The sequence below is a fragment of the Callithrix jacchus genome, chromosome 2 (genome assembly GCF_049354715.1).
Source record: "Callithrix jacchus isolate 240 chromosome 2, calJac240_pri, whole genome shotgun sequence".
Classification (NCBI taxonomy): Eukaryota; Metazoa; Chordata; class Mammalia; order Primates; family Cebidae; genus Callithrix; species Callithrix jacchus.
In genome coordinates, this window is record NC_133503.1 from 202,151,308 (window position 1) to 202,223,396 (window position 72,089).

Sequence of the window (72,089 nt, forward strand, 5' to 3'; positions counted from 1 at the left end):
TTATAATCATTTTACCCATGCTTTTTAATATAATCTTTACTAGTTTTTAAGTTGCATTTAACTGACCCACATTTTTATATATCAAATAAACATTAATTTAGTATTTCAAAGGGAATGTGAAAAAACTTACAGTGAGTATTGTATTCAATTTGGTTTTCTTCAGTTTATTTATATGAATCATAACGTGCAACAAGAATTGATTGCAAGTAGCAGACTGAAGTCTCCTTTCATATTATAATTTAAAATAATATGAAGTTATTAAAATGTAAACCAACTAATTATAGAAAGCACAAAATTCAAATACTTTAAACAGCAGGACCAAATAGCAAGACTTATACATCTTAGTACCATAACTTGTACTTAAAGTTCATCTACATCATAGTATAGTTCGACACCAAATTAAACCAGGTGACACTTTTTAACCAAGCTATTGAGCGTTCTTATGCACATAAGTAATTGAAAATAAATAAAATAACATGTGTACCTGTTTAATGGGCAAAAAAAATGTGTCTTTAAATTTTAGCTATTGTCGAAGGCTATATGAGAATAAAATTAGAATAAACTTTTAATGGTATTCTGGATGAAAATGTAATTTAAAGAAAATCCCTCCTTTATCATGTAACAGATGAAATACTTTCTAAAAATTCATTAGATACGTTTGCAAAAGGGGTTTCTAGACCCAAAAATGTTTGAGAAGCCCTGGGCTAGAATTTTTAGTTAGAAATTCCAGCTTTTCTCATATTCATTTAGTGGGCAAATCTCTATGATTTCTCGTGCAACTGTGTTTAAGAAACAGAAATATCACAGGGTAGATATTGGTGGGTAAGTAACAGGAAGCGACTCCAGACGCAGTGCTTTTGATAAGACACCTGCCGGAGGCCGGCAGTTCCCGTAGCCCCACCACGCACTGCTCTGCCGGCAGCCCCCGGCAGCTGCACGGTGCGGCCCTTCCTAGGGCAGGCAAATCCCAGCTCCTTAGCACAAACATAACCTCCCCTATTCCACTATTAAATAAAAGCCCAGTGAAAGGGACAGCAATGCCTCTTTCCTCAAAAATGCAATGAGACATAAAGAATCGCAGGAGGAAATTCTTTACTGCTGTCTTACGGGTCTCAAATACATTCAGGTAAACGTGCTTTTTCAAGGGTCCAGACTGAACGTAAAACACCATCACCCGTTTTTACTGAGATGACGGAGAAAAGAAGAAAAAGAAAAAGAAAAAGAAAAGGGATGATACAGAGAATTAAAAAAGTATGTTTAGCATGCAAGACTTTCCTTTGGGACAAAACTTCCTAACTTCACCCAAAAATCAGCACTATTGACTTTTTAAAATGTTGTGGAAGTGGGGAGAAGCCACACTGAACAGGTGGTCAAGAAAACATGTTGCCACTTTGAAGCCTTCACCTAACATTGTACTAGAAGAGTAAAAAGTAAAAGCAATGAATACTTTTAAGAACATAAACATCCTTGGAAATGGAATGTTTTAGAAAGAAAAGAGAATCCCTGATGGAACTAGAAGGGGGTTCTTTCAATGCTAACCAAATCAGCTAATATTGTAAGGATTAAATCGATCACTTCATTCTAATAAGACATTTGTTAGCCAAATAATTCCGACCAAATTGCGTCTCCCTTGCTGCCTGCCATGAACTAATAGCTGAACACCAAGATCCTCTCTGCGAGCTCCCCTCCTCCCTCCTGCAGATCTCCTCATGCGGGCATGTTGAGCACCCTCAAAGCGCAGCGTGCCCTGCTTGGCTTTACCGTCTTTATTTACAATGCCGGTTTCTCTATTTCATTGATTCTCCAAGGTGGAAGGTATTTGATCCTTGGATCCAGGTAGGAGGAGACAGAATATGAGGATCAGCTTTTAGTGGACTTGAATAGAACCCAGCTCACCCCTACTCTGCCTAAAAACTCCGCTTGCATATCAAGTTCAGAAAAGTTATATAAACTCATGTTATGAATCCTGCTTAGGACATTTCTATGTTTAGAAAGATTCCTTAGAATGTGGCACTTACATTGTGTGACTACGTGCGCTTTCCCTCAAGTCAAACATCAAATAACATTATTTTAATATTGAATTGGGGTCAACAAGTTAAATGTTTTGTTCCAAAAATGATGGGAAAAAGAATGCACTCCTCCTGACTCCCTGTTTTGAAATGTTTACCCTTTCTGCACATCAAGAATCAAGACAAGAGCCACACAACAGAACACACTGGCTGAGTGTTCCCTGCTCTGTTTGGAATTCCCTGAACAAATCGTACTGGTTTATAAAGGGGCAGTGATGTGTTCATCTCTGCGGAATTGTTTTCTGCCAGGCCAGACTCTCACGTAGCTCACGGTGGGGCTCCAGCAGGATGATCTACACACATTCAGTGCAATGCTTGTTTCCCTCAAATTCACTGGGATCTCCAGCCACAAATCATTTATTATCCTGAAGCCGTCTTTTTGGATGCATTATGTTGTGAGCTAACTAGGAAGAGCCCTTCCATTTCTATGAGCGAGCCATGGACTGGTTCCCATTGTCAGAAGCTGCAGGGGATGAAAATACTTGGCATCGACTCACACTCTGCTTGGGAAAGTGCTCAACATCCTAGCTCAGGAAACAATGCGAGAACAGTGAGCCATCATCTCAGCCACAATATCTGCTCAGGTCCCCAAAGAGCCGAGTGTCTTACAGCACAGATGACAGAGTAGCCCAGGAAACGGGTTCCCGGGGAGCATTCATTTAGGAGAATTTCAATAGGGACCAAGGTGGCTTGTTCCAATATGTGTAATTTTCTGTGTCTGCCATAACCCAAGTTCCCAGTAAACTGAAACTGTTTTCACGCACATAACATGGTCCAAAGAACTGATGTGTAAGCAATTTTTTACAAGAATAAAGCAAAATGTTTGAGAGAATGACTTACTCGACAGGAATGCTCTCAGAGAACTTTTAATACATCTGGATAGTGGAAATGCTACAAACGTGAGAAATGTGCAGAAGAACTTAATGTTTTCTATTAACTAAGTGTTGCCTAATATCTGGGAAAGACTGAGGCATAGGCAGGTTTCAAAGACCTGAACTCAGTTATAACTGATAAACATGATCAATTAATATCAGAAAGTGAAATTATCTCCACATTTCCTACTTCATAATTCACCATTCCATTCCTGCTAAAGTTATTTTTCTAGAATGCATCTGGAGTTCATCTTATCAAAAAGTGAGCATTTTTAGCGGGGCCCCCTAAAAGAAGGGAATGGTGAAGGAGGCAGCTGACAAACCCCGAGGGGACCTCATGTGGACACGCGGATGGCTGTCCTGGGAGACCTGTCTCCCTGCTCCGTCCTGAATTTGCGTAAACCCAGTTGCTCGCATGGACATGGTGGTGTGTGTTTGTTATTGGAATGTCATAACAAATTAAAATAACAGAAATAGATTCCATCATCGTGTTGGAGGGTGGAAGTCCAAAACCAAGGTATCCTAGGACTGAGTCCCCTCCGAGGCTTCAGGGGAGGACCCTCCCTTGCTTTTCCCAGATCCTGGTGACTCTAAATATTCCTCTGCTTGGGGTAGGACAAATCCAGTCTCTGTCTTCACATGGAGCACTCCCTGTGTGGAGTGTCTCTGTTTATAGGGGCACCTGTCGCATTGTATTAGAACACAACCCAGTGACTTCATCTTAATGTCATCACATCTGCAAAGACTTTATTTCCAAATGAGGTCACATCCTGAGATCCTGGGTGTCAGGATTCTGACCTTTCCTTTTGGGGTGGGTGCACACCGTAATGGTATGAACGTCTCTGTAGGAACTGCTGCTCTGTTACTGCTTCTGAAGTAACGTAGTTAAGGGGAAATTATCCAGTCACTGTGCAGCTGCTATTTTCACATAATTATTAAATCATGTCCCTTATGGAGCCAACTCTCACAGGCTGTGAGTGGGATGCAGAGAGGGCAGGAGGGCCCTCCAGGGTTTCTGCATCTCTATCCTCATCCTCAGTCCACAGTGACCTCCCACAACTCTGAGCTCACCCATTGGCCTTGAAATCCCACTTTCAGGAATAATTGTTTCTTTGCCCTGTACATGTGTACATCATGGAGAGCAGTGAGGGAAAATAGCCTAAAATTAGGTACAGAAGATGCATGGCACTTCTGCAAACAGCTCACCCTGGGTCCTGTTTCTCTATGCAGGTGGTCAGTATGAGATAGTGGACATCCTCACCAGCCTCCAATTTCACAAAGATGCTATGTCCTGGGCCACCTTAATGTAGTAAGTGTCATACCACATACAGTCTATGTATGTTCTAGTGCTCGTATAATAATTATATTTTATCTCCCAAAAAACATGTATTAAATATATATATGGCTTTATGTTTACAACGCTCTCTCCTTTATGAAGTGAATGTTGAGCAGGAAGGTGCATGAATTATTTCACTTGACAACATTAGATGCTTTAAGTGCATAATATATATTTGTCAAATATGACTACATTTTTAATGCTGACTATTTTCCCTGTCTTCATACTTATTGAACATTTCTGTTGTGTGAAAATAGAAAAAAAAAAAAGAAATTAAAACCTGACCGTGAGCTTGCTACAATTTCTCTGTTAGCACGGATTCACCAGGAATTAGACTTTATTTTAATGTTTTTTAAATTACAGCATGATCTTTGATGCTCAGTTCCTGTTGGATATTGTTAGAGAAATTAGTGTTCATGTTTTGTGATGTTACATAATGCAACTGTTCCTTTTAATCAATTAACAGGGTGGTGATTTCACCAGAGCTTTGATTTTTAAAGGTAAGATAAAGTCTGAAATACAAGAGAGACATTTAACTGGTTTTCTTCTGGTAGAGTATGAAAAGCTGAAGTTTCTATATAATAAATCCTATGTGGAATAAATTTGGAAAAGAATGTGCTGCTTTAGTGACTCTTAAAATATTAAATTTATTCAAAATCATAAACAGGAGATGGAGAGTCGTCCAGAGTGAGGGACGAAGGTGGAGCGAAATGTAGCCCCGAAATGCGGATCCAGCGTGGCCTGCACTGGAGCGTCTTCCAGCAAAACCAGCGCTGCACTCAGGATGGAGCAGGGGGTCTCGGACCCACAGTGCCACTCACGGCCCTTGGAAAGCTCACAGACCGCTTTATTCGTATTGTGTGCATTTGACATGTAGGGGCTCAGAGAGGTCTCGTCTGTTGCCTCCTGTGGTTTTAACGTGTGCCTTGTTTCAGTGACAGTGCAGTTGTTCCTTAGCACAACCCTCAGGACAGGACATGGGCTCCCCTCCCCACGGGTCGATTGGGTCCTGTCCACTCTTATCCACGTGCGCACATACTCTAGAAAACGGTGACCCGGATACCTCCAGCATAACTACATGTTTTACTTGAATGAGTATTTCAAAATAAGCAAGCCACGGGTCCCCAGCATGGCTAGTCCTTGCTTAACATTGTCCACTGGATCTTGGAATCTGCGACTTTAAGCAAAACGACATAGAATGAAACAAATGTTTCCATAGCCTCGGTCATAGAAACAGAAGTTCCCTTTCTAAGAGCCTGTTTCTGGTCACAGAAACATCTCCAAGCGGCTCAGTAAAGGCCCCCCACACATCTAATATTAAACATTGAAATAAATGTGAGCGATGCATACATTTAAGAAAAATCAATGAAAACAAGTGAGATGTCGGTTTATCTGCTTGTTCCAGTTCCAGGTGCGGGTGGCAGGAGCCTGTTCCGGCAGCTCAGGGACAAAGCAGGCACCCACCTGGACAGATGCTACCCCATGGCTGGGTCACGCACCGGCACTCACACTCACTGGCACTGGGGCCATGGAGACACTGATGGACGGAGCTTGCACAGCTTTGGAATTTGAGAGGGAACTGGAGGAGCAGGAGAAAACCCATGCAGACACAGGGAGAACCTGCAAACCACACACAGTGGCCCAGCCGGGGGTGCACCTTGTTTCTCATCGAGGTTGTGAAGAAACCACGGCGAGCAGAACAGCATCACTGGAGGGCCTGCTGGACTTCCACGTGGTGTCTATCTGTCTCACGCACCAGAGAAGTGATCTCAGCAGCAACACTGTATGTGCCTGGATTGCCATTACACAGTCCAGATCTGCCTGCTCATTAAAAGTTATTTTTAACAAACACATCAATACTCCAGGCGCCTTCCCGCCACTTGCAGACGTGTGTTCTTGCGCAGAGTGGTGACAAATGTGAGTCACCTGACTGGCACGTCCGCAGCCGAGGCTGAAGACCTCCCTCTGACTTCCCGTTTCAGCTCATCCTGTAAAGACAGGCCCTTTGTGTAGCTTTGGTGGATAATGGTTACATTTTTGTGTCAATGAATCATCAATATTCAATGAGGTGCCCTTAAGCAGCAACACACATAAATCAAGGTTTTGTGTTAATAGGCTGACACACATGGTTTGACCAGAGACGCGCAGACACTCAGGAGCGGCTCCCTATGCTTCTCCCAGGAGCGGTGACTCAGGATGCACTGATTTGAGGCCCACAGGGGCTTTTTAGAGCATGAGTACCACAGAAGACCAGAAGAAACGTGATTGTTCAGTGTCCTTCCCGTGTGCCCTCTCCCTCCACAGTGTCCCCCTCCATTCCTAAAAGAGCCCAGATCTCCCTGCTTTAAAAGTGTGGGACACACACTACCTGCTGAATGAATAATGAACTTACTGGTATCTTCACCAACTAAAATTCAGAAAACACTCCTAGAGACGATTTTATCATCTAAACCATATAAAGGGGATGGCAGGAAACATTCTGACATTGCTTTTCCCTCTTATTTCCCCCAGAATGTGAAGGTGATCTTCAGCCTACAAGGGAAGGCTGTGCTGCTGGCAGTCCCCCCGCGGCCCAGGTGGGCAGGTGCGCGTTCCCTCAAAGCCAGCCATGTTTGCAAGGTCCAGCATTGTACCACACAGTGCTCGGGGATGTGGGTGCCATCGAAACACGCTTCAGTGAATTCCTGAATCACTGTAAACTTGAGGCTTCCGTCACATTGAAATTTTAAAATCATTTTTAATATACAATCCTGAAGCTATTCAGAAAAGATACAGCAAGGTCACAGCACGCCTCATGTCTGCCCAGTAAGTAATTTGAGTGGAAAGATTTACAGCAAAAACCTGCTCTTGAGTCTCTGAAATAGATTCAAAAATCGTCCTTGGTCTCTCTACTTTTCCTTCTTAGTTGGTGATGTCTTGGAAGTTTCTCTGGCACTTCTGGGAGTGGTTCCTGAAGTGTCACCTGAGGAAGACAAGGGACACCTGCAGCTGCCCATTTCGCCCGAGAAAGCAAATGTCCTCAAGCCATCAATAGCAAAGGGCAGGAAAGGGTAACGAAAGACATGCGAGGCCCATGCCCTCGATTCACTGCTCTCTGACCTAACGGGAGCATCCAACCGGCACGCTAACCACACGTGTCTCTCTCCATGATCACATTATGCAACTTGTGCTGTTTTAAGATCAGTTTAACCCAGTGCTTCCCATGAGAAGGCCTTTTAATTCTTCTTCTTCTCCATTTTTTTTTTTTTTTTGAGATGGAGTCTCACTCTGCAGCCCAGGTTGGAGTACAATGGCATGATCTTGGCTCACTGCAACCTCCACTTCTTGGGTTCAAGCGATTCTTCTATCTTAGCCTCCTGAGTAGCTGGAACTGCAGGCACCCGCCATCATGCCTGGCTAATTTTTGTATTTTTAGTAGTGATGGGGTTTCACTCTGTTGGCCAGGCTGGTCTCAAACTCCTGACCTCAGGTGATCCACCCATCTTGGCCTCCCAAAGTGCTGGGATTACAGGAGTGAGCCACCACTCCAGGCAGAGTCCTTTTATTTCTTAATGCTAACCCTCAGCAGACCAAAACTTAACTTGGGAGGAGAGTGGAAAGGGGAGAAACTGCTCCTTAACTCGTGGATGGGCAGTTTCCTTCGAGGATTGCCTTGCCTGTAAATACCTGGTCACCTCCTCCAAACAGGAGACAATCTTTCAGATCATCTCAGCTGCGCAAGTCCCTGAGGAGTTTGCCAGGACCTTTGCTGGCTGCACAGCAACTCAGCCTCTCTGTGTCGAGAGCTGTCCCTCCCTCTCCAGGCAACAGGCATGGACCCCGCTGTACCCCTAGCTACCTCCCGTGTGCCCGTCTCTGAATTCACCATGCTGCTCTGCACACACATTGGCAGACATCTGTCCCAACTCTGTCCCTGGTCCAGGGACCTGGCCTCTTTCCAAAACGAAGATCTGATTCAGGGTTTTCAGTGACTCCACAGAGCGAAAGTTCCATGAACAACAGCAGTAAGTTAATTCTTCAGAGGCCAACGCTGTTTCTAAAACGTCTATCTGATTTTTTTCTTCTCCTTTCTTCAAAGAGAAGCTGTTGTGGAAGCACCAGTGTTTCTGTAGATTTTAGGTCAGTTGGCTGCTGTCATAAGATGTCAGCTCTGTGATCGGAACACTAAAATTATGTTTTGGGAGATTATCTAGCTTTTTCTTATTTGTGGGTGGGAGCAACAATCCTTCCAGCTTTTTATCTCCTTGGCAGAAGCCAGAAGTCACTGATCCAATTTTAGAGGAGTAAAATGACAGGGAGGGAGTGACTTGTTCTACCAGCTATCAAGGCACATCAACAAGCTGCTAAGATAGCAACAATGACATTTCGAGGGATAATAGTCATATGAAAACAGGGGACTAGAGAGTTCAAGAGGACCCAAAGTACCCAAAGCTGGGGTCGGAGGTAATCACCAGAGGAACAAAGGACCAGGTAGTGCACGTCAACAGAGGAAGCAGGGACAGCCCACCAGCCATCATCCTGAAACCTACATGTTTCACACCACAAATACAATGGAAAGGAAGCACCGAGTCCCAGATCAGAGAAACAAGCCTGAAATACATACAAGCAAATAAAACATTACCTTCACAGTCATAGGTTGAGAAGACCTCTGAATCAAGTTCTCAAAGGAACTGAATAAGAAGTTATAACCACATCAAACTTAAACATTCCTCTGTGACAAGATGCCTCAAAGTGAAAGTCAGGGAACCACTTGGGAGATGCCAGGGATATTTCAAGCCTAACAAAGAACAGTGATCCCAACAGACTAATAGGTTAGGAAATAACCTCCCACCATAAGTAGGCAGGCACACACCTACAGGAAAAATAGACAGCATACACTTTCTAACAAATCTGCAGAATAATAAGGCGCATGTGACCAACGCACACATGACCGATATGCATAGAGAAAGAAACCCAGACTCATCAGCAAGCAGAGAAACATTAACTACAATGTGGAAGGGTGCATTTCCCCCTCATCGCAGTGCAGTAGAAGAGTCACGCTGACACCACTGGGCGTTGTAGGAAGCAGCTGCTCCCAGGGTGCGGCTGGGAAGACAGGTTCCACAGCCTCAGAGCAGGTGGATCTGCACCCCCTGCCCATCAGACCCACTCACCACTGCCCTGTGCCAGGAGATGACTGTTTTGCTCCTTCCCACTGGTGTTGGACCTGGTTGTCTGTCTTGTCTCCTCATTGGAATCAGGCTGAAGTCACAGAGACATTGACAGTCTTTTTGCCCCTCAGTTGCCTGTAGGCGAGTCCACAAGAACAGCATGTTATGTTGTGTTATGTTGTGTTGTGTTGTGTTGTGTTATGTTGTGTTATGTTATGATGTTGTGCTGTGTTACGTTATGTTGTGCTGTGTTGTTATGCTGTGTTGTGTTTGTTGTGTTGTGTTGTGTTATGTCATGTTATGTTGTGTTGTGTTGTGTTATGTTATGATGTTGTGCTGTGTTACGTTATGTTGTGCTGTGTTGTTATGCTGTGTTGTGTTTGTTGTGTTATGTTGTGTTGTGTTATGTTATGTTGTGCTCTGTTGTGTTGTGTTATGTTGTGTTATGTTATGATGTTGTGCTGTGTTATGTTATGTTGTGCTGTGTTGTGTTTGTTGTGTTATGTTGTGTTGTGTCATGTTATGTTGTGCTCTGTTGTGTTGTGTTATGTTATGTTGTGCTCTGTTGTGTTGTGTTATGTTGTGTTATGTTATGATGTTGTGCTGTGTTACGTTATGTTGTGCTGTGTTGTTATGCTGTGTTGTGTTTGTTGTGTTATGTTGTGTTATGTCATGTTATGTTGTGTTATGTTGTGTTATGTCATGTTATGTTGTGTTATGTTGTGTTGTGTTGTGTTATGATGTTGTGCTGTGTTACGTTATGTTGTGCTGTGTTGTTATGCTGTGTTTGTTGTGTTATGTTGTGTTGTGTTATGTTATGTTGTGCTCTGTTGTGTTATGTTGTGTTATGTTGTGTTGTGTTGTGTTGTGTTATGTTATGATGTGCTGTGTTACGTTATGTTGTGCTGTGTTGTTATGCTGTGTTGTGTTTGTTGTGTTATGTTGTGTTCTGTTATGTTGTGCTCTGTTGTGTTGTGTTGTGTTATGTTTTGTAGAGTCATAAATATAGTGTAATGCTGTTTATGTTTAAACACTTATCTCTTGGCAAAGGGCAGTGGTGAGTGGTTCTGATGTTATGTGGCCATGACAGTGAATCCTGAACCCAGAATTGTAGACACTGAAGCAAATCTGAACCCATCCATGCCCATCCAAGAATTGTCACGGCTGCCTGCATGCAGATGCACCAACATGGAAATTAGCATGTGCTGTTTTACACTTATAACACACCAACACACAATCGGTAATTGTCTGTTACCAATAATATTGAAGCATAAACACAAATCCAGCCACCTTGGAAATACTCTGGAAGTTTCTACTAAATTACAGTTGTACATTCCCTATAAACTACCAACTCCACTTTGGCTAAATTACAGAAATATTCAAGTCTGTATTATCGGAAAAAGTATATATAAAGTAATTGAGTACTCATTTTGAGAGAAAGGTAAAAGAGGAGGATAAGATAAAAGAATACATAAGATTCATACGTTACAGATATGGAGAGATCTTTAAAAGCATACCTTTGTATGCAAAAACAAACTGCAGAGTCATAAATACAGTGTAATGTTGTTTATGTTTAAAAACACAAATCAATGCTCTCCATTTTCCATGAATGTGTATATAAAAAAATTTAAAATGGTGTGGCTATTTTTAACAGTAGATACATTTGAAACAGGTAGAGTAAGTCAGATTTTTGAGAGTGATCAAATAGTATTTAAAGTATCTCTAACGTCCTAAGTTTTCCAAAAGTAGTAACAATTATATATTATTTATAAGTATGTACACTGAATAATACATGTGAAAAAGTTTGAAAGTGAGTTTGCTAAAACATTATAACTATTTAATTTTATGAAATAGAAATTCAGATAGATAATAGATAGATAGATATACATAGAGAGATAGGTAGGTAGGTAGGTAGATAGATAGATAGATGATGGAAAGATAGATAAGATAGAAGAGAGAGGGATCGAGAGAGAGAGAGAGAGAGAGAAATCCAGAGCCATCCAGATCCAGCGGCATCCAGAGCCGCTAGACATTTCTTCCACAATATAGCATGCTTTGAATAAGGAAATAAAGAGTGTCTGCCAAGAATTATTTGTTCATAAAGCCAGCATGTCCATGGCATTAGCATGGATGCTTGCTGATGGAACAACACAGAAGAAAGTAAGAGAAGGGAGATCCAGGAGGGAAAAGAAATGTTGTTGGAGAAATGTTCTTGACAAGGAGGGGGGTGAGGTCTAGGGCACAGACAGGGTTGGCCACCCATGATGGACAGACACACTGCTCTTTGTGAACATCAAGGAAAGGGACGTGGGGGATAGAAGGGATACTCTCCAAGACAATCCTCTTTCCAGTGAGTAGCAAGTCACAGATAAGATGATTAAGTATTTGGCGCTGTCACTCTGTATACAGGCAAGATGGGCCTCAACGTACCTGAGAAAGAGGCACCAGTTCCCCATTCCTCTTGGCCCAGCAGCCCCAGAACACTCACTGTGGCTTCTCCTGGTCCCTCTGCTGCCTGCAGGAGCTATTCCATTATAGTTATTACTATTATTGTTAATAGTATTATACATTAAAGTACAATACACATTCTAGTGATACTACAATGTATTACAAATATATGTCAACAGCTATTAAATTGTACTCTTTAAAACTGCTTTTAGTTTCCTAACATTTACTCTTGATAAATGGCGGTGATGGGCTCCTGCAGGTCTAACGGGCAGAGCCTTCCTCCTGCCACAGTCTATGATATAGGTTAAAGCCAGATTATTCATTCATCCCCTTCAGCTGCAAATTGCAAACCTCCAGCTTTACTGTTTTCCACTGCATACTAAACCTTTCCTAGCAAAGTATCAGAATAAAAGGTTCTTAGGGAAGAGGATACTATCTCATATTCTTTACCCCATTGTCAAAGTCACAAATACGAACTTTTTGAACATTTAATAAATGTATATATATATATATATATATGTTTTTACTCTGTGATACTTTTATGCTTAATAGCAAGGGAAGCTTAATGAAATTAGTTAAGCATTGTTATACGGTTTCATCTCAAATGACCTACTCATTTCTGTACATCATTAGTTTCAATCTTGTCCAAGATCCAGGCTGCTTACTAGATTGTGAAAGGAGACAGATTAGAATATATCATACACTGTAGTATTTATGCTGCAGGGATAAAATATTATATATTGTTCGTACCGTATATTACTAATCTGAACTGTTTCAACCCAGATTCATATTCAAGTCTCTTTAGACAAGCCTGGCCTTGTGCTCAGTGTTCTCCTTGGGGAAGCACTTAATAAAGATCTGGTCATACTCTGGAGACCTCTCACTCACAGTCCATTAAAGACAACCGAAAAAGTGAATCCAGGCAGACTTCAGAGTGTCTGTTTGCATAATGACAAATTTCCAGTTTAAAAAACAACGTTTTTCATCTGCTATGGACTAAATTCTGCCCCCTCCCACCATGCATATGTTGAAACCCTAACTCCAGATGTGAACATATTTGTATATGGATCCTTTGGGAGGTGATTAGACAAAGTTGAGGTCATGAAGGGGGAGCCTTTGTGATGCTATTTGTGAGCATCTCACTCTCTAGTGAGTGTTCTCTTTCTCTGTCTCCTTGTCTCTCTCTGGATGGCTCTCCTGGCTTTCTGTTTCTCAGCCATGTGAGGGCATGAGGAAAGGACAACCTCTAAAACCCAGGAAGGACATTCTTCATGAGGAACAAATGTCCCTGAAGGTGATTCAGAGATCATCAGGGCTCCTGTCTCAGTGTTTTTACCTGTAGCTGTGGCTGCGGGATCTCCCAGCAGAACCTTGAGAGCAGATCCCTACCTGCAGCCCTAGTGGACCTGGAGGGCAGAATATAAAACCACAGACGATCACCCTCAAGTCTTAAAATCTGATGGAATTTGCCTTATTGTTTTAGACTTGCCTGGGACCTATCACTCCTTCCTTTTTTTCTATTTCTCTCATTTGGAATGAACACGCCTAGCCTAAGCCTGGCTCATCGTTGCATTTTGGAAGCACATAATGTGCGTGGTTTCTCAGGTTCACAGTCAGAGAGAAAGTTTTCCGTAGTAAAAATTGTGTATGGAGTCTCACCCATATGATTTAAATATTTAGATAGACCTTAGACTTCAGAATTGATGCTGGAAAATGTGAAAACTCTGGGGTCTGTGGAAAGGGAATGAATGTATTTTGCATATGAGAAGAACATGCGTTTTGGTGGACCAAGGATCAAATGGTATGGACAGAATTGTTTTCCTCCCAAACACATATGTTGAAGCCCTAACTACATATGTGATGGTATTTGTAGATTGCGCCTTTGGGAGGTAATTGAAGTCAGACAAGGTCGCGAGAGTGCAGTCCTCTTGATGGAATTGGTGTCCTTACCAGAAGAGACCAGAGAGCTTGTTTGCTCTCTCTCCATCCTGTGAGGACACAGCCAGAAGGTGACGGTCTGCAAGCCAGAAAGAGAGCCCTCCCCAGCAGCCAACTACACTGGGACTTCCAGCCTCTGACTCTGTAAGAAAGGAGATTGTTGTTTATCCCACCCAGTGTACAGCATTTTGTTATGGAAATCTGGGCACAGGAGGACACCTTCATATAACCAGCAATATGGAGTCCATCACATTTTAGACGTTGGCCATTCTGAGACACCTGGAATCTGGAGAATCGGGAAGCATCGTGGCAGTGACAATGTGGTGCTGCTTAAAAAAAATATTTGGAGGAACTGGAATAATTGTTTTACCTTTAATTTAGGGGTAGTCATGGGCCAACTTTCCCTTTACCCAAACATTCCAGAAGCTTATTTTGAATAAAGTCAATTATTCAAAGATTACTGTTTTCCTACTAACTCTATCCAATCTAGGATCGGGGGTGAAAATTCTGAAAGTGTTTTTTTTTCCCACTGGAAGGATAACATTTCATCCAAATAAAACACATGATTTAATGACAGCTTGAATCTCAAAACATTTCTATTTTAATTTTAAAAAGTGTCAAAAATGTCAGGGTGCAATGAAATAAAAGGCAGTGAAGATCTTTTTCCCATGGTCTCACAGTGATGAAACCATATGTGAAGCCTCCTTTCCATCCTACGCCAGGGCCAGTAAAAGATCTGCCCTTGATCATCAGGTTTTACACATGAAAGACTTCGACTCTCTCCATGCGAAAGATGAGCACAGAATACTAATTTGGATCCACACGAGGCACTGTAGAAGTAAATCCTTCATTTTAAACTGTTGGTAACCCATTTTTCTAGGGCTCCATTATTATTACTAAATCTACTTGAGAAAGTACCCTATGTGGCTATTGTTAAAATAAGCCTCAAGTGTGTGCGTGATAATCGCACTTACTGGGGGGACCTTCTCTGGCTTAATAACAGCACATTTCATCAAATGCTGATTTCAGAGCATCTGCTACGGTACCTTTAGAGAGACGGATCTGGGCTCATTGTCTGAGTGCTGCAGGCCTGGGCATGTTGCATTCCTCTCCAGCTTTATAACTTAGCTCAGCTCAGGTAAAGGACAGGAGCAGTAAATGAAAATTGCCTGGGATGGACCCCACAGTGCCGAACAATGCACACACCATACAGCTACTCCTGGTTTCCCTGCATGTTCTCTGTGTGGCCCAGCATGTGCTGGGCTCTCAATTTAGAGCTCTAGGGCATCAGACATTCTGCCAGGAGTAATCACTCGAGGGTGTGGATTTAGTCTGCAGTTCAGGGACAGCATTTGGAAAATTCTTTCTCAGGACAGCAGAACTTGATGAACCCAGAACCAAATGCATTATTATCTTCTTTGCCAGTGGTCTCCTTGACTTCTCTGTTAGTTAAAAGCATGGTAATCAGAAGTCACTCCGGATGAGAGTCCGTCCTCCTTTGCTCCTGACTCTCGCTCGTGTTCCAATCCCACCGGGAGCAGAGCCTCCCTTTCATGGCCATCCCATCCCGCAGCACCTCTCAGCCTCACCACTCCTCCTGTCTCCCCACAGCCCTGTCATCCCTCCTCAGCTCCTTCGGCCAGCCCTTCCAGATGAACCTTCCTCATGCCAGGCCACACACCTCTCCTCCTCTTCTCCCTGGTCCCACCCCACAGCAAAGCTTTCTACAATCTGGCGTGTCTGGGTTTCCTCCCACCACAGATGGCACATATTCTGTGCTCCAATCAGATTGAAATTTTATTAATAATGATAGTAACGAACCTTCATGGAGGACCAACTGAGGACAGGTGCTTTTCAAACATTTCCTATGCAGCATCTCATCTAATGGTAGATTCAAACAGTCCCATGAGGGAAGCCCTTTAGAACAGACTGGTCAGGGAACAGAGACCTCAGAACTAAATACTCACACTGCGTCACTCATTTTGTAAAGGTGACCCTGAGTACTTATCCACAGTCCCCCCTCCCTCTCTTTTCCTGGTGAAATGTTCATTGCCTGTATTTACTGAAACAGATGGAGAGAGCTCTATGGCAAAGGGGCCATGAGGCAGATGTTGGCGGATAAGGACAGGAGCACATGGTGGCGTCCCTGCACCAGCCAGCTCTGCTTCCAGTCGCTGCTCCCCAGCACACTCTCGTCTCTACTCTCACACCTTTTTTGGGGGGGGGGTTTGTTTGGTTATGCTTTCACTATTTACTGGAGTGGTTTTAGTTTTACAGCAAAATTGAAACAAAAATATAGAGATTTTTCCATATACCTCCTAGTCCCCTGATATGGTTTGGCCATGTCCCCACCCAAATCTCATCTTGAATTATAGCTCCCACAATCCCTACATGTCATGAGAGGAACCTGGTGGGAGGTAATTGAATCGTGGAAGCTGGGCTTTCTCATGCCGTTTTGTGATAGTGAACCAGTCTCACAAGTTCTGATGGTTTTATAAAGGGCAGTTCTCCTGCACACACTCTCTTGCTTACTGCCCCATAAAAACATGCCTTACACCCAAGTGTTTTATCTCAGGAGGTACTAATTTAAATCGTACTGTATTTTAAATTTCAAATTCTACTTGTTCATTGCTATACACCTTAGTTGTTTTTTTTTCCTTTATCAATAAACTGTGACCTCAAAAGTGGGGGGCCCAAGCACTATGGGGCACACAATGAGGTCAACGCAGCAGAGTAGAAAGTTTCAGTCTCATTCATACGATCAGTTTCAGTGTCATTCATTTTCACTTCCTCTTTTTATTTAGAATAGATAGATAGACACATCTCATGTATTATACACAAATGTCAGTACAGAAACACATACACACATACACACACATACACATCCATGGGGATTCTACATTTTTCTACTAATGCAGATGTGGGACCAAAAATTATTTAGAAAACACTAGCCTGAGCCAAGTCTTGATTGTTTTCCCTGATGAAGTTTTTGTTTTCTACCAAGATTCATCCTAATGTTCATTTGCCTTGCCTAATCCACCCAAATAAATCTTCCAGCCCTACTATTGCCATGGTCTTCCAGCCCCACTATTGAAGACTGTCTGGACGTATGGGGAGCAGGCTCTCTGCCCTCCACTCACAGCTGATGTCCATTCCCAGGCCACCCTGTGGGGAGGTGTGGCCATGAGCACTGCCTGGTAGAATGTGGGAGGATGCGGTGTGCACTACTGCAGCCAGACAACCCTGTGAAGGTTCCCGCATTAACTCCCACACTCACTCTTCACTTTCTTCTGGTTAAACGCAAGGTATAAAAACCCATCTAAGGCATTGAGGAGTGGTGGAGACACTGGATAAAGAGTAGTCACTGCCTACCTTCTCTCCTGCTGAGCTTCATTGGACTATGTCTTGAGGAAGAAAAGAAAAACTTTCTTTGCTTGCATTATCAATTAAGACATTCATTTTACCGGTTGGTTTACGCTACCCCGTGTTCTCATTGTGCTAGATAACCTCAGCTTGCCCGTCCAGAGCCTCTCTGCCCCATTTCTCACTTTCTTTGTCTGGACTAGCTTCCAGCTGAGTCAGGTCAGTAGGGACATCAGGCAGAAATCTGAAAGGAAAGTGAAATCAGGATGTTCATGCTACCGGCTGCATTGCCTGAGAGCTGGCTTCAGTGCTCTGCTGAAGGGGTCGTTGGATGTTCCTCCCCACGCATTGCTCCAAGGTGCAGCCGGTGCTGCTCCCTGCACTTGTTCTAGCCCAAGCAGAGGAGGGGCAAGACCTTCCTCTCTGCTTTCCCTCAAAGGCCACCAGTGCCCCAACCCTCTGACTTTTTTACCCCACCCACAGCTTCATCAACAGTCATTTTCTGCACCACTCAGCCGCTTCCTGCTGAGACCTTAATAACACACCTGCCCAAGGAAAACTTGCGAAGGATGTATACATTGTATCATCCTCCTCCGGCGTGCTTGCAGAATTGGAATACGGCCACCTGTTCTCTACAGGCAGGGATAAATTAAACGCTACGCCTATTCTACCCAGAGTAAACGATGGAGCCATTACGATCCTTTCTGATGTGATAAAGTGTCTGTATTTCACAAGATCTTTTACCTCATTTGAGAACCGCAGACTATTGTTATGACCAGTACCAGAAGCTTCTATAAGCATAACAGTCTTGTCTTAATAAAATATCTATTTGTATTATTTTAAGCTTAAAAAACATTAATCCCAACACATGTATACCATTTGATTACCCACTGAAGATATTTAAATTTCCTTTCATTTCACAATATTCCTAGAAACAAAATCCTGAGGTTACAAGGAGGCCTTATAATGAGGATGAAGATAGACAACTCTCACATACAATTTCATTAGTAATTGGTGAATGGAAACCAAACTTTTGCCATAAATTGTTCTCAGATTATTAATTTACTTCTCACTATAAAAGCTCATTGTTTAATGTTTAGAAATGTGGAACATTTTAAGATAGATATTAAATTTATCCATAGCTAGTCTTGCTACCCACAAGTTATTATTAACATGTTGAGAGGTATTTTCTTATCTTTCCATACATGTAAGATGTATTTTCAAGATAGATTTCAAGAGATAAGTCTACATGGGTATTGTTTGTGTTGGATATTGTATAGTGGCCCTATTACAGTGGCACTAAATTACTGAAATCTCTACTTCTGAAGGTTGCATAGCATTCCACATGACGGATCTAAGACAAATGCATGTAACTACTAGTACAGCATTGGCTGTCTCTTTATACCAGCAGTCCTCATCCTTTCTGGCACCAGGGACTGGTTTATTTTTCCATGAACCAGGGGTTGGGGGTGGGGGTGAGGATGATTTCAGGATGATTCAAGTGCACTACATTTATCGTGCCCTTTATTTCTATTATTATTTCATTGTCATATATCATGAAATAATTATACAACTCACCATCATGTAGAATCAGTGGGAGCCCTGGGTTTATTTTCCTGCAGGTATAGTCCCATCTGGGAGTGACAGGTGACAGTGACAGATCATCAGGCATTAGATTCTCAAAAAAAGACTGCAACCCAGATCCCCCACGTGCATGGTTCACAATAGGGTCTGCTCCTCCGTGAGAATCTAATGCGACTGCTGATCTGACAAGAGGCAGAGTTCAGGCGGTGATGGCAGTGATGGGGAGCGGCTGTAAATACACATGCAGTTTCTCTCACTCACCCACCGTTCACCTCCTGCTGTGTGGTCCAGTTCCCAACAGGCCAGGGGCTGGTACTGGTCCATAGTCTGGGGGATGAGCGCCCCTGTTTATAATAAAAGGACCTTAAACATCTTAATATTTAATAACAGTTCTTTAGATATTAAATTTCAGAATATTTATTTATAATGTGTATTACAAACATTCCCCCCAGTAAGGAACTGAAACCATCTACATAAAAGTATATACACAGTGAGTTAAAACGAAGATAAAAATAGATCAGGATCCACATAATTGTTCTGAGAACCACGACTGTGATTAGTGGTTGTTTTAGATCCAAACTCACTTATTCCATGGATTCTAGAAGCATGAACAATATAAACAGGCAATATTTTCAACTTAGTCTTGCAGATGTAGAATCTGTGATAAAACAAAGACAGACTCACCTTTAAGTCAAATCCACAGTTGTCAAGTCTGTTAAAATGTCATCATCTAGCTCTGTCTGGGTGACATTCAACGACAAGCCAGAGTGGCAGAGCTCAACTTCTTTCTAGGACTTCAAATCCCTGGGAACTCTATGAATCCAGAAATATAAGCAGACATATAAGCAATGCTTGAATGCTACTTATAGTGATTGTATTTAATTCCTTTTGAAAATTTACGAACTCTTTAAAGTGCTAACATAAACCAATGTCTAATCACAGGTAAAATCTCCCTTTAACTCTATGCTGAACTTCCTAGGAGTCAAAAAGAAGTGAACGAATAATCCAGATTTAGCCCATGCATCCATCCACTACCAAAGTTAATGGGTTAGATGGTCAGAAAAATTTGCTGGAAGCCAAACCACACGGAAACAATGGACACTAGCAGGCAGCCTGTGGTTGCTGCTGGCCTCGGCCACTACCTGGGCTATCAGGGCAGTCTCAGAAAGGCTCTCCCTGCTTCTCACCACCAACAGCTGGAAGAGGTGGTGATGGTAAGAGCTGGGCTCTGATTGCACGAAAGCATGATTTGGGTTTCTGAGTTGGCAGGTGGAAACCTTCGATAAAAGACCGTGTGAGAACACGACAGTAAACCACGTTTGAGAAACGGCATGACTCATCCTAAGCACGCATCATCGTGGGATTCGGGGTACCTGAATGCCACCCTCTATGCTTTGTCATTTTGCCCTAAAGATTTATTTCCATTTTATGTGGTTAAACAATCTGGTATTCCTGACATGTTCTGCTGTGACTTTTATTTTATTTTATTTTATTATTATTATTATTTTTCGAGATGAAGTCTTACTCTGTCACCAGGCTAGAGTCCAGGGGCATGATCTCAGCTCACTGCAACTTCCACCTCCCAGGTTCAAGCGATTTTACTGCCTCAGCCTTCCAAGTAGCTGAGATTACAGGCGCTAGCAAAGGTTTTGTATTTTTAGTAGAGAAGGGGTTTCACCGTGTCAGCCAGGATGGTCTCAATCTCCTGACCTCGTGATCTGCCTGCCTCAGCCTCAGCCTCTGAAAGTGCTGGGATTACAGACGTGAGCCACTGCACCTGGCCTGCTACTTCTATTTTTAAGCAAATTCTGAATTTTTCAAAAATAGAAAATCTTATTTAGCAATAATAGAATTACACTCCAATAGAGTGAGAACCCTCGTCTGAGGAATTTATGTGAAGCAACTTTTAAGTGAATTCTGTTCGTGCGCCCTTCCATGTTCGTTCTCTACCATATTCTAAATTTCGTCTCACTTTGCCACCCTCGTCAGTGGCAGGCACCAAGCTGATGAAGATGAACTGCACAACTCCACCAGTTGTAAAAATCAGGTTGAGATCTTCTTTCTCCAAATAGAGAGATTATAAAATAGGCTGATAAGAAATAATCACCTAGGAATAGGAAGAACACAAAATCGCAGCACTCTGCAATAAACCTTACTGGAAATGTTGGGATGATATTCTTGTTCGACCTTAAAGAAGGTTGTACAGGCCAGGCATGGTGGCTCACCCCTGTAATCCCAGCACTTTGGGAGGCTGAGGTGTGCAGATCACGAGGTAAGGAGATCCAGACCAACCTGACCAATAGGGTGAAACCCCGTCTCTACTCAAAATACAAAAATTAGCTGGATGCAGTGGCAGGTGCCTGTAATCCCAGCTACTCGGGAGGCTGAGGCAGAAGAATAGCTTGAATCAGGGAATCAGAGGTTGCACAGTGAGCCGAGATCACACCACTGCACTCCAGCCTGGCCACAGAGCAAGACTAAGTCTGAAAAAAAAAAAAAAAAAAAGAAAGGTTATGCAAAGGAACATAATTTCCCTAAGTCTGCTGGCTGATTTACTCACTATGTCTGTGAAAACAGTGCTTGCGAAAACACTGGTGGCAGTTTCCCGAGAATATTGATTTATGCTTTATATCAATCCCTGGAGAGTGAATGTGGCACCGTTAATTACGATTCAGGGAGGCCAAAGAAAATTTGGTAGGCAAACTGACCTTTACGAATCAGAGATGAATTTGGTTTTCTTTCTTTTTTTTCTTGACACTCTAGACAGCTCACAAATGCACATTAACGCACACACATGCAGTCCCAAATGTCCATATCCCCACATTGACGTTATCAGATTACAAATTGAATTGTCAAAATTACTGCATCATGATGCAGAGCTAAATTCTGTAATCAAGTTAGAAACCAAATGTATAGGTTTTTCTTTTTTTTTTTTTTTTTTTTTTTTTTTTTTTTTAATTTTTTATTGGATTATAGGTTTTGGGGTACATGAGCAGAGCATGCAAGACAGTTGCGTAGGTACACACATGGCAGTGTGCTTTGCTTTTCTTCTCCCCTTCACCCACATTTGGCATTTCTCCCCAGGCTATGTGTGTTTTATATGTTATTTTCCCTTAAAAAGACAAGTTCTTTCATTGCTCAATGATCATATGAGCCAAGCTGAAACTTCACTAAAGTCATGTTTGTCAGAAAGAAAACTAAAGAAGCCCCAAAGTGTGACAGGGTTTCAGAAGCAGGTGACCTTGCGAAGAATCATGTAGGTGAGCAGGCTCATGGCAGAAACTGCAAATCTGTTTTAGGAATAGAGACAGGCCTTTTCCCTTATAACCAGGGTCTTTCAATTTCATATATTTATTTAGTTGCTTCTTAAGAAAGACTTTGTGATTTGACTTTTCCTCTTTATGTATATATTTAAGACACCATGAAGACATTAAGCTACTGTGAAGGCCAAATTAAAATATTAGCTTAGGTATGGAATTCTCTCTCTTACGTTTTTGTTTATTTATTTAGTGTTTATTTTCAATCACTCTCTGAATAAATTGCTATTGATGCTTTGTTGGGCAGAAATGTTGCAAGTGTCAAGGTTACGTGGCTATCTGTATTTCGATAATTGCTGTGACGGTAGGTAAGTCCATTTTCTCACTATTCAACTGCAGGAGCCGACCGTGTGATAAGCCAGAGCCTCATAAAATCTCCTCAGAATGTAATTTTTTTCAGCTTCTTTGAGGAATATACTAGATGCCTCATCCAAGGGCATAAAAGAATAATTTACCCGATTGCCCAGGAAAGATACATAAATGATGGAGCTCTCAAAATCTAGTTAGGTCTGGATTTGTTTTCACTATTTCCACAAAGGAAAACCTTTTGTAGACCGTGTCAAAGCTTTCAGGATTGCTCTGCTCCTTATTCAGTTACAGTCTCAGAGCACAAAAGTTTAGTAACAGATTGAAATGCTGCATTTCCCCAAACGTTATCTTTTATAAATGGGATGAAATTACTTTTAATATTTAACAAATTAAATAATAGCACCTATGTCCACACTCCTAAGGAAAAATCATTCTGGCACTAAAGATTGCTAAACCATGAAATTCAGAACAAGAAAACCACTTATTGATAAAATCGGATTTAAGAGGAAAATAAAATAAAACAACTAATTTCCGTCATGTTTCCATTCTAACATTGAGAAGACTAAGTACCGTCATGATCACCCAGTGATAGTTTCATATTTCTGCTTCCTCTCAACTGAGTAATTCAAGTTTTATTCCTAAAGCATTCCCTTGGCGTGATGACTGTGACAGCAGAGCCCCGTTTGGAACTTATTGCCAGGTTTTAGCAGTTCTTTGTTATTTTTACAGGTTTTCTTGGTTCTAAGGGGGTTTAAGTGTAAAAAGATTACATCTATTCATCCCAAATGTGAGAGCTAAGCCCCAAAAGTCTAAAAGACTCAGCTATGGTTAGAAAAGCAAAAACAGGACAGAAAGGGCCCCTCCTTGAGAAACAGCATGGTAGCTGCCAACTACACAATCAGCTTCCCCTAGAAGTCCATCTTTTCTGAGAAAAGTTACAGTAGGAATGAATATATATTCAGTGTAGGAATAGCAGTACCAAGAAAATTGTCTGAGGAAAAATTAAATACATTAACCAATCTAAGGTGATTTTCCAGAAAAGGAGCTGCAAGAAGAGCTTAAATTTTGTTTGGTTTTCTTGTTTTTTTCAAAGATACAATTGCAATCACAGATTTTTCTAAAATATTTGGGAAGTCAGGAAGAAAGCAAAAAGTTCACATCAACAGAGACACAAAATACTGGCCCAGTTTCCTAAAGGAGAAAAATAAGGCACACAAAAATATTCATAGTGGTGAGTTCAGTATAAATGGGACAGAATTATAAAATACTAAATGCCGGTTTGTCTACCTTTCTTCAGATGCATATTGTTTACGCCATAAGGGTTAAGAAATGAGAAATCAGTAAATACAATCCTCACTTAAAGTCTTATTTCCAATGTGACAGATCACAGGAAAACCATAGAAATAGCGATTTCAAAAACTGACTGAAAACTGCTCAGAGGGCATACTTGTTCATATATGATGTTCATTATGAATGAGTGGACTTTTAAGTGGTGATTCATGGATTTCCAGCTGCCTGAAGGAGGATCGTGTGGGATTGATCACTTAGAATTCCTTTTTTGCCAGCAACAGAGACTGTCCAAAGGGGCTTTAGAGGAAAGATGTTGGGAATTTGGCTCAAAAGTTTCACAGTAGTTTGGGTGTGGTGGCTTACACTTGTAATCCCAGCACTTTGGGAGGCCAATGTCGGTGGATCATGAGGTCAGGAGTTCAAGACCAGCCTGGCCAACATGGTGAAACCCCATCTCTACTAAAAATACAAAAATTAGCCTGGCGTAGTGATGGGTACCTGTATTCTCAGCTACTCAGGAGGCTGTGGCAGGACAATTGCTTGAACTTGGGAGGCGGAGGTTGCAGTGAGCTGAGATTATACTATTGCACTCCAGCCTGGGTTACATAGGGAGACTCTGTTCTGAAAAAAAAAAAACCAAGTTTCACACCACTATTCCACAGGACTGGAACGTAGAAGTCACTGCACACGTGCCCATTTCAAGGAATCACCTCCAGATCTTTCTTCACACCTGCCATCACCAGTTCATGATACAAAGTCCCAGAAGGATCTCATTGGCTGAGCTCGGATCACGCGACTGTCGCCATGATCATATGGCAATTTCAAGACAGGAGGAGGACATAGCTGGCCCCTTTTGTATTTTTCATCCCCCCCCATAGAGGCTACTTACCTTGGAAGATAGGGGTCATTTCTCACAAGACATTATGCTGATTATAAGAAGAGGGTTGGATGTTTGTACCAAACTAGTGAGTATTCACCGAAAGTGGCCTATCGCAGACACTGTTTGAAGAACTTGGTAGACAAACAGTTGATGTGGAATTTTCCTGGAGCCTTTTCTTTAATATAACATGGCATTTGTCATGCCGTGATTATTTGATATCCTCAGTTGAGCAAAGTGGTGTAGCACACACGACTCAGTTGTGTGTTCCTGGGAAAGGGGCTCTGAAGTGGCACAGGACACGAGTATTGCATGGGTTTCAAGACCTTAGTGAGAAAGCATTGAATGCAGCAATGGAAGGAAAATCAAAGTTAAGCAGGGGAGAGATGCTGAAAACGATAATATCAAATCTGGTCTCTAAAGAGACATCGTCACTAATCAGAATCGTGTCTAATGATATGATCGATGTGAAAAAATTTAGGGTGTTCTGTGACCAGGGTGCTAGTGAAACGTGTGTCTGTGAGGAGCAGCTTCCTGCAGATGAATGGACAAGGCCTGTGTGCATGGGCAAGAAGGTTTCTCCAGAGAGCCATGCAGCTGAGCTTGGACTACAGAAGCCTCTATCTCTATAATCGCAGGAAGCAGCCATTCCTCGCTACATGGGCACTGGATATTCCAAATGCCATGTTTTAGGAGCTATTTCGAGGGAAATATTACACTTTCAGGCATAGACACCTGGCAAAAAGAATGCAAAAAAAAAAAAGGGGGGGGGGAAGAAAAAGACGGTTGGTGGAGATAATTAGAATTATTGCCAATGGAAAAGAGAAGACCCTACTGCCAGTTCCCCCCAACCCCAAGGCCTTGAAATGTCACTGAGTAAAACGTGACCATTCATTCCTCCATTGCTCCGCAGCACTGTCTTTGATGTCAATCAACTGTCTGTACATGTGTAGATTTGTTTCGAATCTCCTTATTCTGGTCCATTAATCCATTTGTACTTGTGCTATATTATATCATTTGAAATATTCTACCCTCAAAATAATTCCTGGTATCAAGCAGAAGGAGTTCTCCTGCTTTATTTTCAAAGATACCTTGACTATTCCTCACTGTTTTCATTTTCATGTAAGTTTTAGAACAAGCTTGGAAAATCACACTCCCACATCAGCACACAGTTGCAAACATATCCGCGTAGTCTGCTGGTATGCGTTCGACTGTTTTCCGATGTCTCATGTAACTCTGTGCTATGATTGCTTTGCTTTTATCTCTCAGTGTTTGAATACAGATATTTAATGTTGATCTGTTTTTGAGTTCATTAATTCTATTTGCCTCTGTGTTTAATCTTCTATTAAACCTACCCACTAAGTTCTTTTTCATATTTTAGTTATTGTATTTTCTGTAATCTGAATATTGTATAACTTCAATGTTTCTATGTTGAAATCCTAACTCCTAAATGAAGGTATTAGGAGGTGCAGCTTTGGGGAGAGTTATGAGGTGATGAGTGATCTAGTCTCTTAAAGGGTTAGTAACCCTATAAATTAGGCCCAAAGGAGCCTGTTCACTCCTCTAATACATGAAGACACAGCTACAAGGTGTCATCTAAGAGGAACAACCCCTTGCCAGACATGGACTCTGCAGGTGCCTTGATCTTGGACTTTCCAGCTTCCAGGATTAAGAAAATAAATGCTTGTTGTTTACAAGACACTCAATTTATGTTATTCTGTGATTGCAATGCAAATGGACTAAGACAGTATTGGACAGTTCTAAAATGCCCATCTCACTCCTTTTATATACTTTATTTTTTAACATTCTCCATGTTTTAATTCATTTTTCTTCTTTTCTCCATCATCTTTAACTTAGTGTATTTTGAAGTCCTCTTTCTGATTAATCTAATATCTGGATTATGCTGAGTCTGCTTCTATTGACTGTTTGGTCCCTTCATGACCAAACACTTTTTTTCTGATTCTTTGTGTAATGATTTCAGACTATGTATACGAATCCATGTATGAGCCCTTGTAGATGCTAAAGTTTAGTTTGTGCTTTTTCAGTTTGGGTTGTGGTTTCCTAAAGGGAGCTTTAGATTTTAATTCTGTTGTTAGATTACCAGCAGGTCACCTTTGAAGCTTAGTTTCAGCTTAATGACAATAGATCTATATCCACCTTGCCTTTCCTCCTAAGACACAGCACTCTCAGTTGTGTTCAGTGCAGGGTTGCACTGCTGGGTCACGGCTGCCTTTCCTCTGAAGACGCAGCACTCAGGGTAGTGTACAGTGCTGGAATGCACTGCTGAGTTATGGCTGTCTTTCCTCTGAGGGCACAGCACTCAGGGTTGCATACAGTGATGGAATGCACTGCTGGGTCACGGCTGCCTTTCCTCTGAAGACGCAGCACTCAGGGTAGTGTACGGTGCTGAAATGCACTGCTGGGTCACGGCTGCCTTTCCTCTGAAGACGCAGCACTCAGGGTAGTGTACGGTGCTGAAATGCACTGCTGGGTCACGGCTGCCTTTCCTCTGAAGACGCAGCACTCAGGGTAGTGTACGGTGCTGAAATGCACTGCTGGGTCACGGCTGCCTTTCCTCTGAAGACGCAGCACTCGGTAGTGTACGGTGCTGAAATGCACTGCTGAGTTATGGCTGTCTTTCCTCTGAGGGCACAGCACTCAGGGTTGCATACAGTGATGGAATGCACTGCTGGGTCACGGCTGCCTTTCCTCTGAAGATGCAGCACTCAGTGTTGCATTTGGTGCAGGGCTGTTCTGCTGGGTCACAGCCTTCCTATAGTCTCAACTCCATAACCCTTCCACCCTGGCCAGGCACATCCTAATGTTTCTCCAGGACAGAGACGCCTGCTCAGTTCTCAGCCTCCCATTTGTGGTTTCCTTGCAGTTCCTTTGGAGTCTAGCCTGCACTTTGTGTTAGTCAAAGTCCCCCAAATTGAGTTTTAAGAAGGTCTATCATAGCACCTGCTCTTCTGGTAGCCTCCCCTGAGCTGTCACAGTCACCTTAGCATTCTTCATCTTTATTCCCTGTGGATGTCTCCCTGTGAGATCACTTCTCTCTGCTGGGGCTCTGTCTTCTGCCCCAAGACTTTGGAAGGTGCCCTCAGGGAGAATGCCGGCGTGAATGTAAGGTCCCTCCTGTGCTCCACTTCTCTGAAATCCTCACAGCCCTGGCCCTGCACTGGTATCATTCGATAACTGCTGACACTTGTCTTACAAAGTTTCTCTCATTTCATTTTATTTTGTGTTTATTGTCACAAAGTAAATCTAATACAGATGTACCTGGAGGTCCATGCACTTATTTAGATATTAGGAATATGTTAGAGATGCAGAAGAGGGTAAGGTATTTGTAACTGTAACACTCAAACGGGGTGTGTGTGTGTATGTGTTTACTTTTGGTCAGCACACATAGTATTAAAAATGGTAAATAACATAAATTAATAAAAGATATTCAAATGGCCACTGATCTCAGGAAAGAAGGAGCACCTTTTTTTTTTCATTTTTTCTAATCGACTATCAGAGCTTAGAGAGATTACAAAGTCCACTGATGATGAGGGTGAGGGATCAGTGGGGAATAGCCATTTATAGAGCTTGTATGTAGAAATTAGGGCAATCTTTTTGGAAGACTGTTAGACAAAATGTATCAGATTTTCTAAAAGTGTAAATACTGTTATCCAAGCAATTCAGTTTCTAGGAATTTTCATAAAGAGCTTATTAATCATGGCTTCGAGACCAGAGCTTGTAAAGATGTTCATCTCACTGTTGTTTACATAGAAAAAAACATGAACACGAGCTAGTGATTTACTAGATGATGACATGTACATCTTATGGTCGTTAAAAATTATTCAACATAGGAGAGTGTCCACTTGTTAAGTGAAAATCTATAAAATAAATTATGATCTCCGTCTTGAGGAAGGAAATATGTATGAAAGAATAGTTGGTGATTTTATTTGATTTTTCTGTGTGCCTCCACTATTTCTATAATAAATATTAAGAGTTTCAAATTAGTAAAAATAAGGTCATTTTTATCTTTAGAAACTTTTAAATGCCAAATTAAAAATATAAGTATGAATTCTACACATTTTGACAGAGAAAATAATAAATTTCTTTTAGTTTGATAGCAAATATCTTTTTTTTTTCAGATATCATAAACTTTTTTTTTTTTAATTTTTTATTGGATTTTAGGTCTTGGGGTACATGAGCAGAGCATGCAAGACAGTTGCGTAGGTACACACATGGCAGTGTGCTTTGCTTTTCTTCTCCCCTTCACCCACATTTGGCATTTCTCCCCAGGCTATCCCTCCCCACCTCCCCCTCCCACTGGCCCTCCCCTTTTCCCCCCAATAGACCCCAGTGTTTAGTACTCCCCTTTCTGTGTCCATGTGTTCTCATTTTTCATCACCCACCTATGAGTGAGAATATGCGGTGTTTCATTTTCTGTTCTTGTGTCAGTTTGCTGAGGATGATGTTCTCCAGCACTGTTTACAATAGCAAAGACCTGGAATCAACCCAAATGCCCATTGATAATAGACTGGATTGGAAAAATGTGGCACATATACACCATGGAATATTATGCAGCAATCAGAAATGATGAGTTCATGTTGCAAATATCTTTTAAACTTGGCTTCCATCTGTTGCCCTGTTGGTTAATTCTTCTTTTGCTGCTATGGGAAGTGGATGGGGATCATATTATCAATGCAAGTGTTCCTTGAGCTATTTCAATAATAAATGAACAAATTAACTTATTTTTAATTTGGAAAATTATTTTATATTAGTGTTTTAGATTTGCAATATCATTTGTCATTCAGCTAAGCTTTTATTAAATTTACCAAATGTAAAATTTTTTAAAGCTTGATGATATAAAATGTTTTAAAGTTTCATAGATCTCTATACGTTTTGTCCTACTGAAAACAAGTCAGTTAAATCTGTCCCATTTCCACTCCTGATGGTATTTTTCTAATCCTTGCTTTCTGCTTAGGTATAAATTCAGTAGCTTAAATTCAAGCCACCAAGGGTTAGGATAAATGCATATTCCACTGCATGATATATGAAAACAGCATGTGAGAACGGTCTACAGAAAGGAGTGTCTATACTCGAAAATTGACAGAAATTATTTGAGTTTGGGACGCACACATGGAGATTTTTCTTCTAAGGCCATTTTGATTAATCTAATCCACCACGACAAATCCACAATTCAATCTGAGAGGTGAGGGTGCCGGGAGGTGCCCTTTACTATCCCCCAAGGGGGAAGATGTGTGTAAGTAAGAGATGAAAACATGGCAAGCCTAAGTGGTGATAAGAATCTGAACTGTGGCTGGCATGATAATGCAGGAGTGACGGTTCTGGGAGAAGAGCAGGGTGCCCTGCACTTGCGCTGCGTGTGCAGGGGGGACGGATGGAAACCAGCTTTCCACACTCACCATGCTTTCTCCAGCGTCGGAAAGGGAACGGAGCTTCTGCTTGCTCTGATTACACCCCCAGATCATACCTGCAGAGATTTATTTATTACACAGAAATTGTTTTTATCTAAACAATTAAGCTCTTCGGTGTTCTTACACTATTCCCCTCAAAAGTATTTCAAATTTCCAAAATGCAATTGTTTCAATTTGTGGAAGAAAAAGAAGAGAGAGTTAAAGAAGAGCATACATTAAATGTAGATTCACTGAGCAAATATAAATTGTTTTTCTCTAATTTTCCGGTTGATTAAGTTTGATTGTCCATGGGTCATCTTAAATAGTTATTTTCTCTGCTTGTTCTAAAGTCTCCTCAGCTTTTATCCACCCAGCCATCCAGCCAGCCATCCACCCATCCACCCATTCACCCATTCACCCACCCATTCAGCCAGTCAGCCACCCAACCACCCACTCATCTACCTATCCAGCCATTCACTTGTCCACCCATCCACTATCCACCCAACCATCCAGCCAGCCAGCCACCCATGCACCCAAACATCCATCCACCCATCCACCCACCCACTTCACTATTCAGCCACCCACCCACCCACCCCATCCAGCCATACGCTCATCCATTCATCCACTATCCACCCAACCATCCTTCCATCCAGACAGCCAGCCACCCATCCACCCATTCCTCCAACCACCCATCCACCCACTCTCAATCCATCCATCAATCAAGCAACCTCTATGATCAGGTGTTAATCTGGGTGTGCACACAGTAGTAAACTCTTGGGCTTTGAGGTTTGTGAAGGTGCAGATATTACACACGTAAGTTCACACAGAGAGGTCACAATAGCGATAAACATTGTGAAAGAAACTGTAGGGCATTATGAAGTCACCATATAAAATCTAGAGAGAATCAGAGACCGGGTTAAGGTTGCTCTGGGGTGAACAGGCAAGTGATATCAAAGCTGGGCCCTGGAGAGCAGGAGGCAGAGTGCCCCAGGCAGAAGAAACAGCGAGGGATGCCCTGTGGCCGAGAAGGTTAACATTCTTAAGGAACTGAAGGAAGGCACCTCTGCCGAAGGCCAGGACACAGTGAGTACCGACGCAGTGGAAAAGGATCACAGGTGCAGGGTAGCCAGGCTGGATCCCTTGCATCTGGTCCTCTGTGGAATGTTCTTCAATTTTTTGAAAGTGAAGTGAAAAGCAACTGAAGAATGCAATGTATTGGAACAATGCCTTTGAATTTTAATTTCTGCAACATCTAAAAAATTAATCCTGCTTCCACAAAAATATATCCTAAAGGGAGACAAGGTCAATGTGAGAAGATGAGCTAGATGAGAGAGGAAGGTGGGAGGATGCTGAGACAGAGCAGAGTCCCTAGAGACTGAGGGTTGGGTCCCTTGTCACAGGGATCCAGGGGATGTCAGGACAAAGATACAGGGAGCTTTCAAAGATGGCTTCCTGGGCCTGACCCATGCAATGGGTTCTGGAGAAGGCTATTCAGAGAGACAGGCAAGGCTGGGGGCGGGGACAGAGAAAGAGTTCAGTTCTGAACACGTGATGTTTGAAATGCTGAGAGAAAACATATCTAAGTCAAAGTGCACCTGCAGTATAGACAACAATCCCATAGTTAAAATAAAACAAAGAGTCTGGCTGGAGAGCACATGTAGTATTAAGTGACAACCTTTATTGAATATGCTTGAGTGTCTTAAATCATAATAAATCATAATGCTATTACTTCACCTCATTCACCAAGAGGTAAAAAGTATATATCAGATGCATGGACTTCTATTGTTTCCTGGAAAAGTCAACTAGGATAAATTTTTCCTAAAGCTTAAACTAAAATCAGTCTCTAAAGGACAGGAGGACCTCAAGGAGGCCTTGAGGGGACCACAGAGCCTCCCCCTCCCCCACGTGGACACCTGCAGTCAGCTCTCAGTTCTGAGCTTGAGGGGACCTCCCGACAGGCATCCAGCTTCTAGTCTCATTGTATTGTGTGCATCCTCATCCTCATAGATGTAGCTAAATTTCTTTGTATTTAGCTAACTATATAATTTATAAATGGAAAAAATAAAAATGTCCATTTTTACGTGAAATCTCCCATTTGAAAAGTTCGAGTCAGTAAGTTACTAGTCTGTATTGTTCACTTGGCACATAGCTTAGAGATCAGAGCTGATTTAATCAAAAACACTGATGTGGAGGCCCTGGAGCCATCAGAGGCAACGTGATTCCACAACTCATGGCATGGGTTTTCTACAGGAAGTGTTTTTTTTTATTTCTTATATTTCTGAAACAAGTTGATCCTCCCACCACCCCTGATGAACAGCTTTTCACTAAAGAAAGGTGGGATAGAGAAGGAGCATTGTTAATCACTGGCTCCAAGCCAGGGCCAGGCATCAGTCATTCCTGTGCTGGGAGCTGTCGTGCAACAGGAATGGGTGGTGAGCAAGCAAGTACCCCAGCCCTGGGATTTCTGCAAGAGGAAGACACTGGCAGAGTGATATGGTTTGGCTGTAACCCCACCCAAATCTCCCCTTGAATTGTAAGAATCCCCACATGTCAAGGGTGGGGCCAGGTGGAAATCACTGAATAATGGGGGTGGTTTTCCTCATACTAATCTTGTGATAGTGAATAGGTCTCATGAGATCTGATGGTTTTATAAAGGGCCATTCCTCTGCACATGCTCTGTTGCCTGCCACCATGTAAGATGTGCCTCTGCTCTTCCTTCACCTTCCACCACGATTGGGAGGCCTCCCCAGCCATGTGAAGCTGTGAGTCCATTCAACCTCTTTATCTCTGTAAATTATCTAGTCTAAGGTATGTCTTAATTAGCAGTGTGAGAACAGACTAATACAGAGAGCAACAGACATGTGGGATGGGAGGCTGAGGTCTTCCTCATATGTTCTATGAACAAAAATAAAGCAGAGTTACATGTGGAAACTGGCAGGGTGGTGGCTAGTCGTGATGGTCAGGGCAGAAGACACAAGTGGACAGAGTCCTGGGGAGTCCTGGGAGAAAAGGCAGGGAAGGCTTCAGCAGCTGGGCAGCTGGCATGATGTTGGAGACGTTGGGGTGTGGCCACCTGAGGATCTTCTAGAAAAGTGGATAGAGAATGCCTTTATCAGGTATGCTGAGCTGAGTGGAGAATCAGTTCATCAGAGGCTGGGGAATAAAGGAAATGAAGGTAGTGGATTATGCACATGGACTGTGAAGCCAACAAGAAGGAGGCCATTGTTGATTTAAGTGTGGTTCAAGGAGAACGTGAAGGGTCTCGGCATTGTTAAATAGAATACGTGTGCTGAAAGAAGCTTGGAAACTATGAGAAGAAACTGCAGAATCCAACATGATAACCTTCATGAAAGAACAACGTCCACGTTTGCATCTCCGTTTTACCCATCTGAGTCAAGGCCTCACACTGAGGGTCTCACTGTGGCTGGAGTTAGGCCCCAGCTGGGGTTCCCCAGAGTGAAAAGAGACTACCTCACTCTTTGGGAGCAGTACTCTCAGAAACGGACTACACTCTTCCTTGTATTCTCAATAATTTGAATAGTCTATATTTTTTTATGGGTGGAATGTCTACTAATCATAAACTTTCATCTTAAAATCATTAACCCAAATTTCCTTATTAAAAAAAGTAATCAGAATTAGTTTCCCCCATGTTATGTTAAGAAGAACAAAAACATATGAACAGAATTAGCAGACCCTATTCGTGAAAAAATATTCTTTTTTTACGTAGTACAGAAAAAGTGTATGTAGCTTTATAGATGAGAAATTGTATACTTCACATGCTTTGTTACAAATATAAGTTGTACTTCCAGGGAATTTTCTCTGACTTTCTACTCAGCTTACTCAGTCCCACTCAGTCTTCAAGATTCAGTTGTACAGTTTCTTTTCAAGCCATGAAATGTATTTTAAGTATGTTCATTTTGAACAAAACAGCCAAAGAAATGCTTCCTTGCTAAGCATGAGGTAATCAGATGTTTTCATACCCAGGCAAGTTAAAATACATAATTACAAACAGCATCTTTCCCTTTAGCAGAAATCCCCTCTAATCTTGCCTAAACCACTTTTGCTCATCCAGCACATTCGGGGCTATTTAGAAACCAGTGAAACAGTCAGTAACTTACTTGTTTCTCAAACAAGGTGTAATTTAAAATACTGATCACATTGATTTTCTACTTTAAACAGAAGAAGAAACTTCACTGCTCATTTCAATGTAATTATGCATTTACAGTGAACTCCTCACACCGTGGCATTATAAAAAGGAGGGCATGTTTTAGTGCTATTGAATAGCCAGAAACTTTCCTCATTTACATCATTTTTTTTTATTTGAAGATGCTGATTTTTTATTGAAAACTTCTGCAAAATATCAAGAAATGCAGCAGGAAACTGCTCACGTGAAGAACTGAAAGGCGCGGCTGCTCTGCATGTACCATAGTGCGGTGGCTATTCCCAACAGCTCCGCCACATTAGATCTGTTCATTTCCAAAGGTGAACATCAATGGCACATATGGCTACATGACATGGAAAATCTGCCCTTGAAAGAATCGGTCAGGACAATAACATTGACAATGTTTTTCCTTTAGATTCTGGACATGTTCTTACAGCTTATAATTAACAGAATGATAAACGGGAAGTTCATATTATTTAATCTATTTCATATATCATTGGTTCACGTTCTCATTTTAAGAATAGTCATGTACTCATTAAAATAGAATGTGAGTTCTTCATAGAACCATCGAGGGATCAGTGATACAGACACGTGAGCCCTCAGTGTTGTGGTGACAACAGACAGAGCATTCTGGTTAAGAGAGCAGATTAACTGTTCATGTTGGATAACACGGGCGTCTCACTTTTAGAGTAAACATTAAGCTTATTTAGTACCTTTAACAAGATGGTGCTGTTCTATTTTTACCAGTCTTTTTTTTACCTGAAATAGCAAAATTAAAATTACCTTTCATCTCATGTTTAATAGATCCACAGTTTTAAAACATTTGCTTACCCAAATGCAACAGCCCCCTGTGTGCCTTTCTGATTCTCTTCTTGAGCTAAATTATTTTTCACATTCTCTTTGAACAATGCTGTTGTCTCCAGGCCGACCTTTGAGGTCACACGCTCTGGTTGCGTCCGGTCTATCACTCAAGGGAAATAAAGTGATGAGCAGGCCCTGCTGTTTTCAGCCCATAGCCACTCCCTCCCCTCTCAAGTCTCTCTGAAATCTGAAACCCCTTTCACACTCAGTGTTAATGTTTGCTGAGTCTCATTTTCTTCCTAAAAGGCATACTGAGTACAGTTGTTTCTTCTATGAAAAATTGTCATTGTAACAGCTTCATCATCATCATCATCATCATCATCATCACGGTGTTTATTGGGAGGTTACCAAGTCCCAGGCAGACACTATGTATTTCACAGGCAGTCTCTCTGTTACTCCTCACAATGACCCTGGAAGATTCTATTCCCTAGGTTATTCCTCACAATGACCCTGGAAGATTCTATTCTCTAGTTTATAAAGGAGGAAACAAGACTCAGAGAGGGTGAGTCACTTGCCTAAGCTCACAACTCTGGTAAATTCACAGCTAGCCTTTTTGAACCAGATTCACTCGACCCCATGACCTCTATTTTCCTACCCTGATGTACTAAATCTCCCAGGGGCACCTGTAATTTATGTGGGTGGGATGTAGCAACATAGGTCAGTACTTTAAAAAATAGTCGCCTTCTTTATTACACAGTTTTTTTGCCTAGTAGGCTCTCCTTAGGAGAACGGAGCTCCAAAACATTCAGAGTGTCAGTTCTCAGAGAGATGTGAAAAACCAAGCTGAGACATCCCCTTCGAATCATGTCATGCTAAGTGGACAGTCCCCCTCAGTCTCTTTATTTTATATGGGGGAAATGGTATGTCTGAAAAGGCAAGGGGCCTTTGCACTCTCCCTCGAGGAGCTAGAAGAGGACACTAGTGGATTTCAAGCCAGCTGTGAGCCCTGGAAAGTGTGCCAGTGTCTCACCAGATTCTCAAAGATTCTGTAGCCAACAATGGTCTCCAGGCTTCCCTGAGACTTGATGGCCTTAAGACACAGCAGGACAGGCTGGCTGGAGCTAGTTACTTTGCTTAAGGTCCTTCCAACCAGGAGTATGAGCTTATCAGTTGCGGAAGCAGGTCTTATTTGCCAACCTTCGCCCAACACGTCCACTCCAGAGGCAGGACATGGTTTCCTGTCACTTCAGGCCCAAGTCTGGGAGGCTCAGACAATCCGTTTTTTTTTGTCGTAAGTTCCAGGTGCTTCCAGAACCTTCTCAGAAGCTCAGGGCAGCCTCAGTTGATCTGAGAGTGGTTCTCTCTACAGACTGCAGCACAGATGCCTGGATTGAAGTCATGTTCATGGCAGGAAAATGCAGCATTTATCCTTAGAACTGCTGGGAATGAACCAACTGGTCATTGCAGTCAGCTCTAGAAGGAGCTTGAGTCCTTAGCTGCAGAGCCCAGCTCTGAGTGCCACTGCCCCATGGACAATCACCTTCTCCGTGATTGCAACCTAGCACAGTTGGCTTGGATGACCCAAAAGTGACTACCTCATTCTAAAATGCTATGATCTGCACAATTTAACCCAAAGCTCGAAGAATGCTTTCCCGTCAAAACTGTCTAAAGAGGACATTTACATGGCTCTCTTGGCCCCTCCGCTAGGCAGGCATGACTCTAGGACAGAGAAACAAGCAAGCCTGGGCCCCACTGCAGCCTTTCCTATCAGGCCTCCCGACTTTAAGATGTGTTCCCTAGCAATCCAGAAAAAGGGAGGAGCTTCTTGATTAGAGGCAGTTTTTGCCTTTAAAAAGACTTTTGTTTGCTTATTTTGTTTTGCTTATTTTGCTTTTTGTTTTGAGGACATAAGGAAGCCTCTGTTGGTTCCTGGTCTTCCCTTCACTCCCACCACCTCTGTCCCCTAGACCGGAAGTGTCTACACAGGCCCTGATGAAGACTGCAGCCATGGCCCATCCTGCTCTGCTTCTGCCATGCTCACAGCTTCTCAGCCAACACATCCTTCTGATTCTCCCTTCCAAATGCCTGATGTTTCCTTTTTTTTCTTTTTCTTTTTCTTTTCTTTTTTTTTTTTTTTTTTTTGAGACGGAGTCTTGCTCTGTTGCCAGGCTGGAGTGCAGTGGCATGATCTCGGTTCACTGCAACCTCCACTTTCCAGGTTCAAGTGATTCTCCTGCCTCAGTCTCCTCAGTAGCGGGGATTACAGGCCCGTGCCATCGCCGGCTGATTTTCGTATATTTAGTAGAGACAGGGTTGCGCCATGTTGGTCAGGATGGTCTCCATCTTCTGACCTCATGCTCCTCCCACCTTGGCCTCTCCAAGTGCTGGGATTACAGGCGTGAGTCACCACTCCCAGCCGACGCCTTTTATTTCTTTAAACCCATGGGAGCTGCCTGCGGTAATGGCACTGGCTGCTCCATGACTGAAGCTCCTGAGTGAGGCTCCTCCAGTGACTTTGCTGGGCTCCCCACACCTGGGAAGAGTGTCAGTACTGGGGCATGTGCCAGGACTGGGACATACAGGATTGCAGGAACCCAGACTCAGCTTCCCATGCCCATCAGTGCCCGTTGGTGCTCTAGCTGAAACCTAGAGGCTGAAAGGTCCTGTGCATCTTCCTAAACATCCTCCCCTGTGTCCTGCCCAAACCCCAAATGCACTTTTCAGTCCGTTCACCTTCCTAGAAAATACTTCTTTGTCTTGTGACAGCTCTTGCCTCTCCGGAACCTTCTGTTGCTTTCCATCCTCTGGTGGGCGCCACCCTCATCCTGTAGGGCCCTCTTATTCCTCCACAGACATTGACAGAGCTTCATCAACACTTGACACAAAATGACCCTCCCTTCCTCTGCATTGCAGAAGGATTACCAGCCAAGACCGAGTCTATGTGAATTCTTTAAAAAATAATACACACACACACACACACACACACACGCACACACACACACATATATATATATATATATATATATATCTTTTTTTTTTTTTTTGAGACTCGATTACCCAAGCTGAAGTGCAGTGGTGCAATCTCAGCTCACTGCAACCTCCGTGTCCCAGGCTCAAGCGATTTTCATGTCTCAGCCTTTAGAGTAGGTGCGACCATAGGTATGTACCACCTTGCCCCGTTCATTTCTGTCTTTTTAGTAGAGCAGGGTCTCACAGTGTTGCCCAGGCCAGACTCGGACTCCCAGCTCAAGCGATCCTCCCTCCATGGCCCCACAAAGTTCTGGGATTACAGCCACCGGGCCCAGCCTGTGCAAGTCGTTCCTAGCAGAGGATTTAGCGTGATGTAAAGCGTCGGTTAAAGCTCGTTACCATTCTTACTTTTGATGCTGCTGTAGTCACTGCTTTCTTTTTATTTCACATTGCTTTCCTTGGCTTCTTCTTCTTGTTGCTGGTTTGTTACTGGAAAAAAAAAATAGCTTATCTCTGTTATTATAAGTTAGTAACAAGAAAAGAAGCCAAGTGTCACACACACTCTCTGGTTAAGAGAAAAACGAACAGCACGTGAGTAAATTTAATAAAATGCACTCATGGCCCAATCATCCTGGAGATGCGCTAATTTCAATTCCATATATTTTATGTTGTTTAGGAGGAAGGAGTGAAACCTAGCATTATTAACTCCAGTTGAGAAAGAAGAGAGTTGAATAGATACAATTTCATTGCTTATGATTCAATTGTACTTTTATGCTAAAGTCAGCTAGATGGGAAAATGACTATATCTTTAGCCTCAGGAATAATGTGCCTACAATGAAACCAGCCGGGAAAGAGCTAATTGTCATTGGGACTTTTAAAGTGATGTTGAAAACCCAAGAGGCCAAAGTTGAATTTAGCATCACTGAAGAAAGCTTGAAAAAAAAAGCGAGGCCACAAATGGTCAGTATTTTATTTCATTCCTGTATTCTGCACATCTATAAAAAAATCATAGAGGAATTTTACATGGTAGATCAAAAATGAATGTTTCTTAAAACCACATATTCAAGAGCACGCAGATGAGACAGAAGCAGGTGACCCTCAGCCTTGCCTCCTTTCTCCTTCAGTTGACCGTGGAGCCACGAATCCACGGGGACCCAGAGCCTGTACAGAGACTCTCCTGCAGCCGGGTAAATTACATCACTGGTGCCGCCGTCAGTGGCAGACAGCGCTCACTGTATTCCACTGCTGTGTGCTGGCGCTGACGTGAAGCCATCGTGATGGTTTTGGAATCCAGATAAATACAATTGGAAGTGGTGATTCCATTTTAAAGAAGAAATATTCAAAATAGCACTTCACAGCAGGTGAAGGGCAGCGCATGGTTTCTGTAGAGGGTGGGCAAGGGAAGTCCGGGGGATGAGCAGGACTTGCAGAGTTGACTGTGATTTATAATCAGCATTAACCATACCATACACAGGGAGCTTCTGCCGGCAGAAAGAAAGAGTTAGAGCTGAGCTCTCTTATCCAAGGAATGTCATCATAAGAGGGTGAAATGATGAGAAATTGATGGAAGGTAGTTGGCTCCACAATGGAGAAAAATATCTCTATTCTGATGATGAATTCTCTCCAGCAATCTTGCAGAAGTACTGGTCGCTGTTGTAAATTTGCTTGAGAATGAGGAGAGAAAGTTTAAATGAGATTTCTAGTGATTTCTGGCCTCACCAAGGGCTGGAAAATGACAATTATTCAATGTAAGGGATTTTCACCTGGTTGGATGGTCTGGCAGCCTAAGGCAACCGGGGGTCACAGCCCCGTCCCAGAAAGTGCCCGTCCTAAATGCTGCTGATTATGCTTACACATGTGTTCCCGTGGCAAGCAATGAAGGCCACCAAGGACTGATCCTGGTTTCTGTTGAGGGTAAGAGAGGACAAAACGGCATTAAAACTCCTGGGGAGGTTTCAGGTAGGTAGATGTAAGTGATTTCACCAAGTAAAATTCCCATAGAAACTCTAAAAGTGTCTCAGTGTTTCCTGGACTTTGCTTTTCCTTTTTAGTGGTACCCGTAGATTTCCTTTTGATTGCATTTTGAAGCCCTGTAGTGTAGATAAGATGCAGAACTTCCAGCCCCTGATACACACAGAGGCATCTTGAACACCACACCTGGGCGGCTGGGTGCAAGGGGTGTGGAACAGTGACCTGCTGTCCATACACAGCACTGCAGCTGGGGACAAGGCCAGCCATGGGCCCATGGCTGAGATAGCAACACACCCTGAGGTCCTCCTTGCAAATGCATGCACATGGATACAACACATTTCTCCAATACACTGTAGATGTAGTTACTGGGATTTCTGTTTTCTTACCTCTGAAATCCTGTGCTGCTAATGCAGACTATTTTGCTCAAAACCAATGTTAGAAAGAAAATTCTCTCTGAAAAGGCCAATCAGTAAAGAGATATTAGTAGCCCTTTCCTCGGGTATGAGTTTTACAAACATCAAGTTCATGAAGGCACTGCAAATAGAGGTAGAGATGTGGATGTGAATGTCAATGTGAGTGTGGATGTGGATGTGCGTGTGGATGTGGATGTGGATATGAGTGTGGATGTGAGTGTGGATGTCAACATGAGTGTGGATGTGGATGTGGCAATGGATGTGAGTGTGGATGTGAATGTGAGTGTGGATATGGATGAGGATGTGGATATAGATATAAGTGTGGATGTTGGAGTGAGTACAAAATTTGGATATGTGTATGGATGTGGATGTGGATGTGGATATGGATGTGAGTGTGGATGTGGATGTGAGTGTGGATGTGGATGTGGATGTGGATATGGATGTGGATATGAGTGTGAATGTGGATATGGATGTGAGTGTGGATGTGGATGTGAGTGTGGATGTAGATGTGGATGTGGATAAGGATGTGGATGTGAGTGTGGATGTGGATGTGGATGTGGATGTGAGTGTGGATGTGGATGTGAGTGTGGATGTGGATGTGAGTGTGGATGTGGATAAGGATGTGGATGTGAGTGTGGATGTGGATGTGAGTGTGGATGTGGATATGGATGTGAGTGTGGATGTGGATATGGATGTGAGTGTGGATGTGGATGTGAATGTGGATGTGGATGTGGATGTGAGTGTGGATGTGGATGTGGATGTGGATGTGAGTGTGGATGTGGATGTGAGTGTGGATGTAGATGTGGATGTGGATAAGGATGTGGATGTGAGTGTGGATGTGGATGTGGATGTGAGTGTGGATGTGAATGTGAGTGTGGATGTGGATGTGGATGTGAGTGTGGATGTGGATGTGGATGTGGATGTGAGTGTGGATGTGGATGTGAGTGTGGATGTAGATGTGGATGTGGATAAGGATGTGGATGTGAGTGTGGATGTGGATGTGGATGTGAGTGTGGATGTGAATGTGAGTGTGGATGTGGATGTGGATGTGAGTGTGGATGTGGATGTGGATGTGGATGTGGATGTGGATAAGGATGTGGATGTGGATATGGATGTGAGTGTGGATGTGGATATGGATGTGAGTGTGGATGTGGATGTGAATGTGGATGTGGATATGGATGTGAGTGTGGATGTGGATGTGAATGTGGATGTGTATATGGATGTGAGTGTGGATGTGGATGTGGATATACAGATATTGATTTGATTTAGATAATAGCAATGAAGATATTGATAAAGATAGGTACAGATATTGATACATACAAATAGATAGATACAGACATGGGTATTGTTATAAATATACTGATACATATATATATATATATATATATATATGTATGTATGTATACTGGCATATAAATATTTCACATCCACATCCACACTCTCAGATATATATATATACACAGACATAAATAGAGTTTGTAATTCAATTCAACAAAAAATCCATATGTATACAGATATAAATAGTGTTTGCAGTTCAATTCAACAAAACTTTCATTGAACTTTAACTATATTTAAAGCAGGATACTAAAGACCACAATTGAAGGAAAAGACCAGTTTAGTCCTCTGTCTCATGCTGTTTGCAATCTCATGAAGGAAACTTGGCAGGGAGGGGAGAGAAACCATTACAGTTATTAATTTAATAACTATGATTACTGAATGATCTTGCATCTTGATGACATAATCTATGTCCTAGAAAAGCACATTTCTAGACAATCTCAGCCAAATCTTGGCTATGTGTCCTGCCACGGGGGAGCTTCAGCCAGAATGCCCAAGTATTTCTCATTGGGACTTTATCATATCCCTTTCATGTCAATGTTGGGGCACAGCAGTCCCAGTGAACTGACAGGTGAGGTCATTCGATCTCGGTTCCTAGACATGGAAACAAAAGGGGCAGGTTGGAATGGAGGACACCATTGGCCAGGAGCCCCTCAGTCTCTTCCCTGGACACTGCGGTTCTTCTCTTTGGGATGCTCAGTCCTAGGTCTCCTTCCCCAGCCACTGTCCTCCAGAATCAGACCTTTCAATGCCTGGTTTGACGTCACTCACCTGTTTCCAGATAGGATTGTTATGTAGTTTGTAGTGAAGCATAATGTTTACACAGATTCATGGGGGTGCACAGGCTGTTTTGATGGATGGGTGGAATGTATGGTGATGAAGTCAGAGCATTTAGGGTGTCCATCACCTCCAGCATTTATCTTTTACTTGTGCTGGAAACATTTCAAATATTTTCTTCTAGCAATTTAGGAATGTACAGTAATGTCGTTGTTAAGTGTATTGCCACCCTCCTGCACTGTGGAACATTATACCTCATTCCCTCTATCTGATGGCATACTTGCTCTCATTCACCAACCCCTCCCCACACACCTCCTTCTCAGCAGACCCACTGGGGTCTGTTATTCTACTCTCCACCTCCATGAGGCTACCTCTTGGGGTGCACACATGTGAGTTAGAACACGTGACCTTTGCCTTTTTGTGCCTTGTGTTTTTGATGTTTGAACATAATAATGCTTCATTTAGGAGAAAGGGATGGATATCTGTCGTGCCACAGGGAGGGTGCTGTGGACATCACAGCTCCAGGTTCTTATCCCAGGCAAGACAGAAAGTGAAATTTTCACTGACAGTTATACCAGAAGGGAAGACCCCACTTGAATGAGTGCCGGGGTATCCCTGTCCATCAGTCTTTATAGAAGTGCATCAAAAAAGCATGGTGTGGCTAAAACGTGAGTGGATTAGAAGTGTGTGGGTCATGCTAATAGTGCTTTTTATCCAATCAGGAGAATTCTGTTCACAAAAGAAATTCCCTGTCTGTGAGGTAAAGTTCTACGAAACAGGAAATGAGAGCTGTGGTAAAGAACAGCTTCTGGAATGCTAAATATCTATCTTCTTGGTAGTATTTGGTAACTTATGCACATTTGGGCATGCCTGTGAAAACACACACATGCATGCATGTGCATGGCAGTGCCAGCCCACACCACAGTCCCCAGCCTCCCCATGCAGTGTTTTTGAAACGCTTTTCTATGTAACCACTCAACCACCCCATGAAGTCGGGATTATTATGAAGTGGTAGACACAGAACCTGAAGCTCAGAAACATTAAGAGCCAGCAACTTGCCAGGGCCGCCAAGGGTGTGAGTATCAGAATTAGGACTTCAAATCCAATTTTGACAAGTTCTGACCCACAGGCTCTTAAGCACCACTGTGTTGGCTCTTCAGTTTAGTGAGGTTGAGAGTTTCACAAAAATAAATTATTCTCTTTTTATCTCTCCTGATGCCAGATCTACCCATTCCTCGAGTAGCTAAGTGAGACCGTAAGCAGTGCCCTGCCTGCAGCACGCCACAGGCTTCCGCAGTCACCTCCACCCACTGCAACGCTCCAGCGAAGTTTCCCTTTCACGGAGGCAAGGAAAATGCGGATAGTCTCAGAAATGATGGCTAAACTCAGGGTGCACAAACACATTATTTAGAAAAGAGCCTTCCCAATAAGCCTGCACATCGCCTAGTCCCCAAAGGATGACAAATAAGAGGCATACCTAAGTATTTCTCATGCTTTGCTGCAACGCCCTCCATAAATTTTATGCACCTTAGAAACCCAGAAAGTTATCTTTCAAAGTTCACTTAAAGCTATCTTCGGAGCTCTTCATCAAAAGAAATGGGGGCTGGAGCTTAGCGACGACGTTAACTTCCATCTGTTCCGTGATGCTGTGGCAATCTCAGCCTGCAATTGGCATGGAGCATGGCAAACATTACTCTACAATGCCCTTTATGCAACATCAGTGTGCTCGCAATCCAATAATGAAGTGCCACAGAGCATCTGTTTGTATTCCCATGCAGCGCAAGGACCGGCTTTCTAAGGAAGGACTTGCCAGCATCTGGTTGAAATGAACTGTGTAATTTTAGTATCTTTCAGATTTTTATTTTGCCAAAAGAAACACCCATTTTATGGAATGATTATTTATTTTTTTTAGCCCTAGACTTAATGGAAATGGCGACTCCAAGTAGCAAATGTGTATTCAGGCCTCATGCATATTTTAGGAGCTAGCCATAGGAACCCCAGAACTAACAAGGCTCACAGAGCACCCCCGTTTCTGTCTAACACAAGCAGCAAGTGAACTCAGCTTCCTTTGGCCGTTTGAGGGAAGACTGTCACAACACTGTGGATGTTTGCTTCTTAGAGTCTTTCTTATTTTAAGTTTTTCTTTTTAATGTCAGAAACATAAAATCATGCAAGAGGTTTGCTGTACATCTCCAACCTTCGCAGTCCACCTAAAGGATGGGTGTCTCGCAAAGAGGAGAATCCTGACTTTGGTGGAAAGTCACAGCCAAGTGCCGGTGAGGTCCGTTCACTGGGAGCCATCCCTTTCTGCAGTAGAGAAGAAAGGGATGCCCACCTTGCCTGGGCTGCCCCTCCTGTCCTCCTGGCCTGGGCTCCACTTGCAGCTCGAAAGCATGACACTGGTGCAGGGACTATGACACCATCGCCCTGCCAGGGTGTCTCAGTCTCCCTGTGCATCATGTGCCTCACCCTAGGCGTGACTGTTTCAAGGAAATGTAGACAAGGGGGGTCCAGGTGGCCAGTCTTTCCCTAGAGGTCCAGGCAAAGCCCTGCAGAGCACAGTGGGGGTGGCCTGCAGCTCCCTCCACAACTGCTCTGCAGAAACGGCCCTGACATTCCAGAAAAGCAACACAAACTGAAAGGGATGCCAGACAGGCCAGGGGCAGGTAGCACATCTAACGGAGGCCCGGGAGTGGCCTCCAGCTGACCTGTGACCGTAGGAGTCCTCTTGCCTGGTGGGCATTGTCACAGCACAGTATCTCTCTCTGCTGCATAGCTGCTCCTTCCACCCAGGAGCCCAGCACGTTGCCCAGCATTAATCCCCATTTGTCTATGACCAGCCTCAGATTCCACAGCAACAGCTGCCCATCTGGGCCCTCCCACCTGTGCTACCTGGCGCTATGGCCAGGAGCCCACACACCCCTCAGACATACATGATGTTGCAGGTCAGGGCAGGAGACAGTGCAAAAGCAGACAAGCATATTTTCGTAATTCTCAAAGGTGAGAGTTTCTGAGATTCCATATTCATTAAACCTTCCTAGACACTTAGACAGGTGACAGCTTCTCCAAAGGAAATAAAGTTGGATCGTTGCTTCAAATGTATTTTAATTGAGGAGATATCTTGTGATAAATGTCGTATTGGTCTTTGAACTGAGGGCAAGCGTGGCTATACTCCAGTGGACTGGTGTGAGTTCAACGGATGTACTTGGGACCTCTCACTGGGGCCCAGGCCTGTAACCCCAGCATTCTGAGAGACTGAGGTCGAAGCATTGCTTGAGCCCGGGAGTTTGAGACCAGCCTGCACAACATAGCAAAACCCACCCCTAAAATATTTCTTAGAAAATAATCCAGGTGTGGTGGCATGCACCTGTAGTCCCAGCTACCCAGAAAGCTGAGGTGGAAGGATTGTTTTAGTGTGGGATTTTGAGATGGCAGTGAGCTATTATCCCATCACTGCACTCCAGCCTGGGCAACAGAGTGAGACTCTGTCTCTAAAAATATTAAAAACAAAAAAACAAAAGTATAATTGCATCTTATTTGTTGGACGGTTTATATATCATGTGAGGAGCTTTCTTGCTTGAATCTACAATAGTATTACAAAATGAATAAGATGACCCCACATTTCACCAGTGACAAAAGTGAAACTCAGCTCCCAGAGAAGCGATGGCAGAGAAAAGATTCAGGTTCTGGACCATCAAATTCTAACTTCATAATCTTATTTTTATATTTCAAACAAAATAATTCTTTTGGTTAGATATTGATTGGTTGGGATTAGCCCCATCCTACATGGGTGCCAAGTGTGGACACCAAACGGTGGTTTCTGTTCTCCTCTTCTTATGCTGTTTGTGAGGATTTTAAAACACACAGCTCTGCACTTATCCTAGAATGACTGTTTGTATTAGTAAACACCAACAGATTGTATTTGCAATATTTTTAAATTTTGTTTTAGAACAATATTCTTATTGAAAAACATGGTTCATCTTGGGAGTAAAGACTCCTCCACAGCCTTGTGTTAAGGTCCCCTGCGGCGCCTTCGGCCCAAGCTCTCATTGGTACACCACATTTGAAGCTTCAGGAACTGATGACAGTTTTGAGGAGCCGACACCTGGAAAAGGGGCTACTGTGGTGAGAATGGGGGGCGGCAGAGCCGGCTGCTCTGGGCCCTCCCTCCTGGCCAGAGTTCCTCCTGAAAAGGTGCAGTGGAACTCCACCACAGAAAGGGTGACTTCCACCCCAGTCTGCCATGGCTGTGGTCTCCATAAGCAGACAGGAGGGACGTGTCAAAGGTTTATATTTAAAAAGTGTGTCCAGTGCCTTCTCTGTGAATCACCAGGAGCAAAGAGGGGTGAATGTGATCACTTTGGGTAGCCAGCTTTGGGCGAGCTCACAATAGGAATCTGTTCTTTGAAAGCACAGAGCATTAGCTTTGAAAAGATGTGCTCGGAGAGCTGTGAGCTAATGAATTTTATCAGGGCAAATCTGGCAGCTCGAGTTTACCTGACCTGTTTCCAAAGGCATCTGACCCCATCCTAGGCAGGCATCTGACCCCAACCTAGGCAAGCAGGCTCTACCTGGCGTCCGTCGCGGCAGGGACCTGCAGCTGAAGAACGAAGTGGAAACAGCTCTTCCAGGCTGTGCGCACTCCATCCTGCCAGATACCACAGCTATTTTAAAACCATTTGCCAAGCCTCTTATGAAAACTTCCATGCAGGGGGAGTGGGGGTGCCAATAAAGTTGTAAGGAAAAGGCCAATTTCTCTTCATTTGATAGCTCTGAGCCTTCATGGGGCCCCACAAACAGGCAGCGAACAGGCAGAAAAGGGCAGGATGATTTGACTTTTTGTTCGTTAAATTGACTCCCTGGCAGGGAAATAGCTCCCCAAAGCCCTTCCTGGTGTGTGTGTACATTCTCTCCAAACGGAGGAAAATTTCTCAATTAGGAAACTTTCCCGGGAAGCCTTCAGAAGTAACGGGATAGCAGGTAGACACTGCCTACCCCGGAAAGGTCGCTCCTGGCCCTGAGGGCCTGGCCCAGCCTCATTCTTTGACTAGAGAATGATCTAGACCTGAGCATAAAGCCACGGATTCTCATGGACACAAGGTCACTGGGCCATGGCTGTGCCACCAGGAAGTCATCCTAACAACAGCAGCTGAGCTTCCTGGCATTCCGGAGTGAACCCAGCCACTTTCTTTCATTTAAAGAGCATAGGAAGAAACACCCTGGACCCTAACAATGCAGTAGAGGATAAACTTTTGCCTTTTACTTGCAGTTTTGTCTCAGATGAGAGCGAGTTGATATAAACTGAAGATGCCACATTTTTCCCCAGGAAACACAGCTTTATCAGTCACCCACCCAGCAAATGCTTCATTTCGAAGTTCCCTTATCAAGATTGCATGCAATAGACAGAGCTATTTTGAAAGTCAATGTCTCGCTTTTTTTGAAAGCTTCACTCGCTGTGTGTTTTTAGATGCAAGCTTCAAACTGTCTGAGTTTTGTTGCCGTTGATAAAGCCGGCCTGGGATTGATGCCCAGAGGGTGGTCTGACTTGAAATTATGAGACAAAACTTGAATTAAATTAATTCTCTTGGTAGCTCAGGAAAAAAGGCAAAGAAGACACACTCTCTGAGCAGCACACATAGATAATCCATAATTGTTATTGGTCAATGAATGCGTTGCTTTCCCGGCTTTAATGGCATTTCTTACACACTTAGCATTTGCCAGGGTAATATTTCTGCCGACATATGAATCTAGTGGCCTCCAGGAGACGTGGCCAGCAGCACAGTTCATGCTCCGAGTGCTGGATGGGCACTTGTGTGAATAGAGAAATGAAAACAACTGGCTTTTCTTTAACAGCGTTAAATATTTACACCCTAAACCTCCGTTAGCCTTCCGCCCATTTTGAAAGGCAGTTTCCAGTAGGAATGTTCCTATTACACTTTAGCTACTTCTGACCCTACAAAACAGTCTCAAACCTTCTCAGTAAATATTGTGGTCACATAAATGATCTCAGACACTCTAAGCACTGTGTGAAATTAAACAGGTGCAGAGTGTTTTTGGGGGCTGAATAAAGGGTTCTGGAATTAGAGAGTTGTGTTGCTTACACAAGTTTGTGAATGTACTAAGCCCACTGGATTGCACACCTGAACGTGGTGTGTTTTATGGCATCTGAATTATATCTCAATGAAAATAAAATTAACCCTTGAGAGCAGCATGCTCACCTGTGAAATCTACCAGCTATTTCACGTGGGACTTCAAGTGGCACTTTCTTAAACAGGGTATTTTTTCTTAAATCTCCCCCTGGTTTAATCTAAAATTTTTGCTCATTTGAGCAATGAGCTTGGGTTTCTCTAGTTGTGGGGCATCGTTTGTCAAGACACTTTTTTAGATTGGTAGCCGTTTATTGGAATAAATCAGAATAAAAACTCCAGTGCGTGTGCTATGCAGTGAGAGCAGGTATCCCTTGCAAAGTGAGGCTTGCTCCAGCTCGCTTTCTGTGCCTGTGAACCAGGCTGCCCTGCAGATCCCGGTGTCTGCCATGGGTCCCTATTCAGACTCTGAAAGATGCTCCATAAGTCCCCCATGCAGAGAGCTGCATGCAGGCGTCCGGTGTTGCTGGTGCTGCTTCTGGCCATTTCAGGAGGTTAGAAGGGTCACACTCGCAAGCCACTAATGTCTGAAGTGCTTGGAGAGTCCAATACATAAGAGATTTAAACATTAAAAAGGATCTAAAAGTAGAACTGCCATTTCATCCAGCAATCCCACTGCTGAGTACGTACCCAGAGGAAAAGAATTCATTTGAAAAAGATAACTTGCACACGTGTGTTTATAGCAGCACAATTTCAAACTGCAAATAGTGGAACCAATCTAAATGCCCCTCAATCAATGAGTGGATAAAGAAACTATGAGATACATATATCTGTGGTTTTATGCTCAGGTCTAGATCATATATATATGATGGAATACTATGCATCCATAAAAAGGAATAAATTAACAGCATTTTCAGTGACCTGGATGAAACTGGAGACTATTATTCTGAGTGAAGTAACTCAGGAATAGAAAAACCAAACATTATATGTTCTCACTCGTAGCTAAGCTATGAGGACACAGAGCCATAAGAATGATACAATGGACTTTGGGGACTTAAGGGGAAGAATGGGAGGGAGTCAAGGGATAAAAGACTACTAACAAGGTGCAGTGTATCCTGCTCAGGTGATGGGTGAACCAAATCTCACAGATCACGACTAAAGAATTTCCTCAGATAACCAGATACCACCTGTACCCCAATAACTTATGGAAAAATAAAATAAAATAAGCATAAATAAGCAAATGCAGGCTACACTTATTTACCCTGTCCATGTCTGGGGGTCCCCACGTGGAGAGCATTCCTTTCACAGAGGGTGGATCTGAATCTCTCTGAGCAGGACCAAGCATGGAGAGTGTGAAATGCTCACTATCTCCACAGAAGAACCCATGTCTTAGGAAAAATCTTTATCGTTGCCAAAGATGTTTATTCTACGAGGGTCAGAAGTTATGTGGCATGTTAAGTGAGTGGAGTTTTTTACAAAGGCTGACAGCGTTGAGGAGAGCCTGGGGTGGCATCACTCATGAGAAACAGGCTCAGCTGCATGCATGACTAGGGGTCAGCATGGAGGCCATGGTTTCAAGCCTCTCTCATAAGCCACCCGAAGACACATGCAGAGGATTCCAAGGCAGAGACAACACCTTTATTGGGATCTTTATTCAACATCACAAAGCTCTCTAATTCATTTGAATTACTACATGCAATATCAGTACATTTTATTTATTTATTTATTATACTTTAATTTCTGGAGAAATTAAAGTATAGCTATGTGTATGTGTATGTGTATACCTATGTAACATGTGCAGATCTTGCAGGATTGTCACATAGATATACACATATACGCATACCATGGTTGTTTGCTGCCTCCATCCCCCCATCACATACCTTAGGTATTTCTCCCAATGTTATCCCTCCCCAATCTCCCCACCCCCTGCTATCCCTCCCCTAGCCCCTCACCCCCTCCAACAGACCCCATATGTGATGTTCCCCTCCCTGTGTCCATGTGTTCTCATTGTTCAACACCTGCCTATGAGTGAGAGCATGTGGTGTTTGGTTTTGTGTTTCTGTGTCAGTTTGCTGAGAATGATGGTTTCCAGATTCATTGATATCCCTGCAAAGGACATGAACTCATCCTTTTTTATGGCTGCATAGTGTTCCATGGTGTATATGTGCCACATTTTCTTTATCCAGTCTATCATTGATGGGCATTTGGGTTGGTTCCAGGTCTTTGCTATTGTGAACAGTGACTCAATGAACATACATGTGCATGTGTCCTTATAATAAAATGATTTATAATCCTTCAGGTATATACCCAGTAATGGGATTGCTGGGTCAAGTGGAATTTCTATTTCTAGATCCTTGAGGAATCACCACACTGTCTTCCACAGTGGTTGAACTAATTTACACTCCCACCAACAGTGTAAAAGCATTCCTGTTTCTCCACATCCTCTCCAGCATCTGTTGTCTCCAGATTTTTTAATGATCACCATTCTAACTGGCCTGAGATGGTATCTCAATGTGGTTTTAATCTACATTCCTCTAATGACCAGTGATGATGAGCATTTTTTATGTTTGTTGGCTACATAAATGTTTTCTTTTAAAAAGTGTTTGTTCACATGCTTCACCCACTTTTTGATGAGGTTGCTTGTTTTTTTCTTGTAAATTTGTTTTAGTTCTTTACAGATTCTGGATATTAGCCCTTTATCAGATGAGTAGATTGCAAAAATTTTTTCCCATTCTGTTGGTTGGCAGTTTACTCTAACGTTTGTTTCTTTTGCTGTGCAGAAGCTCATAAGTTTAATTAGATCCCATATTTCTGTTTTGGTTTTTGTTGTCATTGCTGTTGGTGTTTTAGTCATGAAGACCTTACCTATTCCTATATCCTGAATAGTATGTGCAAACTCCCATTCACAATTGCTGCAAAGAGAATAAAATACCTAGGAATACAACTAACAAGGGATGTGAAGGACCTCTTCAAGGAGACATGCAAGCCACTGCTCAAGGATATAAGAGAGGATGCAAACAGATGGGAAAACATTCCAGGCTCATGATTAGGAAGAATCAATATCTTTAAAAATGGCCATACTGCCCAAAGTAATTTATAGATTCAATGCTATCCCCATCAAGCTACCATTGACCTTCTTCACAGAACTGGAAAAAATCCACCTTCATATGGAACCAAAAAAGAGCCCACATAGTCAATAAAATTCCAAGCAAAAAGAACAAAGCTGGAGGCATTATACTACCTGACTTTAAACTACACTACAAGCTACAGTAATCAAAACAGCATGGTAATGGTACCAAAACAGACATATAGACCAATGGAACAGAACAGAGGCCTTGGAAGTAATTCCACACATCTACAACCATCTTATCTTTGACAAACCTCACAAAAACAAGCAATGGGGAAAGGATTCCCTGTTGAATAAATGGTCTGGGGAAACTGGCTAGCCATGAGCAGGAAGCTGAAACTGAACTCCTTCCTTACACCTTATACAAAAATTAACTCCAGATGGATTAGAGATTTAAACCTGAGACCTAACACCATAAAAACCCTAGAATATCAATACATTTTAAAGTCAAGTGTCTTCTGCGAACAAAAACCTTTCTTCATGTGTATCAGGTCAAAATTTTATCTTCACAACTATATGCCTCTATATCTGCCGCCCGTAAAATGCACCTTCATCTCTTCTTTCTAGGAGCTTCTCTCTGTTTCCGGCTCCATGTCAAGGTAAAACCATTCAGTTTTGACTGTTGGAAATGTGTCAGTCTATCCCACCATTTGGGTTCTACCCCCATTCATGCTAAGCTGCCCTGTAGGACACATGAGAAATTTGCTCTTTGGGATCCACTAGCTCCACGGCCCCTGTGCAGCCCCCACATGCCTGTTTTTTTACCCTCCTTAGTGTCCTCCACACACTCTGTCCTAGAGGCCGCAGTCTTCTGTGGGGTGAAGCATCCTGTGAACCTCAGCTGAGCCACGGGGAGGAGGTAAAATAGCCCAGCAGACTGGGCACATGACAGCCACAGCATTCCCATCGTATGAAGCCCAGAGGACCGTCTTTCAAGAATGAGAGGTCAGCAGGTCAGCCTGAGGGAATGGGGGGCGGACACCCTCCGGCCCCTCACTCTCGTGCGGGCCTCTCCTGACCAGGAAAGTGTCAGGGCAGTGGTGGACGGGGCCCTCGCTCTGAAGTGAGAAGCGAGCAGCAGCCTGTCCTGTGGCCGTCCTAGTGACAATGGCTGACATAAAGAAGGGAAGAGGCCCTGATACCGGACTCCATGGGGCCCAAAAGGCTACTCGGATGCATGAAGACTGTGGCTTTGGGGACATGCAGAGAGCCCACCACGGGGCAGGATGGGTGGGGTCAGGGTGGGTGTGCTGGGTGGATGGCAGGGAAGAGTCCTCCACTGAAGTCAGGGGCAGAGCTCAGCAGTCAGGGGCCGGCGGGGAGGATTCTGGAGGGTCTCAAGGAAGACTACGAAGGGGGGCTGTGGTCCCTGATGTGGCAGATGACTGCAAAGAGGCCTGAGCAATGCCTTAGTTCTAGAGCAGTGCCCACACATGTACCCTTAGCTGGCGAGTTCTGGGGAGATGTGGATGCCATAAACAGGAGAACATGAAGAACACCCAGATCATAAGGTTCCCCCTACATTTCTGAAGATTGTGGCTCAGTGCCAGGCACTGAGGAAGGCTTCTGGACCTTACCTCCAACCAGGGACACTGGAAAAGCAGCAGCATGGGCATGGGCCCACTGTGAGACAAGAAACAAGAGCAGCACTTACCCTCAAGGAGAAGCTGTGAACAAGAGCACAAGTCGTGGCCCGAAACAAAGTAATGAGTCCCCTCAGAAAGGTGTGTTGCAAAGTTAGGTCTTGGGAGCTTCACAAGGCAATCGGAAGGCTGACATGCTTTCACTTCAGAAGACCTGGCGTTTTCACCACTTTGGGACAAGTTTACACCTAAGAAAAGCAAAGAGACAGAGGGTAGAAAAACTCATGGCATAAATCAGTCCAGCGATACCTAAGAGGAAGAGCAGAGAATGCATTTACCTGGGTTTGAGACTTTTTAGGACACCTCAGACCCTTTCTGGAAACGGAACACTTTCTGCAAAGTGTTCTTAAGCAAACCACCTGTGGCTTCATGTGATGTTCCGGAGGCATTAGGGTCAGTCCTTTCTGGTCTCTCCTGGGAGCCCTGAAGACCCCTGCTTCATAAGTGCTGAGGGATGCAGGCTGCTTGGAGCCAGCACATTCCGATCATTCAAAAGAAAAGCAATTCCACAAGGTCTCAGACAAAACTGAGAAGCTACTTGACTGGTTGCGAGCCACTTCAGAGGAGAACAAAGTGCATTCTCTCCATGTGAATTTGAGAGGGCTTTATACAGGTTAAGGAGATCTGGACCCTAGGATTAGCTTTCGGGGAAGGCACATGAATGGTCTGGGGTGTCAGCCTCCCTTCTGGCTGGGTAGATCACTCAGGGGCATTCCACTGGGAGACGCCCCAGGAAAAAAGCCCCCCTGGATGCAGTGTAGGAAATTACCAGGGCGATGGGAGCTCCAGTCACAAAATGCCCATTTCCCCCGGTTTAACACCCTCACCTAGCCATGAGTGTTCCACAAAATATTCAAGGACCTCCCGTTTTTGTAGGAACATTCCTCAAATAAAGATTAAGCTGAAGAACCTCACACACCCTTTCTGGTTCTTAATTTCCATGAAAATCTATAATTTTATCAGTTAACAGCTTTGTGCATTTTCTAATGCAACATGTAAATGATGTTCATTTAAAGGGTCCAAAAAAAAAAAAAAAAAAAACAGTTACTGTTATTTGAATAGGTGTTGACTGGAAATCAAGCTGATTGTGCCAAGAAAAGGCTTTCTGGCGGATTGTCTGTGTAGAAAGGTAAAAGAGAACCCATTTTAAAATACAAGAATTTGTTGCTGCTGTAGGAGACACGGTCAAGAATGAAATGGGTCTTAATGGTGCTAATGTTTCTCTCTTTGCTCTATATTACATGTGGTAGTAGAGAACATGTCTAAGCATGAGTGGACAGGGATGCTCTGATTCTGCTCTAATTTTACCTTCACTCTGTTTATCAGCCTGACACAGGAAAGAATACAATAGAATTGTGAGGAATGACCTTAGAGAGCACCGTTTTGCTGAGGAACAATTTTCTAGAACAAATACGTATTTTTGGTAGTTTTAAGAAGTTATTCAAACGGAGAGTTAATGAGCGTGCATCAAAAACATGAAATAGTGTAGCAAGTGTAAACAGTTGGGGTACCCAGGGACACGAGATGGTTTTCTGAAACAGAGCAGAAGGCAACACGAATACAGTGTCCAAGTCAGAATGCACCTCTCAAGAATTTTATTTAACTTAAAAAAAAGAAAAACACATACCTGAATGTCCTAGTCTTTCAATATTGCAAATTAATTAATATCAATTAACAATTTTGAAAAATTAAAATTCTCAACTGTGACGATATTGTCTGCTATCATTACAGCAGGACATGACGATACCCTCTGATGTCATTATGGCAGGACGTAACGATACCATCTGACGTCATTATGGCAGGCTGTGATGACACCCTCTGATGTCATTACCTCAGGCCTGACGCAGCCCTCTGACGTCATTACCTCGGGCCGTGACAATACCCTCTGACGTCATCACGGCAGGCTGTGACAGCACCCTCTGACATCATTATGGCAGGCGTTTCTAAAACTTTTAGCACATTTTGGTTCTTCCAAACGCTTCTCAAATTCAACTGCATGTAAGAATTCCTCACTCGGCCGAGGCGGGTGGATCACGAGGTCAAGAGATCGAGACCATCCTGGTCAACATGGTGAAACCCCGTCTCTACTAAAGATACAAAAAATTAGCTGGGCATGGTGGCGCGTGCCTGTAATCCCAGCTACTCGGGAGGCTGAGGCAGGAGAATTGCCTGAACCCAGGAGGCGGAGGTTGCGGTGAGCCGAGATCGCGCCATTGCACTCCAGCCTGGGTAACAAGAGCGAAACTCCGTCTCAAAAAAAAAAAAAAAAAAAAAGAATTCCTCACTCATCTTAGTCGCCTCCCCAGATCCTCAACTCTTAGCGGCTAATTTCTACCCGATGGTTAACCATTAGCATCCAGTCACCATTACGAATGCCGCAGACTTAGCATCTGAGGCACCGCCCAGTCGGGACACTGCAGGATGGGAAAGTGGGTGAGGCCTGATTGACGAGCTACGGAATGATGAGACCAAGGGCCCACCACATTCCCAGCATTTCCGCTGGTCCCAACCTGACTCTCTGCTCCCTTTATTCTCCTGTGTGCTTCATGTTTCCCAGAACTGTCTACTAGGCTCACTGCTCCAGTTGCCAGCCCAGTGGCCACTTCCTGAAATGACCCCTCCCCACCGCTGCACCTCAGTTGCGGCCTGAAGCTGTTGTAGCACCCAATACTTCGCTTCCATCCCCCTTGCCACTGTCCATTAGTATTGATGATAGTCTGTTCCACTGTGAGTGGGCCACACTTTTTCCCACCTCCAGGACAAGGTGGCATCATCCTGGACCCACCACCAGCCAGGGGTCTGTTGTGCCACTTACCCACATCTGGCCAATCTCACTTGGTTCATCTGTATCCTGGGAATTTGAGTAGTGTCTGTTTCATAAAGCTGAAATTATTTCCATAATACCATGCAACCGCCAATGTGTAATACTCTGTAACGTAATCTTTCTACTAGTAGTAACAATTGTCTTAATAACACACACTTGTAATCAGATCATTCTGTTTACAGATAAAGTGATTTTGGTTGAACCCATGGAATGGAATAAAAAAACAGGGCATAAAGAACTAATGTATCAATACCATGATGAAAAGGGAAAATACAGATGTTTGTGTTTGTGAAAGAAAAGTCACAAAGACAACACAATTTCAAAAGAGAAATAAAAATCGGGACTGCACTGAGTATCACTGAACTGAGTGGTGGTTCCCCATCTCATCATGGCGTCCTCCCTGCTCCTGCTTCTGCAGCTGCCTGAAATCTTGTCACCAAGGTCCCCCGGATATCACTTCCTCTAATCTCATGACTTTTCAAATTACTTTATGGACGTATTCATCATGAATTCTACCAGAAACAGCCTTTGGAAGTCACAGCCTGGAGGCTCCACGGAGCTGGCCAGCTTCGTCATGGACACCCCGTCTCATCCTCATGGAGCCGCTGCCCCTCACGTGGGTGTGGTCCCGCAGCCTGCACATGCAATTGGGTTGTTGGCACTGAGAGTCTCGGGGCTGGTTTTTAAGTGAAACGACGTATCGAGGGCAATCTTTAGAAAGCTCTGTTGCCAGTTCTTCACAGAGGAATGATTTTACTTTTGTTTTTTCAAAGGCAGCAACGTCCTCCCTTTAACAGAGACTAAAAATAGTAGTAGGCTTAGCCGTGTCCATGGAAAGTCCTCAGAGACTACTGGTGGGAGGTCTGACTTCTGTGCGGTTTTATTTGTTGTGAGTGTGGAGGAATACCAGGTAGCAGCGGTGACCTAGTCCTTGTGTGGAGATGTGGATGTGCAAGAAGGCTGGGCCCGGGAGGTTTTCCCGGCTGGCGTGTGGGAGTCTATCTGTGTGCTCAGGGCCCCACATTTGTGCAAGTGACATGGAGAGGCTCACGTTCCTGGCTGCAGTACTCATGCATGGGGTAGAAGCCTGAGAGTCAATAGGCCTGGTTTGGAGACAACATCAATGACCCAGAGGTAAGTACCCTCTAGCTTGAATTATTTCTGAAAGGTGAAAACGTGTTGTCTGTGTTTTGTGGTGTCTGCGTCATGAGTCTTCCCTTACTTTCCAGAGCTTTCAAACATCCTGATCTGAGGTAGCCCAGGGGCCATCCTGGAAGCACAAGGAAGCAGAAGCAGCGGGAAGTGGGCCGAGCCCTGCGGCCTCCTAAGCCGGGCGTTGCATCCGGGAAGCTGGGGTGGGGGAGTAGGGCAGGCAAAGCACCCTCCGGAAACACTCAGCCCCTCTCCACTTTGGCAATGTTTAAGTCTCTGCAAAAAGTTGTTTATTTGTGTTCTTCCAACACTCCTCTTTTTCTGTTCATCCTGAAACACCAGTGGCTGCCGTTTGGAATCTGCTGTGGACAAGGCTCTCGGTTCACCACGGGGATTGTCAAGGCTGCATGGAGCATCCCAGACTTTCCATCTACACTTCTAAACTATAGAAAAAAATAAAATGTTCGCAATTAAGTATGCACTGGTCCATCTCTTTCAGAGGTATTTGTGAGTATTGTGGTGTTGTTAGAATTAAGGCTCCTGTTTATTCTAGGAAAGAAGCTGTGCGGGTGTTGTGAGAACATCACTTCCTGGAATTTGCCCATTTCCCTAGATGCAAAGACACAGGACCTAGGCGTGGCCCTGGAGTTGGGTCTTCCTCATTCTGCAGCCGGTAGCATCTGCCATCATTACCTTAATAGAAATGAATCTTCCCTTTTTTACTTCTATGGAGCATCATATTTTCTGGTATAAACCTCTTACTGCTATGTTTTAAGAGAACCTGAAGACCCCATCTGTAAGCATCACTGTCTTGCCTAGTTGCATAGGAAATGAAAGAAGGAAAGAAAGGAAGAGAGAAAGAGAGAAGAAAGAAAGAAAAAGAAAGAGAGAGAAAGAAAGAAAAAGAAAGAGAGAGAAAGAAAGAAAGAAAGAAAGAAAGAAAGAAAGAAAGAAAGGAAGGAAGGAAGGAAGGAAGGAAAAAAGGAAGGACAGAAGGAAGGAAGGAAAGGAAGGACAGAAGGAAGGAAGGAAGAAAGGAAGGAAGGAAGGAAGGGAGGGAGGGAGGGAGGGAGGGAGGGAGGGAGGGAGGGAGGAAGGAAGGGACATGCTCATTTCCTCATCCCTGCCTCTGGCCAGCTGATGGGAAGACAAGAACAGTAACTCGGGAGTCCGGTGGCCTCTGGAAGTCTCAGGAGTCCAGAGTTTCCCCAAGATGCCACAGACTCTTCGTTTTTCCCTAAAATGAAACAAGAAAGGGTGACACATAAGTGGGTACACTGTTCATGGAGAGTGAAAAGGTCATGTCCACTGATGTCCTGAAGCCTCTTAACTCCATGCAAGCCACACCCGTCCTTCACAGGGCCTTCCTCATCTGCACATGAGGGCAATAGTCCCACAGACATCTCGGCTTGGTCCTGAGGTTTCATGAACGTGCTTGTGCCGAATGTGTGATATGCATCAGGTGAAGCTGCTGGCTACGGAAGGTCCTGGAGACTTGCTGCAAAGTCCGAAATCGAGGGAACCAGGGTGCATCAAACATGCTTTATCATCCTATGACTCACTCCTGGTTTGTTAATTTCCCAAAACAGGAAGAGGGAAACAAAGGTTGGGAATGATAATGATGGGTAATTGCTCCATATTCCACACCAATTATAATATGAATTCCTTTCATTCTAAGAATTTGGTTGAGAAACAGGTATTCTGGAGAAAATTAGGATAGCCCTACTCTTATACCTTATGCAGGTCACCCCATAATCACGGATCACCTTAAAAGTCAATGTTGCTGCAGAAACTTTATGCGAAGACTCCGTCGATACCCACAAACTAATACACACAAAGCAGATTCTGCTAATCAGGCCGACGAAAACGCGTCGGGGGCCGGATGTTTAAAGCTATTAAGTGGAAGATGAATGTAACAAGCTTCATGCATTTTAAAATCGTTAAATAAAGTCCCTTTGAACTTAAAAACGCGATGCTTCTGAATAAAATAAGCATTCGAGAGAAGTGGCATGACTGGGCGGTCTAAGGGGTCACGGAGCAGGCAGTCGGACGTCTCACTTGAGACAGAGAAATGAGACCTACAAGCAGCAGGCACCTCGAGAACTCTTTGGATTCTCTCCTATTTTCAGTTGCTCAAAAGGATTTGTCTAGAAACAAAAATGAAAAATTACAGAAAATATAGTAAACGTACACTTTCCGAGGAGGGGTGTGTGCCACCTGAGTCCCTTTGGAAAGAAAAGTGAATGGAGACGCTTCGGCAGAGGCTTCGCTAAAGGCCGTTCTCTTCCCCGGAAAAGCAGCGGTCAGAGCCACGCCGCTCTCTAGGCCGCCTTCTCCCATCGCAGCGCGCAGCGGACCTGCCCTTATCGCCGTGTGCTCTTCTATGAGCAGTTTAAAATAGGAAAGAGGTCACGTTTGAGCACAAATAGAAACGATTTTCTCTGTCAAGTATTTTAATAACAAATCTTGGAGTTTGTGTGTTTTCTAGACCCAAAAATAAAAAACTAGAGGGGTTTTCTCAGGCTTTGAGTGTTTGGGAGTTTCCCTCGTGACACAGGCCAGGCCTCGGCACCTCTCCGTGGGACCCTCGGATGGAACGCGTGTCTGCAGGGACCGGGGCGTCCGTTTCTTTTGACAGCGTATGCTGAGCGGTCCTCTCCACCCACATTCCAGGGGCTTATTAGTCAAAGTAATAGTTTATTTTTTTCAGCAGAAAAATAAACCCTGATGCACTCAACACAGCAGTTCCCTGAGCTACCCTTGGGCTTTGTTTGACTTAGGAAGTGCCCTTATTATGAAAAATTATTCAATAATGGATGAGGAGTCTGTGAAAACTTCTCCCACACAGCATTAATTTACCTGAATTATGCGGCTCTGCCACTGAAAGGCATCGCCAAAGGTTATCTCGGGTCTGACGAGGGCCAGAGGAGGAAAGTGCCCTGGGGGAGCGGGTTTCAAGGCGGCCTCCGCACCCCGCACCCTCAGTCCCGGAACGGAACGCAGAGCGATGGAAACTGACCTTTCTGGGGAACCAGGGGTTGCCCAAGGTAGCTGATCTCTTACAAATGCCAGCACACCCAGGAGCGTGTGTAAGAGGTGAGCCAGTAGGGTCAGTCACAGCCATCACAAAAGCCCCATTCGCTCCCAGGGGTTACAGAGGCACACTGCACTCTTCATTTTCAAACATGTTCCCAAAACTAGGTCTAATTCAGGACTCACGTAAGTGTTGGCAATATTTTAGGGATGTGAGGACTGAACTCTGCTCTCCCTAATGCTGCGTGTCTTTTCACATAGCCTTGGAAATCCAGTATGGAAGGCATTTTATCCGAGCTCGTGGTGGGCGACACTCCCTCAAGCCTGCTCCTCCTCACCACCGTCTGCAGGTTTCCCGGGAACATTCACACAGAAAGCTGTAGGCATCTGCCCTCCAAGTTCCTCACTCCCCTCTCACACAATTAGCCCCTTCTCCAGAGAGGTTTCCTCTACTCACAAAGAGCTTGGAGTTTCCCAAAGGTGTGTAACTGTGAGAACTTGTGGGCGCCACTTCACCTCTGAACCTCAATGGCCTCATCAGAGAATGAGGCGGTTGCTCTAGGACATCTAAGGTGTTTTTCTTCTGGAACGCAGAGACTGGGGTTTTCTCAACCTCCGCCTGGTTCTGTGGATGCCCGGGGGCCAAGGTGGTGGAAAGAGCTGACCATATCTCCTAAGGACCCTCACTTTCCCTTTGAACTTTAGAACTGTGACTACAACAGACAAGAGAGAGACTGCGGTCCTGTCTTTCTATCTGGTAGTCCACACTGTTTAAAGAAAGATGAAGGAGAGAAGAACAAAGCTCGAAACACAAGCCGAGAGGCCCAGACCATCACAGCAGCGCCCCAAGGCCCCAGAGGCGTCTGCAGACTCATTGGGCTGCACTGGGGCCGCTCACAGATGACCAGGACCCTGTCCACAGCCACCAACCAACCTGTCCTGTCCAAGCCTGCTGGGCACGACCAGAACATGGAGCAGGCCATGTCCTGGGTGGCCGGAACACAGGGCATTGCTGCATGAGAACCCAACAAAGAAAAACAGATAATATTTGTTGCAATTTCTAAATGATAAATCCTGTAGTGTTTCAGGTCATATGGCCATTTATACTAAAAATTCTTCCTCAAATTGGTGCATCTTCAAAATGAAAATATATACATATGATTTAAATCATAAATTACATTCATTATGAAATACACTTGTGAATGAATATGGCATTGAAATGAGAAATTTCAGGCTTTTGGGCAAACTTAGAGCAAATTATGTATATGTGTTAATTCAGTGACATAGAAGCTAAAACTAAAGGACGGTAAGAGCTCATCAACTCCCCAGGATTTCAGAGCTAGAGGCTTTTGTCCAGTTATCTTCTGTTTGAAGCCTCCCTGATGGCACCCCCATGTTACCACTGTGCCTTGACTTCCCTGGAGACTGAGGGCCTCCGGGACAGGAACCACGGGCTCGGGTAATTCTATTGGTTCTGTGGGGCCTGGTTGAAGGTTTTAGAGGAAAAAACAGCTTTTCCCTGCCACATCGTCTCCATCAGAAATACCAGGGAGGAGTTTGGCGAGCCTTGGCTTCCCCGCTGTGTAGCAGGTTGGCGAGGGAGAAGTCAGTGGTCAGCTGTTCTAGCCACCATTTGCCTGGCCTGACAACCAGGAAAAGGCGACCTCTCCATCCCAGCCGGGTGGGGTGTGGGGCATCCACGCAGCAGCCAACATACCCCGCATATGGTGCCTTTGGCTGCCATCATCCCGACGAGGAGCCTCTTTAGGGAATTCCAGGGCAGGGCTTGCAGACACTAGCCTTGACTTCCCGAGGTTATGGGCCGACGTCCTGCGGCTCAGGCCTCGCCTGTCCCCGTTTCCATCAGAGAAGTTGAAGGCTTAAGTGCTTTTGTGTTTAGCCATTCATAAATAGTCTCTGCTATAACGTTTCTAAACACAGCGGGACATGTTTAGCTTTTCCCAGAGTGACATGGGACTCCAGCATCGCCAGGACCCAGGCAGCCAGCCCGGGCCGAGGGTCTGCTTTCCCATGCTGAGGCCACAGAGTCATTAGTCATTATATTGAAGGCTATGTTTTTGCCTGAAGCTCTTCTGCTCTTACACTCTGATTTCAGAGCCCAGGACCACAGGCTTCGTGGTCAGAGCTGGGATAATTGCCTGAAGGGGCCGAGGCACTTAGGTGCTGCTGGATCCGACCCAGGATGCAAAACTGGCCCTTGCTGGGCGGCTGCCGGGCCCAGGGCTTTCCACACTCCACTCCACTCAGCGCAGCCCAGTAGACCCTGACCCAGAGACACCAACAGCATTTCAGCAAAAGTGACAGAATTCCAGGAAAGATGAGGGGATGAAGTTGCACTTTGTGAAGCATCTTTGAAAGTTAAAAAAAAATTATCTGCATTTATAAAAGTGTATTTTAAATCTGCCCAAGAAGTGGTTTAATTTGGGGAAATAGAGGAGAAATTGCTGTTTCTAGAAGACAGTCTCCACAGGAGAACTTGGCTGAAAGTACGAGGCTACCCTTCTTCCTCAGATGAAAACTAAGCATCGTCTTTATGTTGTGAAAATCGCCATGCTAACTTCATTTAAATAAAGAAAAATATCACACTGTGATTGAATTTAAACTGTGAGGAGACTTTCACCCTGGAACAATCACACAACACTTCAGCATATTAAGACGCCGTTAGTAGGGCTGGAATAGCCCCAGAGCATCGGCTTGTAATATTTTCTGAATAATTTCTTTCAAATGTGTTTTCTGTTATTATGCTTTCCTATTGCTTCTATAATTATTTTAATTATCATTTGTACTGGCTGCTTTGTAGCCAAGGCTGGGAGTGGGATTTTACATATGCCGGGCCACTTGCTGAGGTAAATTCAGCAACTCACCTGTGTACCCGGAGAAGGGCTGACTTTAACAGGTCCCCATTTAAAGGAGAGCTGGTGACATTTCGTGTCTCAACGCTTCCAATTCCAGACCTTCAGTTTTGATCATAAACAAAAGAGTGCCTGGTAATATACAAATGAGAACCCATTAGAAAGGAGAGATCTTAATTTAAAAACAAAAATTGGCAATGCATATTTGTTTATCTAACGACGAGGGGAAAAGGAGTCTCGGGGCGCTGACGCTGTGTGTCTATTAGGAAGATGTTTCAGTCTTTAAACTCTTTTGCCTGAAGGAGAATGGCCATGTTCCTGCCAGGTTGGGGATATGTGTTGTCAAGAGTGAGTTTCTGTGGAGAAACTGGTAAGCTGCTGGAATAAATGTGACACAGATGACCAATTTCTGAACAAAAAACCGAGCACTATTGAACACTTCTGTGCCGTTTAACTAGCATCTTAATATATTTTTAATTCATTTTAAAACTTAAATGAGGAAGACTAATGTTTTGACACCATAAAAGCAAAAAGACACCCCTCGTATGGCGCCATGGCGAGACTGGCACGTTTTCCCCTCACCCGCTGGCTGCTTTCTTCTTTCCGACGAGAAACATCACCCATCCTGGAGGGCAGGAGACCACCTCTGGGAAGCTGTGGCTCGGCATGCTTCTCTACCCCTCGGCAGGAAAGATGTCGAATGTTCCTAAATGAAGCTTCCCAGCCTCGTCTTCCTGGGAGGTGGTCCTGAGTCGCACTTAGCCCAGTTTCCCAAGACGCACCAGCATGGGCATGGAATCTCCACCGTGTGAAACCTTTTTCACCTGTGGATTCTTCTATGGGCCACAGACCAGGAGCTGACAAGGTCGCACGACAGGCAGCGGGGCCAACCATAAGGGAGGACAGTGTCTCCCATCTGTGTCCCTTGGCCTTCTCTCTACTGCTGCCTCGTGGCTCCTCCACAAACCCTCACCCTCACACGCATCTCCCCTCCCCATATGCCACATGCCAGTCTTTCTTTCTTTCTCTTTCTTTCTTCCTTTCCCTTTTGTTCTTTCTTTCTCTCATTCTTTTTTTCTTTCTTTCCTTCTTTTCTTTCTTGCTTTTTCTCTTTCCTTCTTTCTTTTTTTCTTCCTTCTTTCCTTCCTTTCTTCTTTCTTTCTTTGGTCTTTCTTTTTTTCTTTCTTTCCTTCCTCCCTCCCTTCCTCTTTCCCTCCCTCCCTTGCTCCTTCCTTCCTTTCCCTTTCTTTCTTTCTTTCGTTCTTTTTTTTCTTTCTTTTTCTCTTTCTTTTTTTTCTTTCTTTTTCTCTTTCTTTCTTTCTGTCTCTCTCTCTCTTTCTTTTTCTTTTCCCACCCCCAAGATGGAGTCTCACTCTGTTGCCCATGCTGGAGTGCAATGGCACAATCTCTGCTCACTACAACACCTGCCTCCCAGGTTCAAGCGATTCTCCTGCCTCAGCCTCTCGAGTAGCTGGGATTACAGGCATGCACCACCACACCTGGCTAATTTTTGTATCTTTAGTAGAGGTGAGGTTTCACCATGTTGGCCAAGTTGGTCTCGAACTCCTGACCTCAGGTGATCTGGCTGCCTCCGCCTCTCAAATTGCTGGAATCACAGATGTGAGCCACCGTACCCGGCCCAACCTTTCTTTTTATTCCAATTGTTACTCTTTATTTCATCCTTTACTTTATCCTTTCAATGTTTGAGAATAAATTATGATTAGAAAAGATATGAGTAGCTAACCTGAAACCCAAATAAGGCTAGGTGTCCACTCTTTAGTCTTTTTAGAAAAAAAGACTAGCCAATGTCAGGAGAAAAACCATAACAGCTTTCACGGGTTACGCATCTAGTTTGTGCCAGATGTTTTCTGAGAAGCTGCTGACAAATCCCCTCAAGTCTCACAGGCAGGATACAGAGCCTGGGACTCAGAGAAGTCAATTAACTCTAACAGGAGCACACAGCTACTCAGTAATGTGGTGGGAAGCTCTCAGGCTTTGTCCGGCTTCACAGCAAACTTGTGCGGTTTTTACCATAATCGCTACACTGCAGTAGAATTTCTACTGATTTTTAAATTCTTAAACAGCAGGGTTCTTTCTCACCTTTTCTGTTTATATTCTTCTATGTGTATGTAAGCAGGTCATGTTTTATTGGGAATTTTCCAAAGCTTTTACCTTGTCCAATAAAAATAAATCTCTATAGGTGTGTGCTGTTGCTTTAAAGTGGAATTGAAAAGGATAAAAATAAAAGAAGACATCAAATTACAATGCTTGCATATGTTTTCTCCTCCCAAGCGAAAGGCAGCCAGGCAGGCCATCGCTGATGATGGCAGAAAGGCTATGAGAAGGCGCAGCCTGCAGGATGGGCTCACAGGCTGGTAGGAAGGACGCTTGGTCAGGCGGTAATTCCGTGAGAATCATTCCCTCTCATTGCAATACACTGGAATCTGGACAACATACAAAGAAGCAAGAATATCCTCGGCCCTCGAAAGCTGGCCGTGGCCTACACTGCAGCAGGCAGAATGCAGCATGCATCCACAGCACGTGGTGCAGGTGCAGGATGCTCTAACGGCACCAGTGAGGGAAGAAGCCAGTGCAGAGCTGGGGCTGCCCTGCAGGGGATGACGCTCCACCCTGGGAGGAGTCACTTTTGGGAATGGCTCAGACTTCTGGTTTTCGGGCCCAGTCTGGAAATGAAACTTGCAGTGCGAGATTCTGTGAAGGTGTGTTGCTCTTCAGGAAAGCTCTGTTAGCCAGGAGGTGACAGAAAACACAGTGCTCAAGTACAGGGTTGTTTTCCAATTGTCAAGTGAAATCATGACAACCCGCTTTTCTTCAACTGAGAAGCATTTCTTTGTTGATTTATGGTGAACCAAAATTCCAGTGCCGTTTATGCTTTAAAGACAGTTAATGGTCTTTTTCTTTTTTTCTCATAAGGGAGCTAGAATGTTTAAAAAAATGATGATTAGTACCATGATATTAGAGACTATCACCACTAAGTAGTCAAGTCTCTTACAATTTTAGAAATGTACACTCTGCAAATCCAGGCTCGTAGGCTTACCCTTGTTTTATGAGGACATTGTTTAGACAGGCTTCAAGCATTTAAGTTAAAAGGATATGACTTATAGAGACATCTCTGAAGCATTGGTAGCTTTTTCAGGTCTGGGAAGTCTTTGTGAATATGTATAGAGGGATGAGGATGATCATGCAGGCCCAGAACCAGTATTGGCCCTGGTGACCGCAGAGAGGAGGAGGCGGTGCTCTGCTCCAGCCCTTGGTGCCCGAAATCCACACAAATTCCCCAAATTTGCCACATGCTGGGCAACATTAGGCAAATTATTCCACTTCTGAACCTCAACTAACCGCACAAAGCCGGTTTTCTGGACCAAAGATGGAGCGAGAGCTTGTGCCCAGACACAGAGTGCAGATCCCACCAAGAAGGAAGAAGAGCATAGGCACAGGCACACACACACACACACACACACACACACACACACACACACATAAAGGTCATGCAGATGGAGGGGGATCATGTGCACACACACACACACACACACACAGAGCACAAAGGCCACAAAGGTGGAAGAGGATCATGTGCACACTCAGAGCACAAAGGTCCTGAAGATGGAGGGGTATCTTGTGCACACACACACACACAGAGTGCAAAGGCCATGAAGATGGAGGGGAATCATGTGTACACACACACACAGAGCACAAAGGCCATGAAGATGGAGGGGAATCATGTGTACACACACACACAGAGCACAAAGGCCATGAAGATGGAGGGGGATCATGTGCGTGCGCGCGCACACACACACGCGCACAGAGCACAAAGCTCAGCAACAAGAAGGAAGTGCATGTGCATCAGCTTGAAGCCCACCAAGGTGGATGGAGAGTACATGCACCCCACAGAGCTGCACAGCCCACCAAGGATGCCTCCAGCACTCACAAACCATGACGCCTCCTGCATTGTTCTGAATGCAGAAGAGAAAGGTTGTTCTCAGCAAAGACAGCTATAAGAAGGGCTCCTCCCCACACTAAGCAGGGCCTGACGTGGTGCAGGGAGTGGGGCCTGGTCCTAACAGGGGTGGGTCTCCCAGCAACCATGCCATTTTCTTTTTGTCCGGCAAATGGAAGAAGGGAACTATTACGTGGAAGTTCTGAGCACATGTGTGGCCTGGGGTTGGATGGCCAGTGGCCTTTGCCATCAGTCACTGTGAGCTCTGGAGCCTCCTTCCAATAGGGCTTGGCTAGCAAGAGTCAGGATCCCACCCAAGTCTGCGTATCATCCTGAAGGCCTTGGGTGAGTCGGCTGCTTCAGTGTCGGATTGTTCAACCGCGACTCAATTGGTCTGATGCTTACAGGCTTCTTCTATTTCCCATGAGAAAACTAAGTCACCAGCCCCTGTAAAACGTACAGATGCTGCACAGTTCCAAACGCAGCCTTCAGTGGTATCTACACATAGTCAGTTTGCATCACACACATGAGAAGCGATTTGTGAGCATTGCTAAGTTCTTCAGCTGCAAAGGCTCAGCAGCCTGGGATGGAAATTTCCAAGGTGTCATTCCTAAGTAAGAGATAACAGCAGTCCACTTCCTCAGTGTCCTTGAGGGAGCATGTGAGATGCTGGAGCAAGGACCTTTCATGCCCAAGGTCATGGCTGCAGCTCACAGGAGGCAGGGCTGGGACAGAGCCTCGGGGAGCCTCTCTTCTGCATGTGGGTTGCGTCTATCTATATATTTATTGTCAATGCTAATGTGATATATTTGAAATATCTAAATTTTGGAAATTAGTGCTTTCTAACAAAAATAAATAAAGTGGGTAAATATTGAATTAATCTGATGTGGCAGCAAAGTCCCAATTGAACGAGAAGCCCTTCTTGAGGGGTGTTAGCAGACTCCTGGATTTCACACACACATGAGATACAGATTGAACCCCCTTCAATTCCAATCTTATATCTAGTGTTTGCCAGAACATTCTGGAGGTGGCCCTCACTGTTCTGCATTGGAGTTGTAAGAAGAGCTTTTCAGATTTGAGGACTAAGAAGGAGAGAAAGTACCAAGCTTGTTTTTGGAGCCTTGGTGCCAGCTGATGCAGAGCTGGGATCCAGGGGACTTCGACCCCTCCCTGCGCTCCCCATGGGAGGGTTGCATACCCTGATATGGAAGACAGTGAACAAATACTCAATAAGCTGGCACTTCTGATAAAATGCTTAATAACAACTGAATAAAATCACAAAATATTCAGTAGGTTACTATCCTGATAGTGGAACATGCTGAGTCCTTTTCCCTTTACATTGAATTCCTTCTCCTTGGGGTCTGCGCACCTTACACAGAACACAGGAACATAAACGCAGGGATGCCAGGCTGTGAGGCAGAAGCATGAGTGGCATCATCAGGGTTTTCTAGACAACTCTTCAGATAAACCTGCCCCAAACAGAGCCGTCCATTCCCCTTGCCATGGAGGCGCCTTGAGACTCTTCCTCTCTGAAGGCCTGTGGCAGCTGCTAGAGCCGCATTCTGCAGGCATGTTCTGGCCCAGGTGTGGGCTGAGTGTCAGACACTCCCAGCCACTGAATCTCTGCAGCAGCTCTGGGTGCTAGCCAGCACTACAGTCTCGTTTTGGAGATGAGAGAAATGAAGTTTGGATGGCTGAAGAAACCTGAGTAAAAGTACAAAGCTAAATGTTGAAACCAGGATCCACGCCTCCCCATGCCTGGGGTCTTCCCTCTGAGCTCTGTTGCAGGAATAAGAGTCTATTGAAATATTGGAATTAAAGAGACCCTGTCATAGTAAAGGCACACACCTCCATGTGTGAAGACGTGAAGACCGCGGATTGAGTTTGAAGCCAAACACAACTGAGGACTCAGTGAAGTTGGCGATTTGATGCCATGGAGATAAGAACTAGCCATGAGGTCAGACTTTAAAAACTTCTCTTGGTTGATGAGTGGCAGGGAAGTGCAGTCTCACAGTCTGATTTTCTTCTCGAGGTGCAATAAAAGGCAGAAAGGGAAATTAAGAAGATAAACATGGGTGTGTAAATCCCAAAAGTGCAGAGCTTGCGGAGAAGAAAGAAAAATGAAAAACGTTCAACGTGTGTGTGCACCCTCACAATAACTGTCCGCTTTCAGAGCTCTGCGTTTGTTTATTTATTTTAATGGACACACTCTCCAATCACCTTTAAACCATGGGAAGCGGTCTTTGCACTGCTGCAGCCATAACGCAGTGGCCAGCTCAACCACGCTCATCCTGGTGGAATAAGAACTTTCCCTAGTCCACCTTTTATTATTGTCCAGCTTTTATTCTTACTAAATATAAATTGATTTATTCTTACAGAAAAAGAAAAATATAGCGTCGTCTAGCTCTATTGAATACATTAAGCAGTTGGCAACTGCTTTATAAGAGCCATGTAATGATGACAGAGAGATAAATCCGCGTCAGTCACCGTGACAAGGAAAACCACTTTTACTTAGATATGTGGCTATTTGTCAATATCTCGCCACACATACCCACATATCTGGAAGTATTCAGATACTTAGCTCCATTGACAAATCCTGTGGATGCCCAGATGGAACTGAAGTCAGTGATTAAATAATGTGGGATTAGAGCAAATCTGTAGTTGATAGGTTAACAAAAATTACCTTTGACTTTTTTAAATTATATTTTTATACACTATTACCCATCTTCTATATTTTTGCCACATTAATCCTCCTAAAACTGTCCCCATCATGGTATTCCTTCTTCTAAACCTCCAGCTCTTTACCCTAACCCCACTGATGGAAGAAAACCTCTTAAAGAAACTGTCAAGCCTTTTGCTTCCTTGACCTGGAACCACAGGCACGAGCCATGTTTGTGTTCTGCGAGGCTGTGGTGCATGGTGGTGCTGCTGGCATCTGCTCACCCCTCTGTCACTTATCAAAGTCATGGTACCAACCTCCTTCAAGGACATTTTTCTACATCTGCCTAATCAAGCATCCATGTACAACAATTAATGTTTTCTTATATCTGGAGTATTAAAGAAAATTTCCCCAGGGCCATAAGCAATTCGTGAAATATCACTGTTATTTACACGTGTGCTTATTTTTGCTTACAGATATAGTAAAATGCTTTACATAAGTGTGTTAACTAATTGTAAGTCTTCTTTGTGAACTGAATATTCGTAGCCTTTGTTAGTTTCTAGATTGCCATGCTTTCCTTTTGATTGTATAAAAATTTATGTAGTAAGATTTTCAGACTTAATAATATATTCTAATTTGTCAAATGCCTTTTAATTCTTACAATATTTTTGACAATTTTTACATTTTTATAACGTTAAACCTCAATTTTCTTTTTATAATTTTTTTTAAACTTTACTGTTTAGAATGTCTTCACCCAACCCCAAGGTTTAGGGTTCCAGTTTTGACCATTTGCTTGAAAACCAAATAATGGGACATATCCTTATGCCATGTTTTTATTCCAACCCTTTTTTATATTGTAACAAAGGTGCTTTCTGAATATGTCTTTGAATGTCATGGAAAATGATGTGATTTTCTTGGTAATATTGTTAAACAACTTGCATAAGAGATTACATGTTCTCTTTCAAGTAATATATTTCAAATAAATGGTGTTTCTTTTTCTTCCTTTTTGCTTAAAAGTGAGCTTCCTCTGAGGTTTATTTAAAAATTAAATTTTTTCACTATAACTAGGCAAAAAATTGTGACAAGGCCATGGTGTGCTTCAAAGTTGATTTTACTAAAACTTGTGTTAGCAAGGCATACCTATGATAAAATAAGCTAGTATGACATAGACGTATTTTTATGTCTTATGTTATACAAAGTTCATGTAATTCTCATGTAAAAATACACACAAATTTTAAATTAACTTTTTTATATAACTTTTTTTATTATATGTATATGATCCCTGGCTGGGTGCAGTGCTCATGCCTGTAATCCCAGTACTTTAGGAGACCAAGTTGGGCAATCACTTGAGGTCAGGAGTTTGAAACCAGCCTGGCCAACATGGTGAAACACTGACTCTACTAAAAATCCAAAAAAGTTAGCTGGGTGTGCTAGTGGGTTCCCTGTAGTCCCAGCCACTCAGCAGGCTGAGGCAGGAGAATTGCTTGGACTGGAGACAGAGGTTGCAGAAGCTGAGATCACGCCACCACACTCCCTCCTGGGCAGCAGAGTGAGACTTTGTCTCAAAACAAAACCAAAAAAAAGTAATCCTTCATCTCCCTTAAGTATAGATCTTGACAATAACCATAAAATCATTTAAAATATATAAACAAGTTTGATGTTTTATTTTTCCTACAATAGTTTTCCAAATCATTGTATTTTGTTTGAAAATAAAGTTATTTAAGGCTGGACGAGGTGGCTCATACTTGTAATCCCAGCACTTAGGGAGGCCTAGGCAGGTGGATCACTGAGGTCAGGAGTCAGAGATCGGCCTAGCCAACATGCCAAAAACCTGTCTCTACCAAAAATACTAAAATTATCTGGGTGTAGTGGCTCGTGCCTGTAATCCCAGCTACTTGGGAGGCTGAGGCAGGAGAATCACTTGAACCTGGGAGGCAGAGGTTGCAGTGAGCCGAGATTACACCACTTCACTCCAGCCTGGGTGACAAGAGCAAAACTCTGTTCCAAAACAAAACAAAACAAACAGAAAACAAAAAACAAAAATAAAGTTATTCAAAGCTCTTATCTGAGAAATATTTGTGATGCGGATTTGTGACGAAGCTATTCAATGGAATGTCTACATTGCAAAGTCTGGGTTTTTTTCTCAGTTTCTCTTCCTTACAGAAATACTAGAGAATTTAGGCTGGGCGCAGTGCCTCGCGCCCATCCCAGCACTTTGGGAGGCTGAGGTGGGCAGATCACTTGAGCTCAGGAGTTCTAGACCAGCCTGGCATACATGACAAAACTCTGTCTCTATGAATAATACAAAATTTAGGCAAGTAGGATGGTGCATGCCTGTGGAGCCAGA

At 43.7% G+C, this 72,089-nt stretch overlaps 1 long non-coding RNA gene across 2 annotated transcripts; it reads right to left on the reverse strand.

Moving 5' to 3' along the window:
• Positions 1-18,783: 18,783 nt before the first annotated feature.
• Positions 18,784-35,374, reverse strand: LOC118148945 (uncharacterized). Of its 2 annotated transcripts, XR_013532704.1 has the most exons (5): positions 34,955-35,374; positions 29,971-30,038; positions 24,175-24,297; positions 19,445-19,573; positions 18,784-19,104 (listed from the first exon to the last, which is right to left on the reverse strand). It is a non-coding gene; the product is annotated as an uncharacterized LOC118148945 (long non-coding RNA). The 2 variants fall into 2 exon arrangements; XR_004736059.3 differs by lacking the exon at positions 24,175-24,297.
• Positions 35,375-72,089: the final 36,715 nt, after the last annotated feature.